Source organism: Camellia sinensis, chromosome 1, assembly GCF_055761805.1.
Source record: "Camellia sinensis isolate YWXY chromosome 1, ASM5576180v1, whole genome shotgun sequence".
In the NCBI taxonomy this organism is placed as follows: domain Eukaryota; kingdom Viridiplantae; phylum Streptophyta; class Magnoliopsida; order Ericales; family Theaceae; genus Camellia; species Camellia sinensis.
The window spans coordinates 152,742,023-152,814,111 of record NC_138961.1 but is presented as its reverse complement, the minus strand read 5'-3'; the positions used below and the strand labels follow the sequence as shown (position 1 = coordinate 152,814,111).

General features: G+C 37.4%; 2 protein-coding genes and 1 long non-coding RNA gene across 3 annotated transcripts in view; 2 read left to right on the top strand and 1 right to left on the bottom strand.

Annotated features, from left to right (window-relative positions):
- Positions 1-28,271: 28,271 nt before the first annotated feature.
- On the bottom strand, positions 28,272-30,760 carry LOC145798724 (uncharacterized). The gene is made up of 2 exons (XR_014340188.1): positions 30,611-30,760; positions 28,272-28,632 (listed from the first exon to the last, which is right to left on the bottom strand). It is a non-coding gene; the product is annotated as an uncharacterized LOC145798724 (long non-coding RNA).
- A 343-nt stretch (positions 30,761-31,103) lies between these two features.
- Positions 31,104-33,086, top strand: LOC145798720 (formin-like protein 20). Its single transcript, XM_082887462.1, has 3 exons — positions 31,104-31,750; positions 31,831-32,052; positions 32,132-33,086. The coding sequence occupies exons 1-3, from the start codon at positions 31,277-31,279 to the stop codon at positions 32,843-32,845; spliced, it is 1,410 nt and encodes a 469-aa protein (XP_082743588.1). The 5' UTR covers positions 31,104-31,276; the 3' UTR covers positions 32,846-33,086.
- A 34,041-nt stretch (positions 33,087-67,127) lies between these two features.
- Positions 67,128-72,089, top strand: part of LOC114321393 (cold-responsive protein kinase 1) — a 6,654-nt gene continuing 1,692 nt past the window's right edge. Inside the window, 7 exon segments of the mRNA XM_082887437.1 lie at positions 67,128-67,949; positions 70,294-70,691; positions 70,780-70,804; positions 70,806-70,846; positions 71,320-71,447; positions 71,598-71,808; positions 71,920-72,089. The exon segment at positions 71,920-72,089 is cut by the window's right edge and continues 62 nt beyond it. Coding sequence (XP_082743563.1) covers positions 67,555-67,949; positions 70,294-70,691; positions 70,780-70,804; positions 70,806-70,846; positions 71,320-71,447; positions 71,598-71,808; positions 71,920-72,089 — 1,368 coding nt within the window. The 5' untranslated portion in view covers positions 67,128-67,554.

Genomic DNA, 72,089 nt, shown 5'->3' with positions numbered 1-72,089 from the left:
TGTATCTGTCAGTAATTGACAGGACAATGGGCTGTATGCTTGTGCAGGAATTTGAGGATAGAGCGAAGAAAGCCGTCTATTACATGAGCAAGAAGATGCTAGAATATGAGACCAGCTACATGCCACTGGAAAAGGCTTGTTTAGTCTTGGTATGGGCTACCAGGAAGTTGAGGCACTACCTGTTAGCTCACTCTGTAATTCTGGTTTCAAGATTACATCCTATCAAATATCTCTTCGAGAAACCAGCACTTACGGGTAGGCCAGCCCATTGGTTGCTTCTTCTCTCCGAATTTGATTTGAAATACGTGACTCACAAGTTTGTAAAGGGGAGAGCAGTAGCAGAGTTCCTAGCCGATCACCCAGTGGAAGGGAACGAAGCAGTAGAACACCTGTTCCCGGATAAGGTTATTCTGCAAGTTGAGGAAGAAACTTGAACAATGTACTTTGACAGAGTGTCTAATCAGTATGGTTATGGGATAGGGGTATTGCTGATAGCACCCAACAATTCCCATATACCTTTAACTTTCAAACTCCGGTTCAAGGTATCAAACAAGGAAGCAGAATACGAGGCATGTATCACTGGACTGGAAGCCGCCCTAGAACTAGGGGAAAAACGGTTGGACATTATTGGGGACTTGAACCTTATTGTGTCTCAGGCAAAAGGAGACTGGAAGGTTAAGGAAGAAAGGATGAAAATCTATCACCAAACCTTGGACGTTCTGATCCCTAGGTTTGAGAAGCTAACCTTCACGCATCTGTTAAGAGAGAATAACAGGTTCGCTGACGCCTTATTAAAATCTTCTATGATAGACATCCCTTTGGGAGTTCGGATGTATCCGATCATTATTAAACAGAGGTATGTACCGGCTTACGAGTTGATAGCCGCGATAGAAGAAGTGCAAGATCAGAACCCTTAGTATTATGATAGCTAGAACTTCTTGGAAAATAAGGCTTATCCACTAGGGGCAAATGCCAAAGATAAAAAGGCAATAAGGCGAATGGCTGCTCAGTTTATCATTTGCGGGGGGAAGTTATACAAACAAGGCCATCTAGGAATGCACAAGTTATGTGTCGATGCAGAAGAGTCGAAGTGCCTAATAGGGGCCATCCACAGAGGAGAGTGCGGATTGCACATGAGCGGAGTAATGCTAGCCCGAAAGATTCTCATGCAGGGTTATTGCTGGTCAACGATGGAGGAGGATTGTATTGGTTTTGCTTGGCGATACCACAAATGCCAAATCCATGCAAATCGCATGAATATCCCGCTGTCGATGTTGTACAACATGACTTCACCATGGCCATTTGTAGACACCCCATTCTTGCCCGTCCTCAAGACTTGGACGTCATCGTTCGAACACTCGGTGATCATCCATGATCGTGTTCATTTTGAGATCCCGAAGGACTCGGCTGTGCGCCTTGCCTTAGGATCTCTCGACTTGACTGTTTTGTGCTTGGTTGTGGACCAAGGACTCGTGGTTTTTGCACCTGATGGTAGGAAGTGGCTTGTTAGCCATCCCATAAACCCACCGGCCATGGCTTGAAGGCACCGGCCTTGCTTTTTGTCTATCGACCAATTGTTTGGTCGGTCGGCAAAGATATCTAGTCGGTCGGCCATTTATTTGGCCGATTGCCTTTTTTTCTGGCCGGTACTTCCTTTTTGCCTTTTTCAGGCATTGTGCATGCCAGCTGTGCCAGCTGGAGTGCACGGACTTGTCCTCCATACACGCGTATGAAGGACTTGCACCCTTTGCACCCTTTTGCTCTAAGCTTCTTACCCTTTGTCTTAGCTTCCTCTAGAAGGTTGAACCCTCTGTCTTAGCTTTCCCAAGAAGCTTGGACCTTTGGTTTAGCTTCTTCAGGAAGCTTGACCCCTTTGCCTTAGCTTCTCTAAGAAGCTTTGGCCCCTTGTTTGTTCTATAAAAGAAAGCCTTTCTCCTCCTTTGAGGTGGTTCAGTAAATCAGAGATATATATGATATATATACCACTCTCTCTCTATATCTCCCTCTCTCTCTACATTTGCGTGTGTTAGAGTGTCCAAAAGTGAGTTTTGTTCTTAGTTTTGCACTAAGACACCTAGTGTTACACCATACCTTGGTTATTGAGGTGTTGAGAGGTTGTTTTTGGAGCTTTTGAGTTGGTTTTGATCAGAAAAGGGGGCTAGAATTTTGGTTCTTGAAGTGTTCTTCAAGGGTGAGCACTATTGCTTTATATTCCCCATTCTTGCACTAGCTTTTAACCTACTTTGCATGCTGTTTTGAGCTTTGTGTATAACTGATAAAAGTTCTGATTTTTCATGTTTAAGATGTTTTATTAAGGTCATTTTTGTGTTTGGGGTCGACCTCCCCCTCTTAGGCCTTGTTTGGCCCTTTTGTGCCTTCTTTGTTTGAGCTTTGAGAACTTTCGTGTATTGGCCTTCCTACCACTGGAATCCAGAGGATTTTTAGTGGTGGTGAAGGGGTTTTGAGGTCTTGCATAGGGGAGGGACACCCCTCTCTCCTCATGTCTCATATGTTTGTGTTTTTGGCTCATAAAGGTAGCATGCATGCTTAGTTGGTTTTAGCTCCATCTCAGAGGCTTTTGGGTGTTATTTTGTCATATTATACCTCTGTTTTTGGTCGGATTGATAGTCCATTACATGCATCATACACTTGCTTTGTAATCCCTTTTATTGTCATAACATGTGTCTTGCATTTAGATCACCATGCTCACATGTTTTGGCTTAGCTTTGTGAAGTTTTTAGTCATGTTTTACCATACTTGAGGTCTGACTTTGTTTGTCTTAGCCATGTTTGCCATGCTTTGTATAGCTTCTTTGCATTCTAGCTTGTAGGCTTTGAGTGTGTGAGTCACGAACATGCTTTGCTTAAGCCATTTCAGTGATTTGGAATCACTTATCATGTTATTTCAGTCCATGTTTTATGCTTATATACTTGCATCTACCACCTTTTCAATGTCTTGAAGAGTTGTGGTCTTATGCTCCATGTTTGGGCCATTGTGCATGCCTCTTTGTTTAAGTCATTTAGATGCCATCTAAGTGGGTTTTGGGGAACATTTTGGCATGTTGTAACTCTGTTTTGTGTTGATTAGTCCATGCCTTGGTTGGTCGTGATAGTTATAGTGGAATGCTCCCTTTTATGCCTTAGTTTTAGGCCCATTGGTGTGCATGTTTTTATGAGCATTTGTCCATCATTTCCATCACTTCTGGCCACTGTTTATGGCAAGGCTGAGGTCTGCCCTTTGCGGTTTAAGTCCACCATTGCATGTTCGTCGCACGTTTGTTGCATATTTGGTTCATTATGTGTTGGCACATGCTAGTTCCATTGCATATTTTTCCATGTTTGCTACATTGCATTTTGCATGCTTGGCATATTGCATATTTGCATGTATAGGTTGCATTGCATTTGGCATGTTTTGCTAACTTAGCCTCATATTGCATACTTAATGCCATTTTGTACACTTGAGCCATATTGCATACATACATTGCATTATGTTTGGTTTGGGGTGTCAAACCAAACATGAGGAATGAGGTGTGTTCGTACTCAAAGTGACGAAACACGTCTCAATCCTCGGTTGCCGACGCCCTTGATCTCAACATGATAGGGTGTGACGCATTCACTTGTTTGTTGCATTCATTTACATTAATTTGCAAGCTCGGAGCCTTTGGCTATCATGCATCGAAATGCGTGGTTGGTGGCCCGAGGGCCGAGGGCCACACTCCCTTGAGTCTATAGAATGATAGGGAAAGTGGCCATGCACATATTCCTTTGAAATTTCCTTGCCATGCACTGTCTATCCTCTGCTGCTGTCAAAACAGGATTCTGCAGGAATATTTGGCTGACTGACTACATACAGTGCCGACTGACCAGAAATATATGGCCGACGGCTTCACAACTGGTCGATAACAATTTATCAATGGCCGGTGGATCTTTACCTTGGTCGATGGCATCCCAGAATGATCAGGGAGTGGTTCAGAAGCATCAATAATATTTTCACATCCCTCAGGGGTGCAGAACAGTGCAAACAGAAGCAACAGTGGCATGGCGACGGGTTTTCGAGCAAGGTGAATCGAGCATGCATCATCCAAGCATTCCGAGGCAGAGCCACGACGGCCTCTTTACTGCGTTAGTAGATTAGTTAATTTGTTAATTAATTAAGTGCTTTGTAATAATTAATTAGTTAGTTAATTAGTTAATTTTTATTATTTATTCGGACCCTCCGAGCGAGGGCAATTGTGTAATAAGTATGCGTGCATGTGTTGTATGTCTTCCAACCCCACGTCTTTCTCCTTTTTATTTACCAGCTTATGATGGTTAGTTTAGGGCATGTTTCAATTAGAATACTTATGCTCGCATGTTTGCATCCATTCATCTGTCTTGCATGCACCGGGCTCGGCGCATCATACTAACTGCATTGTATTTCAAATCCAAATTGAATACTTGTTAGTTGTAGCATTTCACATGCCATCTTTAGAATAGCCGAGCCTATTATAGTTGCATTCTTGCATGTGTTGCATTAGGCATTTCAGCATAGTTAGGATCATGCATGGATTTCTAACATAGCTTCTGTTTTGGCTTGGAGTACTCAGTAAGTATTTATGCTTTAGCATCCTTGCATATGTGTGAGTGACTTCCATGATAGCATCCTTACCATGAGGCTATGTTCTTGTGTGATATACCTGCCTGAATGCCTGTGGGTGAATGTTGGATTATCTGAATTGGAATAATGCATTGACTATGAGTTTTAAGCCCACTTAAGAGTGGCAAATCATCTTGTTTTCTAAGCCCACCTGAGGGTGGCAAATTCGCATTTTAGCCTACTTACGAGTAGCAAACCGTTTCAAAAGCAAACATGAGGTGTTTTGTTCCAATTCAGGCAATCCAATTTCTACTTGTATGCTGTGTGCATCACGTAGTAAATCTAGGCTAATAACCGGAATAAGAGCACATAATGTTTTCAAAACTCGATATCATGGTTAGTAGAGGCCGAATTTTGATCGGGCGGGCGGGGGTGCTCACGAAGTGACCTTCCCCAATCGTACCCAAGTTCCCAAGCTGAGGCAACTTTGGTGATGACGAACACGTGGCCTTAGGCAAACGAGTCAAGGTTTTCTAAATTCCTCAAAATAAAATATTTAGGTAGCGACTCTATATCTGGCGAAGCAGTCCATGTTTGACACTTCTTTCAAAAAATCTGTTTTCAAAAACGATTTGCCGGATTTGGACTCTTTGATGATTCATCGGTCTTGCATTGCACTCCGCGAGATTAGATACAAGACCGTGACATTTGAGTCCTGAACTGTAGTGAGCCCAAAAGAACAGAACGGGATTCCCTCCCGGGGCGTTCAGGGACGTCTACACCATTTTCAGTCTGGGGAATTGATGTTATTGGGGCAGTTACGCCAAAATGCTCAAACGAGCATGAGTATATCCTAGTGGCAATAGACTACTTTACAAAGTGGGTCGAAGCCTAATCCTATGCAGTGCTGAAGGCGTCGCATGTAGCTAAGTTTATCAAGAATAACATCATTTGTCGTTATGGGGTCCCAAATGAGATCATTTCAAACAATAGTTCCCACTTTAAGAAAGAAGTGATCGACTTGTTGAAGAAGTACAACGTGGCTTTTCATAAGTCATCTACATATCGGCCACAAACCAACAGAGCTATTGAGGCTACCAACAAGAACATCAAACACATCCTACAAAAGATAGTAGAAACCTACAGGGATTGGCCAGACAAATTTCCATTTGCTCTCTGGGGCTACAGAACATCAATTCAGACATCTACTAGGGCAACTCCGTATTCTCTGGTTTATGGGATGGAAGTTGTTTTGCCGATTGAAGTTGAGGGTTCGTTGCTGTGAGTTATGGCTGAGTGCCAAATAGTAGAAGCAGATTGGCAGCAGAGTAGGTTCGAGGAACTAATGTTGTTCGACGAGAGGAGGCTGAAAGCACTGTACCATGTCCAAGGTTATCAACGCAGAATCGCCAGGGCTTTTAACAAGAAAATTAAGTCTACAAATCTGAAAGAAGGGGATTTGGTGCTCAAAGACAACCGAGCTCCCATCTGTGACCCTAGGGGCAAGTTCAAACCTAATTGGACTAGTCCTTACATCATCAAATATATCTGGTCGGGTTAAACTGTCATTCTTATGGACCTATATGGCCTCGGATTTTCCCAATCGATCAACATGGACAAGTTAAAGAAATACTATCCTTGAGTGGCTCGCTAGGCCGAAAACTCGAAAGGGTGACCTAGGCAAAAGTTAGAGCATAAAAAATTAGAAAAAAGAAAACTAAGCTCACAAGGTTGAAAACCCAGAAAGAGCGGCCTTGGCAAAAGTTAGAGTGCAAAAAGAGAGTGTTAATACATAAGTGAACCCAAACCGAACTACATAAAGCTTGATTCCCATCTTTGGGATACGTAGGCAACTTCATCCTGAAGTCCAGCCCTAAACACTTCAAACTCAACTGTCCTGTCCATAAGATTGTTCTGGTCATCTTTGTCCTTTTTGTATCCAAGAGTTCGATTATGGTTTTCACTATGAGAGCTGGTTGCAATACAGTGCTGCGTTATTCAGACAAGGGAAAACTTTCCATTTGTTGGATTCGGGGTTGTACGTCTCGAGGGTAGATTCCATGTGTGTCCAATTGTGATCCTTATTGAAAATGGTTTTGAAAAGTTTTAATAAAAGTTGATTTTGTTCAAATTAATCTTTTTGCAACTTAGACCATTTTTGGACAAAAAGGAAAGTTTTCAGTGCCCACAACTACAATATCATTGATTTCAATACAGAGTTCTCTAACTCTTGATACATATCAAAGTTGCTTTTTATTACATTCGAAAGAAAACTTGAAGTACAGATTAAAGCAATAAACTTAGGGCATGGATGAGTCAGATGTTCTTGCGTTCTCTCCCAGAGCTTGTGGAAGCTTCAGATGCTAAAGTAGGCCCGGATTGCGCTTCATCCTCGAGCTAAGCTATGCATTTGCTAGAAAGGGTGCAATTGAAATTGGGAGCGGGAGCCAGAAGTTCTCTTGTCCTTCGTGTAGTGGGATATCGAGCCAATTATAAGCCTCAGATTAGAAATGGAGCCGGGTACTCTACTCCTTCTTCTAGGCAAATTTGGTCATATCCAAACTGGAGCCTGAACCAGAATGGAAAGTAGAAGACATAGTTTGTCAAGCCAATCAACTGAATGTCGGGTTGCTGAAACATGCAGTAACTCATCTCAGACAGATCAAGCCAGGGGCAGCGCCAAGCAATGTCAACAGCAGACATGTTGCACATCCAACGGCACCACCACCCTTCGTTTAGAAAATCAACTACCTGTTGGCGAAAGAAATAGTCTCGTGCTGAATATGCTGGGCAAGAGTCCACTACCTTCAACCTGTCCATGAGCCATATCTGGGGAGGGATGAAAAATAAGAGATTAAAGAATAGAGAAGTGTATGTTGAAAGGAAAAGTGAGAAAGGGTTTTGAAAGAAAAAAACAGAGCATGAGTGCCGAGTGATGTGAGAAACACATGTGAGATAGGGTGGGAAACAGTACCTGCAAGAGTAGTGGATACCCTGCCAATTTGGTTGTCTCTCGCCAATGGAAGGCGTCCAAGCCTATCAAAGTCTCGACTAGTGTCAAGCCAATGCAGCTCTTGTTCTCTTTCAAGCCTTGGGCCACATCGATAAAACGAATGCTAGACCCTCCGAAGCCAGGGGCAAGCAGAAAATGAGCCAACATACACAAACAGAGGGCATGCTGCCGAAAACTCTGCAAAAGACGGTTGTCGACAGCAGAAAACCGCTGAATCAAACTAGGAATGTCTAGTTCTCCGTTGTGAACTAATGATCGAGCCTCATGAAAAGTGAGCCTGCACATCCTTCCTAGGGCCGAGATATGGCCAAAACAGGACTGGGGCAAGATTTCCTCATTACGCTGGGATTCCATCAGAACTTGGAACTCTTCAATTGTAGGGCATATCTCTTGCCCCCCGAAGCTAAACATATGTGTAACCGAGTTCCAACATCTAGCCGCGGCATGAAGGAACGAAAAACACAGTGGGGTACGACTTAGTGGGAATAGTGCATTTATCTTAAAATCCCAAAAATTCACTTTTTCCAAGCCATCTAAAGTTGCAATCCAAGTTGAGAGTTTTTCGGCGAAGAATGGCTCCATTTGTTGCAAAAACAGAGCTGGAATGAAGAAACTACGAAGTCTCAAACTTTTGTAGAAGATAAGGCCCTGAGTGGAAGACAGGTGGCAGCAATCTGGAGGCCCCCTGCATTAATGGCCGACCGGCCACTACTGGTGGCCGACAGCCTCTGTTTATGGCTAGCAGAATTCCTTTGGTCTTCCTATGTGTTGAGAGTGCTGAGAACCTGTGTTTTATTCTGCTCTTGATGCATTATATTCTCTTGTTTTAGTAGTTTTGTTGAGTTGCTTGTAAATTGCTTCAATTTGTTTATCGAGTTGTTTCACTTTGTTTATCAAGTTGTTGGATTGCTTATTGAGTTGTATTTGTTTTGTTTTTTATTAGCGAATTGTTGTGTTGTTCATTGAGTTGTTTTACTCTGTTTCTTATGTGTTAGTCGGTTCATTAACTGATTAAGCAAATGCCATTATAATGTGTACTGTTCAATGTCCCTCAATCTTGTTTTTATGCCATGTGATGCAATGCGATGCTCAGAATGTAAAATGCAACACTTTTCATCAAAAAGCTGTTTTCATTCCGATCATGGTTTCTTTTTACAAAGGGGTACAAGTTTTAAAGAAAATAAAACTGTCTAAGTTGTACAATGTGCTACACTACTAGCAAAATGAAACAAAGCAAAATACAGAGAATCAACGCCAGCTAGCTCAAGCTCTAGAGGCCCTCTTCGTCCTGTTCTTCGGCGGAGTGGACTCCGCACCGCTATCTGAACCAGATACTGAATCAGAACCGAAACCGGAGTCGTCATCACCCTCTGTATTAGAGCCCGGCTCAACCTCACCTCCACTAGTGAAATCTGAGCTAGCATCATCGTCTCCACTCTCGGATGACTCGGCATGCTAATCTACAGCCTCCTCGGTCTCGCTGGTCTCATCGTCATCGTGCATGATAAGCTCACGACGTCCCCCTCGGCTGCGTGCCGGAGCTTGTTTCTCTCTCCCTGCTGCTGGAGGGGGTGCTGATGGTCCTACTCCTGCTGCCGCCGGTGTTGTCGGTAGAGGTGGGACCTGAAAAGGCAGTTTGAATATGTCAGCCATAGTATGTGCATCAGATGTAAGTATGGTGTGCGGAATGAGTACATGCAGAAGTCAGATACGGTGTGTGAATGCAATGCATCAGATGTGATCTATCAATGCAGTGTGGGGAAATGTTCAATTAAAGTGTCAGTTTCAGTATGTCAGCAAAAATATGATGATCGAAATGCAAGAGAACTGAAAATTACCTAGATACCATGGAAGCTTAGCAGTGCCTCCCTGCTCAAGATCATGCCCTCGAATAAGGCCAACATCTTGAGCAATCCCTCGATGTACCCTGTGGGGCCTGCAAATGCAATTTAGAATGATCAGTGTCCGAGAGGAATGAATGTCTAAGTATCTGATCAAGAATGGAAAAAATGAAGACTGTAATATGTACCGGAGGTGAATCAGGTGTCTTGACATATCTGTGACCAGCCAACAGAGGCTCAATCGGAATCTAATAAGCCTCTCCGGAGTACCGCCAACTTGTCAACTCTATGGAAAGCTCTGGCCAACCAAAGCTCTACCTAGCGGAGGACGCCCCTCTAGCCCTGCCCCTCGGTGCTTAAGCCCTCCTTGTCGAAGGGGCATCTGATGCTCTCCCTCCACAAGCATGAATACCCATCAAAGGAGGCATGAGGTGCGTTTGGACGTATGTCGTATAGTCTCCCTCTCCAAGAAAATAATCGGTCTCCACACTTCGTGTAAAGTCGATCATCTCCTGGGAGGAGAGACACTCTATGGCCCGTATGGACGGCGGAGGTGGCATGGGAACCGTCTGCAGTGGCAAACCCAAAGTCTGGCGTAGGAAGTGCTCGCCCAGTGTAGACCGCCTCGAGAACTCCCCGGGCTCTGCGTGTGCGAGGGCGCGAATTCTGTTTTGTTCTCTAGCTACTACAAGTTCGGACTCGTGTCACGGTTCTTAACCTGATCTCACAAACTGCAATGTAAGATTGATAAATCACCAAAGAGTCCAAATCCGGAAAATCGTTTTGGAAAATTGATTTGTATAAAAAAGTGCCAAACATGGATTGCTTTGCCAGATACAGAGTCGCCACCTAAATATTTTATTTTGGGGGAATTTAGGAAACCCTGACTTGTGCCTAAGGTCATGTGTCCGTCATCACCAAACTTGTCTCGGCTCGAGGACTTGGGTACGAGAAGGGAAGGTCATGCAATGAGCACCACCGCTCGCCCGATCAAAGATCGGCCTGTACTAAGCATGATATTTTGTTTTTCGAAAACACATGTGTTCTTATTTCGGTTATTAACCTAGAATTACTATGTGATGCGCACAACATACAAGTATAGACTACATCGCGTAAGTTGGAACAAAACATTGCATGTTTGTTTGTTTTGAAAACGGTTTTGAAGCTTGCTACTCGCAAGCAGGCTAATCGCGAATTTCAATGAATTGTTCCAATTCAAGTAATCCAACCTTCACCCACAAGCATTCAAGCAGTTAATCACATAAGTAGTTAGCCTCATGGCAAGCATGCTATCATGGCAATCAATAACACACATGCAGTATGCTAAAGCGTAAACACTCACAGTGTACTCCGAGCCAAAACAGAGAACTAGTTAGAAATCATGCATGATCCTAGTTCATGTTAAGATGGCTAATGCAATACATGCAAAAATATAACTTAGATAGGCTCGGCTATTCTAAGATGGCATGTGAAATGTGACAATTCGATACATGTATTCAAATAGGTATTGAAATACAATGCAGTTAGTATGATGTGCCGAGCCCGGTGCATGCAAAACAGATGGATGGGTGCACGCATGCAAGCATAAGGTATGCTAATCAAAATATGCCCTAAAACTAACCATCGTAAGCAGTTAAGTAAAAGGGAGAAAGAAATGGGGATTGGAAGACATGTATCACACACACGCACGCTTATTACAACAATTGGCCCTCTCGATGGAGGGTCCGAACTAGCTAATCTAAGCTAATTAAACTAATTATTACAAAACAAAACTAGCTAACTAACAAGCTAACTAATTAAGCTATTACAACACAAATCAAATAGTTAAACGCATCAACTAATTAGGTACAAAACCAAAGCATAAACTAGCTAAGAAAATTAGCTAAGTAAAGCAGTAAAGCAATGTCCTCAGAAGGAGAAGAATGCACGCATGCCCGATCGCGTCATTCGGAAATCCGTTGCGATGCCCCAACTTGCCTCTGTTTGCAATTGTTCTCAGACCCTTACACCAAGCTCTAGAAAGCTTCTAACACACCTTGGAGACCTGTGAGAGGGTGGCCGACCAGTTATTGGTGTGGGAGACCACCTGCCAACCACTTTTCTTTACTATGAACCAGAAAAATTGGTCGGCCAGCCACTTTTTCTGGTTGGCCGACCAGTTGTTGCTGCCAGACTCCAGATTGCTACAATAGAAAGCAAGAAAGGGCATGGCAATGTATTTGAAAGATATGTATGCACCACCACCCTCCCTATCATTTCATAAGCTCAAGGGAGTGTGGTTTTCGGCCCTCAGGCCACCAATCACGCATCTTGATGCATGATGGCCGATAAGCCAATTTGCACAATTAAATGTAAGATGAATGCACACATAAACACATAAGGCCTAAAACTCTATCATGTATGATCAAGAGCGTCGGCGACCGAGAATTGAGGCACGTTTCATCACTTTAAGTATGAAACATCCCTCGTTTCTCGTGCTCGGATTAACACTTAATCCAAACAATAACAAACATGCAAGCATGCAATGTAACATGGCATACACAATGCAATGTAAGATGGCATACTCAATGTAGTGTAACATAAGCATGCACAATGAAAAGTACATGGCATACACAATGTGATGAACATGGCATGCACAATGTAATGAACAACATGGCATACACAATGCGATGTAATATAAGCATGCAAAGTACATGGCATACACAATGCGATGAACATGGCATGCACAATGTAATGAACAACATGGCATAGACAATGCGATGTAATATAAGCATGTAAACAACATGCAATCAAACATGCTCAATGGACTTAAACCAAAATGAACAAACCTCAGTCATGCCCAAATCAGTGGCCATCATGCTAAAACTAAGGCATGAAGCACAAAGTAAATGCATGCATAATGCAAAGGCCCATTGACTAGGTATAAGAGCACAACTCTCAAGAGTGCTCAAGGAGTGACAAACATGGAAGTGTAGCAACACTATATGCACTGAAATAAGGTATGAAATGATGCCAAACCATCCAAACAAAACAAGCAAAGCATGCAAGGGTCCTTAAGCATTAAAGCTAGCAAAGAAGACTACAAAAGGGGCATGCAATACATGACACAAATGCATGAACCAACCATGGACAAAGCTGGAATAGGTCTAAACAAGGACCAAAACATGCTGAGATGAGGGCTCAAAGGCCTAGGCATGCATGCATACAAGTTAAGCCATAAACAAGGCAACAATGCACAACATTCAAAGGCACTTAAAGAGTGAATGAAATAGGAACATGGCAGTCCTATATGCTCTGAAATGTCATGTGAAATGATATACACAACACAAATGAAGCATGCTATGAAGCTCAAAGCTTGAAACTAGCATAGGCACTTGTACTATAGCTATGCAAAACATGAAGCATATGGAAAAGGCAACCCAAAACAGTCCTAGAACATGTCAAAATGATACTAAAGCATGTATCGAAGGAAGCCAAAACAAGCTAGCATGAAGGGCATAAGGCATGGAATATGCAAGGCAAATAAGGTGGATTACACTACACCTACCAAGACCAAGCATGAGATGGCTTCGCCAACAAAAATCAGAGTTATATCATGGCAAAATAACTCCAAAAACACACTGAAATGATAGCTCTCAAGCTTAGGCATGAAGACATACGCAATGGCACATGTTAAGGCATAAAGGGCAAATCCTCCAACGCATTGAATAAGTGACAAATGTGAATGCATGAACATGAAACATGCACTAAAATTTTATAACAAATGATGTCAAATCATTCAAATAGACCAAGCAATGCATGCTAGTGGACTTGATACACAAAGCTAACAAGCTAGAATGCACTATAGCTATACAAAGCATGGCATGCATGACCAAAACAACACAAATCAGAGCTTAAGCATGCTAAAACATGGACAAAAGCTTCTTAGAGTTAAGCCAAAATCATGCTAGAATGATAGTCTAAAGCATGGCACACATTAGGCTAGTTCATGGAATTACACTACAAGTATATGGAGCATGCAAAAGCTAACCAAACCAAACCTTAACAGAGGTATGACATGGCAAAAAATCACCAAAAACCTACTGAAATGGACTCAACATAAGCTAGAGAGACATGCTACTTCATGAAGCATACAAGACTAGTTTATGAAATTTACACTACAAGTGTATTAGACATGCAAGGGCCAACCAAAACAACCTAAAAACGATCTAAGGCATGTTAAAACAACACCAAAAACCTACTGAGATGGCCCCAAAACAAGCTAGAAAGACATGTTCAAACATGAGGCATACAAAGTTAGTTTGTAAGATTTACACTACAAGTGTATTATGCATACAAGGGATGATCAAGACAACCAAAAATAGTGGCATACCAGCTCAAAATAACCCCAAATGCATGCTAAGAACAAGCCAACACAAGCTTAATAAACATGCTCAAACATAAGGCATTCAAAGCAAGCATTCAAAATACAAGGAGAGTGGATGACCCTCTCCTATTTGGGACCCCAAAACCACCTTTCTACCACTGAAAATCCTCTGGATTTCAGTGGTAAAAAGGTCATGCAAAGGCTAGAATAAGAGCCAAAAGGGATGGCTCAAAACAAATCCTAAGAGAGGGTAGACCACCCCCAATAAAAAAGTGACCTTAAACAAACATTTTAAGCATGCAAAAATAGAACTTTTTGTAGTTAAGAGTTAAGCTTAAATTAACATGAAAATAGGTCCAAAAGCTTAAGCAAAATCAAGGGATTTAAGGGTTAGAAGCTCACCCTTGATGAACACCTTAAAAACCACAACTCCAGTAGGTTTTCCAAGCTCAAACCAATCCAACAACACCAAACTAGCTCTTAAGCACCTCAGCAACAAAATGATGGTGTTTAAGTGTGTGTTTGTGTGTTAAAGTATGATAAAACTACACTTTAAGGCACAAAAATGATGTGTATGTATAGCTCAAGGCACAAAGATGTGCATGTATAGCTCAAGGCACAAAAATGATGTGTATGTATAGCAAGATAGATACAAAGATGTGTATGTATAGCTCAAGGCACAAAATCTGAACCTAGAGGAGGGAGGAGGAGGTTCTCTCTTACAGAGAACCAATGCTCAAGCTTGTTGGACAAGCTTAGGGTTCAAGGCCATCCCTCCATACACGTGTATGTAGGATGGTTTTAGTGCCTTCCAGCTATGACAGCTGGATGAAAATATGTCAAAAAAGGTGACAAAAAGTAACCGACCATTTGAAGTAGTCGGCCAGCTACTTGAAGTGGTCGGCCGACCACCACAAGTGGTCTCCCAAGATGAAAACTGGTCGGCCATGGGTAGGAGAAGTCTACAACATGAAAACAATGTAGTGGTGTGGTGGCCGACCAGAAAAGGTGGTCCAAAGACCAAGAACACCAGTTGGCCGACCAGAAAACTGGCTGGTGAGGAGGAAAGTGGTCTCCAAGGGAAAGAACCGGTCTCCCACCCTTGTACCACCTTCCAAACAAGGAAAACAAGGTTTGTACCACAAACAAACCAAAACGGATGCAAAATGAAAGTTCGGGAGGCAAAACGCGCAGCCGAAAGCCTGGAAAACTAGTCTACTGGCATCAAAAGTGGCATGCGACCACAAAAGTGGTCTCCCGGACCACAGTGTCCCTCTAGGAAGAGGCAACGAGGTGTGGTTCAAAAATCACGCCAAACGGAGAACGTTAAGCGGTCTTGAGTCAAGGCACGCGACCGAAGGCTCTGAAAATTGAAAACTGGTCTCCAAACGAGAAACGTGGTCTACAACCACAAAGAGGTGGTCTACAGACCTCCTACTACTTCCAGGGAAGGTAAACAGGGCTTGCTCCATAGATCGAGCCAAAGCACAAAGAGTTTAGAGGCCCGGAGGCAAAGCTCTTAGCCAAAACTCCGAAACCTCGAAACGAGCACGACACGCACTATCACTGAGCGCTCAATCGATGACGTCTGAGTCTTAAGGTCGGTCAAAAAGGGGGTGTCTACACCCAGGAACCAGGCTCGACCTATCGGTCCTTCAAGCACGAGCCGATAACGAGAAGCGCCCCAAGCGCTGGCGAACTGATATCTGACAACCTCTGACATCGTTGCCCAGGACTGCCATGAGATCTGTAGACAGAAAATGCACAGATTGTTAGTTGACATTAGATATGCAATATGAATTGAAGCTGAAGATAGAAAGAACTGCGGGTTTTGAGTTACCTCTGCTTCCCTCACTGTATCAAAATACCGATGGAAAAATGAAAAAGTCTCTCAGGTCCTCCGCTGGCATCTTCCGTCATACTGGTGAGAGTATGGCATGCCATGAGGTATCTCGACCTCTGGCTATGGGGCAAGTGTCAAAAAATAGGCATACACCCATAACTGCGAAAGCAAAAAGGCGATAGTGAGCATACAATTGATAAACACAGGTAATGCGGAAAGCATAATATATGTGCAATGTCTAGAAAATGCAGAATACAGAGAATATAGAATACCGAGAAAATGCAGAAAGCAGGATGTGTGGTACAGCGTACAAAAAGTGCGAATGCAAAGTAAAAATTGAACTATGTATGTGTGCAGTGAACAGAAAGTGCAAAGTAGACAGTACAGCAGGAAATGTAAAGCAGGAAAGTGAAGCATACCTCCCGGGCTCTCTAGTAGCTGCCGACTTTATTCCCGCTCCTGCGGGATGTCGAGCTCATGTAGTAGTACAAAGTAGCGAGGCCAGCGCCGCCCCAGTCGCAATGCCGGACCTGAGACAAGTCCACCAAGGCACTTAAAAGATATAGCCTGACAGTGTTCGCCCTGTCGGCAAATAAGGTGGTGCCAAAGAGGAATATCAAGAAGCCTCGAGCTTATTGCTCGATCTCTTCTAGGGTTTCTGGCTGTGTCCCTCTGAAATGGTCTACAAACCAGCTGTAGCGAACTATTCCCAATCGAAAAAGAGGTGGGCGTGCCCCCAGCAAATAGATCCAGGAGGCCTCCCACTCGCCCATGTCAGTCTCATATGGGATCCGCCGACCTCTTACCTCGATGCTAGTGAGCATAGCAAAGTCGTACAGGATCATTGTCATGTCTCCTGCGGTAGAGAAGTGGAAAGAGTTGGTGGTGTCTCACCACCTCTTTACCAACACGCTGAGTATGGATTTACTCGCCATGAGACGTGATAACCCCATGCAGAATAAGCTATACTCGGCCTTGTCGACGATCCGGCGGACACCAACGGGGAGGTCCATGTACCACTCTCTCGCAGATGTTGTCCTATATCCTTAGGTAAAATGAGAGTCCACCTATGTTCAGAATGAGCGAATGAAAGGCAGTGTAAGAAATGCAGTGCATGAATGTGTTTGGGATGAACAGATGAAATACAGTGCAAAAGTGTGAGCTATACAGGAAATGCCAAGTACATTGCAGAAAATGTGAGAAAACAGTGTGTACCTCAGAGGCGACGTAACATAAGTGAGACTCTAGCTCTTGCAGCAAGAGACCCTCTGTTGCGCCTTGTGCAAATCTACTGAAATGACGGACTGTATCGGGCGATAGTACATGCACCTCGGGGTGGTATGTCTCTAGGTCGAAGGGTCGAACTCGGGGTGGCAATGGGATGCACTCGAAATCTCCGTCCATCCTTGGAGAACCTTCATCATGAGGAATGTCGTCTGCTATCTACAAAGAAGGTGAGAAAGTGGGCGAAAATGAGCAAAATGGGTGAAGAATGCCAAAAGTCAACAAAAGTCAACCCTCAGAGAGAGAAAATAGGAGAAAAAGTCAAAGCCCGGGAACAGGCATAGAACCCAAGAGAAACTCGAGGGAAACAAACCTCAAGAAAGAGCAGGGAATGTTCACTTTTTAGCTCAAAATGTCTCGGCGGAAGTTTCGAACCATGCCTTCGGTGCATGACTCATCATTATTCAACATAAATGAGGTGTATCCTTTTAAATCATATTATAACTCCTCTGAGAGGTAAATCGGATGTTGCGACTGAGTTAGTTTTATTAGACACGCTTTTTTTCATTGCATAGAATGTGCATGTCTTTATTTGGTGTTTTGTGTCGAGCATGTTGTTAATCTCGCATTGAACATGCATTTTCTAGAATTGGGCATTGCATGCATCCTATCCTATTGCGTAGGATATGCATTTCTCTGTCTTTTTCATAGAACATGCTTTTGTTATTACTGCATAGAACATGCTTTGCTAATCTTGCATAGAACATGCACTCTTCTTGTGTTATGCTTATTAAGTTTCTTTCTTATGCAGGCACAATATTGTATGTACGGTTCATTCAAAGGAGTTCCAAGTGAAATCATTCCTGTCCTTTGAATTCCTCACTTTGGTTAGAAACATTCGGGTACGCCCGGTGCTTACACCCCTCTCTTTCTTCTCTCACGTGTGACGCGTTAGGACGCTTTGGTTAGAAACATTCGGGTACGCCCGGTGTTTACACCGCCCTCTTTCTCCTCTTGCGTGCAACGCGTTAGGATGCTTTGGTTAGAAACATTCAGGTACACCCGATGTTTACACCACCCTCTTTTTCCTCTCGCGTGCGATACGTTAGGATGCTTTGGTTAGAAACATTCGGGTACGCTTGGTGTTTACACCACCCTCTTTCTCCTCTCGCATGTGACGCGTTAGGACGCTTTGGTTAGAAACATTTGAGTACGCCTGGTATTTACACCCCTCTCTTTCTTCTCTCACGTGCGACTCGTTAGGACGCTTTGGTTTAGAGACATTTGGGTGCCTCCCGGTGTTCTCACTAATTCTTCTCCTCTCTCGTGCGACACATTAGGATGCTTCGGTTTGAAACATATAGGTGTGTCCCTGTGTTCACACCATCTTTCCCCTCGCGTGTGCAATGTGTTAGGATCTTGTTTGACACCTCAGGTGTGCCCGATGGTTGTGTTGTTCTTTGCCTTTCCTGCGTGGTGCGTAGTTAAGTTTGCATAATTTTCTTACATCCTTTTTACATGAAATGTGGTTTGGTTCTTGTTTGATTACTTCTTTTCATGTTTGAGTTTGTTGTACTGTGTTTCGGTTTGTTCAAATGTAACATTTCTTTGCATAAAACTTGCATCTAGATGTTTCGTTACAGCCTCATTGCATAATCATAAGTTATGTTGTCACATTGTGCATATCACTTTCATTTTTTTCCAAAACTACGCTAGTTTGATTCCTTGCAAAGGGATACCTAGGCAGCCTACGGGCACAACCATTTTTTGTTTTGCTTGTCTGTTTGTCCAAGTCCTCGGCCTTGTCAAAAAATGGGTCGTCTCTGGGCTTTGACATTCACTCCCGTCATTTCATGACTTCCAAGTTCTATAAAAAAGGGGCAACTGTATACACCCTATTTTTTACTGTATTCAAGACTTGGATGTCATCGTTTGTACACTCGATGATTGTGCTTATTTGTGTCCATTTTGAGCGTCTGAAGTCTTCGGCAGAATGCCTAGTCTTTGAGCCTTGAACCTTGATTGTTATGTGCTTGTTTTTGGACCAAGGGCTTGTTGCCTCTCGCCTGGAAATGGGGGGACTTGTCGACCAGCCCTAGGCCTTGTCGGCCACTAGTTGTGTTTGTCGGCCACTAATGGTGGCCGACGGCCATTTGTCTCCTTTTTTAGATATTTGTTTGCCAGTTGTGCCAGCTGTTGCTCACTGAAGTGCATCTCCATACACGTGTATGGCAAGATGATTTCAAGCTTAAACCTTGGTTTTCTATATATAGGGGGTGCTCTCCCCCATTTGGAGGGGTTTGGAGATTTTTCTCTACACTTCTTATTTTGTACATCAATCCTTAACCAAACACTCTCACTTTGAGCTGAGGTTCTTTGGAGTTTAGTTTGAGCTCTTGAAGGAAGTTTGAGCTGGAATTTGGGGCTATTTTGTGCTTGAGCTTCAAGAGGTAGTTCACTTGCTTAGTGTACTTGCTTTGACTATTTATTTTGCCATCCATTTGTATTGTTTTTGAGTTGGTTTTCAATGACAAAAAACTCTGGTTTTTTAGGCTTAACATGATGGTTTGAGGCTATTTTATGTTAAGGGGTGATCCACCCTTCTTGTTGCTTAATTGTGTAGACTTTTGCACCATCGTTTAGCATATTCTAATCAAACTTTTTGGGCCATTTAACCACTGAAATTCAGAGCTATTTCAATGGTAAAAACTTTCTTTTGAAGTCCAAAATTGGAGGGGTTAGCTTCCCCTCCTTGAGTCTTGTTTGCATGCCTAGATAGCTTAACATGTGAGCATGTTTTTTTAGCATTTTGTACCTTAATCACAGCATGTTTTTGCTATTGTATTGACTTGTTTTAGCTTTGTTTTGAGCTGGTTTGGTCCCTTGAGGCTTGTATTGTGTGGTTGTAGTGCAATTTCCTTCATTAGTTTATTGTTTCAATGCTTTGATTATCATTCTTTTGAGTCGAAAGCATGTTTTATTGTTATTTTGCATTCCATTTCAGCATCATAAGCTCTGTCACATGCTCCTTTGTTTCACTCTTTCATTCATTTTGAAAGTGGCTCTGAACCCCTTGTTGGCTTGAGTGTGAAGTTGAGGCATTTATGCTTAATGGTTTAATTCCTTCGAGAGTTCATTATCAGTGGCATGAGGTCTCTTTCATGCTCAAGGCACTTGTGGTTTAAGCCCTCTTTCCATTAGAGGACACTCACTTTTTGGACTAATCAACTAAAGAATGGATTGGTAAACTAAAATGAGTAAATAAAAATCAACAAGTAAAAGAGGCAAGATTAAGCATCTTCATGTTGCATTGCATGTGCTCGGATCGGACGTTAATTCGAACACGAGGAAAATGGGACGTTTCATACTCAAAGTGATGAAACTTGCCAAGTTCCTTGATCACCATCACCCTTGATCATGCATGATAGGGTGGTGGTTGTTTTAGTCATCTTTGTGCACTCATTAAACTTGTACAAGCTTGGTTCCTTAGCCATCATGCATGGAAATGCTTGGTTGATGGTTTGAGGGCCGAGAGTTACACTCCTTTGAGCTTATGTGATGATAAGGAGGGTAACAGTACACATAAACCTTGAGAATACACTGTTTTGCCTCTGTTTTCTCTCTGTTGCAGCAAAAAAAGAAGTTCGGGTCAGGGGTGGTCGACCGGCCACCAGCAGTAGCCAACCGGCCACCAGCAGTAGCCAACCGGCCACCAATGGTAGCCGACCGGCCATCAATGAAAAATTGCACAAGTGTGTTCCTGAGTTGGAGTAGAGGCATTCTGGAAGTTGGCAGCATTGTTGGTGTTCAAGCGTGTGCAAACAGAGGCTGCAACGGCAAGGCGGTGGCATTTTCGGGAGGAGAATCCGAGCATGCATGCATCCCTCACCCCGAGGCCATTTATTCGCTTTATTCATACAACTGTCAAGTGTTGTAATTATTCAATTAGCTTAGATAGTTAATTAGTTTAATTTCTTTAATTAGCTTGACATAGCTAGTTATTCAATTTTGGCTTGTAATAATTAGTTAATTAGTTTCGGTTTGTAATAGCTTAGCTTAATTAGCATAGCTAATTAGCTCCTATTCATTCAGACCTTCCTTCGCGAGGGCATAATGTTGTAGTAAGTGTGCGTGTGTGTGTGTTGTTCAATCGCATGTTGTTCAAATCGATTCATATTCCATATTAGTAGCTGAGCCTATTAATTGCATTATTTGCATGTGTTGCATTAGACAATTAACAGAGCTAGGATCATGCATTTTTCTAACTAGCTTTTGTTTTGGCTTCGAGTACTCGGTGAGTTTTATGCTTTAGTATACTTACATGAGTGTGATTGCCGTGATGCCATGTTTCACATGCTTGCCATGAGGCTATGTGCTTACTTGCTAAAGTGCATGAATACCTGTGGATGAAGGCTTGTTGTTTGAATTAGAATGATTCAACAAATGTGTGTTTTAAGCCCACTTTGTTGTGGCAAATCATGTTTTAAGCCCACTATGTTTGGTGGCAAATCCGCATCTTTAAACCCACTTGAAGGTGGCAAATTCAAGCCATTTTCGAAAACAAACACGTGTTGAATTGTTTCAAGTCTTGCGACTAGTCTATACTTGCTTTATGTGCGTCACATAACAATGTTAGCTAATAACCGGAATAAGAACGCATAATGTTTATAAAACATCATATCATGATTAGTAGAGACCGAACTTTGATCGAGCGAGCAGGGGTGCTCATTTCAGCACATTCCCCTCTCGTACCCAAGTTTTCGAGCCGAGGAAACTTTGGTGATGACGGACATAGGGCCTTTGGCACGAGTCAGGGTTTCTTAAATTTTTCCAAAAACAAAATATTTAGGTGGAGACTCTGTATCTGGCAAAACAGTCCAATTTCGGCATTATGTGATTTAAAATCGATTTTTCAAAAAGGTTTGCCTGATTGGACTCTTTGGTGTTTATCAGTTTCACATTGCACTTGTGAGACTAGATTCAGAACCGCGGCAGTCCCAACTGTGAGGCCTTCTTTTCAAACCCTTTCTGAAAGGCCGGGGCACAAGAAAAAGGTGAGTCCACACCTCTTCTCTTCCATATTCAGGTCCGCAAATTCGACAATGGGAGGGTCGAATTCTCCTTCCTCAGTCACCATCCCTGGCCTTGTCTGTACCATCTCCACTTCCCCTGTTTGCTCACCACATGGTGCAGCCACGCTCGATTTTACCCTCTTTGCTTCCCTACCTTCCTTCCCACCTTTGGCCACACTCATTTTCTTTTTCTTTGCTTGGGCTATTTTAGCTCTTCCCCTCTCCTTGATTGGATCAACTAGGGCCTTCAGTGGTACAATTGTTTCAAATTCACACCCCCCTAACGCCTTAGGCCGTTAAAGCACGACCACGTGCATATATGGCTTTGGGGCTAGGCCTAGTTCTTGCTCATTTCGTCTCTTTGCCGCAGCCAACGCTCGGCAGTTGTCGACCTCTTGGGCTTTCCTCCTCGCCTCAAACTCCTCTGAAGTTAGGTCTCCCCTTGCTTATTGAAGGCCTAACCCAGTGACAAAGAGAGCAGAGGGCTTCACCAAATCATCCTACTTCAGCCCTTCATTTTCTCGCCATTGCTTTACTTCTTTCATCTTTTTTTTCTCCACCATGCCCAACTTCGGCTCTACCAACCTAGAGAAGGTCTTCCAGATTGTTCTTACCCCTCTACCCCCATTCTCTGAAACAAAAAACCACTTCGTCCTCCATTCCTTCACGAACGAAGGAAGCCCAGCCACCAATCCCCTGCCTAACACTGCTTACAGCGATACTCAAATCTCTTGTTGGCCTAACGCCTTATAACACGAGAAGAACTCATCGACCGTCATGTGTCGTCCTCTAGTCGCATGAGGCCAGGTGGCACTAGCTATGAGTATCTTCCACGCGTTCGGCATCAACTGACTCAGCATAACCTCCAGCCAGTTCAACACATCCACAACTAGTTGAGGGAGCAATAGCCTCAACCTTCTAAACAATGCCTCTTCGTAGAGCGTGAATTCCATCGGTCTAGCGTCCAATGCTGTAGACACCCTATTTTTAACCACCGTACGACTTGGGCGCCACCAATTGATTACTCGGTGATGATTTATATGCTTGTCCAAATGCTTGAGTTACTCAGTAGGAAACCTCAGTTTTGAGCCTAAAAAAATCTACAAACCTTATGCCTTGTTTTTGGACCAAAACAGTAGTTTTTCAAGCCTGACCATCTAGGGACCTGTAGACCCACTAGTGGCCTGCCGGCCACTTATGTAAAAATTCAAATCTTTTTGCTAGTTGTGCCAACTGTCTCCACAGATGTATGCACTGCACCAGCTGTGTCTATATGGATATTTTCGAGCTAGTCTCATATATTTCTATATATTGATGTCTCTCTCTCAAAAATTAGGGTTACAAAAATTTGTGAAGCAAAGTTTTGGAAAATATTTCTCTCTCTACATTTCTCTCTCTCTCTCTCTTGCAACTTCTATACCCTTTGCCTAGACACTCTAAACCAAGCCTTGAGGGTTTCTTGCTGAGGTGTTTGAGCTTGCATTTTAGCTCTTGAGGGTGTGAAATTAGTGGTTTGTAATTCAAAGGATCACTCCTTTTCAAGAGGTATACATGCTAGCTCTTTTGCACTACTCCCTTCCTATCTTTTCTTATTGTTTTGAGACTTTTTTTATATGTATTTGTGGGCTGAAACTTTTGGTTTAAGGCCATTAAAGGTAGAGGGGCTAACCACCTTTCTTTGACCCTTGTCTTTTAGGCTTTTACCCTTGTGTTTCCTACTTTTTCATTATCTTTTTTTGAACTTTTTACCACTGATTTTCAGAGGTTTTTCAGCGACTAAAATGTGGTTTTGAAGTCCCAAAAATGGAGGAGTTAGCCTCCCCCCCTTTCGCCTGTTTACTAGCTTAATGGCTCTCTTATTTTAGCCTTTTTTTTTAAAATTTGTTTTACTTTAATTCCAGCAATGTTTTAGCCTATTTCAGGACTGTTTTAAGTTGTTTATATCATTTATGCTTTGTATTGCATGCTTGTAGTGTAATGGTCCTCATAAGTTTGGTATTTTAGACATTAGACACCAACCTATTTGAGTTGATAGCATTTATTCCAAGCTTTTCATACTTGTGTTCATCTCTAATCATCTCTGTATTTCTCTCATTTCTTGGCTTCTTCCTTGCTTTGAAAGTTGTTTCAAACCGATTGTTTGTTTAAGCTTGAGATAAAGATCGTTGTACTTAATGGTTTAATCTCTTTGGAGGTTCATTGCCAACGGCATGATATATCTCTCATGCCCAAAACAACTCTTTGTTTAACACTTCTTTTCTTTAGTGGACTTGACGCTCATTTTGGACTAAAATAACTAATGAATGGAATGGTAATTAAAAGAGATGTTAAATTTGGAATAAAATGAAACAAGATAATAAAATGGTTTGGGGTTCAATCGGACGTTAATTGAACCCCTTGACTCTTGATTCATGAGTTATTTCGTACTTGTTAGTGATGAAAACGGTTCAAGAATCGATGTCAACCACTTCTATTAATCAATATCATGACAGGGAGGAGGTTCATGAGTTTTTCGTCGTGCATTTATTGAACTTGTATCCCTTGGCTCATAAGTCATCACGCAATGAATTTGCGCCGATTGATGGCTTGCGAATCGAGCCTACCTATCTGAAAATGCTCTAAGGAAAGGCAGAGTGGACAAACATTTCCTGAAAATGCTCTGTTTGTTTTCTTTTGCAGTAGGGGAAACCCAACATTAGTGGCCTGCAGGCCACCTTTACCGTACGGCATGCCACTATTAGTGCGCGGCCGGCCACCACTTGTGGCCTGCCAACCACCTTTTTCAGCCAAGTAGTACCACTTTTTTTCACAGAGCAGAGTAGAGGCTGGGGTGCAAAATAGTGCAAAGGCATTCTCGGGGGAGAAATTCATGCGCATGCATCATCCATTCCCTTGCTCATTGGGACATGTTATTAGTTAACTTGTAATTAATTACTCAGTTAATCAATTCCGTAATGTAACCAATTAGTTAGAGTGTGTTGTAATTATTTAATTAGCTACAATAGTTAGTTAAATTCGTTGTTATAATAATTAGTTAAGCTAGCTTAGCAAATTCATTTATTCGGACCCTCTTGGACGTAGGCAAGCTTGTAATAATGTGTATATCTTCCAACCCCACGTCTTTCTCTATTTTATTTACCCATTTATGTTGGATAGAATAGAGTATCATGTTTACTTAGCATTGCGCATCATTCTAACTCACATTGTTAGTTATTACTTCTTTGAAAACATGCTTAAACCGCATGCTATCAAATCGATTCACATGCCATGTTAGTATTAATTGCATATTGCATGTGTTGCATTAGTCATTATAGTTAGAGTATGGATTTTTCTAACTCTTTTCTTTTGGCTCACCTTGGAGTACTAGGTGAGCATTTTATTGCTTTAGCATACCGCATGCGTGTGATTGTTGCCATGACAAGCATGATTGCCATGAGGCTAAGTGCTTAAATAATATACCTATTTTGATGCCTGTGGATAAAGGCTAATTGCTTAAATTGAGATAATTTGAGTAAATGTACATATGAGATCGCTTTTTCAAGTGGTACATATTCAAAGCAATTTTCAAATCAACATAGAATCGAAGTGTTCCAACTTTTGCAAATTAGTCTATACTTGTGTGCATCACATAGTAATGCTAGTCTAATAATCAAAACAAGAGCATATAATGTAAATAAGAATCACATCATGATTAGAAAAGGCTGATCTTTGATAGGGCGAGTGGGGTGCTTAATTCATGACCTTCCCCTCTCGTACCTAAGTTCCCGAGCCGAAACACTTTGGTGATGACAGATAAGTGGCCTTTGGCACGAGTCTCAGGTTTCCTAAATTTCCTAAAAATATTTAGATGGCGACTTTGAAATCTAACAAAGCAGTCCATTTTTGGCATTTAATTCAAAATTTGATTTTTTAAAAGATTTGCCTATTTGGACTCACTTGTGTTTATCTATTTCACATTGCACTTGTGGAATCAAATTCAAAACTACGGGAGTCCGAACTGTAGGGCTAGTCGTATCCGAAAGGAGCATAAAAAACAAGCTACAGACACCCTTTTCCCCGCCATCAGAAACCTTAACTCCACAATTTTTGGAATCTGACAGTTCATTAGGATTCTCTTCAAATCCTTCACCGTCAACGTTGACCTGTCGGTCTTCGTATGCTAGTGATCAGGAGCCACTTGGATTATATGTTACGCAGCCGAGATCATTGTCGGTGAAATAGGACGTGGAGGCCTTCCGGTACCTCTTTCCACTAACTTTTCCACCCTATACTTTTCTGCCAAAGCAATGCCATCGTCATCCTCTAACGCATCAGTCCTCAGGGTAGGAGCTCTCTCACGGGTCATCTCTCTTACGTTTCTGGTGATCGCTTTGGTTGCGGGAGTTAAGAATTTCGAAATGTGCAAGATAGGCGAATCCCACGATACGAACAACCTCAAATCTAGAATGTGTTGGTTTCTCGCAATCAGATATGTAAAACGCACAAATGCAAAGGCCCACGGTTTCCCTGTATTCCAAGGATCGCAATTCAAAATCACCAATTTCAAATATTTTCCTGAAATGGGGAGGGAAAATGAGCACCACACGACTTAATAGATTTGCCCCTTCCTATTCATGTGTCGTTCTACATTAAATGAGCACTTTACCTTTCCAGCTTCACCATCACCGCCCTTTGCTTCAGAAATCATTGTGAAGGGACATCAACGGTTTTGATTATTTCCACGTATCCGGATGGCATCGTTCCACTACCTGCCTCCCATCACATCGTCACGTGCATTCCTACTCCTCGAGCCTTGCACCCCGTCACATGGTCACTGTCACATTGTCTCAACGATTGACCACCTTACCGGTCGGCTCCCTCCTCGGTCGGTTATCTCACTGGTCGGCCACCTTCAATTGGTCATCTCACTAGTCGACCACCCCTAGGTCGATCATCTTGACGATCGATCGCCTTACCAGTCGGCGACCTTCAGTCGACCCCTTACCCTGCGACTTGGGGGACTACTTCAACCTCTCTTATTCCTTTCGCTGGGCTAAAACGGCGCTTGGGAATGGCGGACTACTGGTGGGCACGGCCTAGAGGGGGGCTATCTTGGGTTGCCCAAATAGTCATTCACCTAAAGCCCAGCAAGATAAACCCAACACTAAGTCTAGTACAAAACTCACAATGTTTTGGCCCAAGCACCAGCTAACCACCAATCAGAAAAGGAGCTGACCACGTGACAGACAAAGATTTCAAGGAGTTATTGAGCCCACGCGCCAAACATTAAATAAGTCTCTCAAAGCATTAAATGCTACAAGACTTCTTGCTCTGATATACAGGAAAACCACCATGTTCGACGGCAAGCAAACGACAGGCTTTCGGCTAATAGAACGGCATGAATGGACAAGAAAATTATTAGTGAAAGATATAAGGAAGCCCCCAGTGGACGAAGTGGGTAAGAGGAAGAAGTCTCTCTCTCTCTCTCTCTCTCTCTCTCTCTCTCTCTAGATTGCTTTTCGATATCACTTCGATCCTATCTAACTTACACTACAAGAATTAACACTTTTGGCAACAAAAAAATTGGTCGCTAAAAATCAATTTTTGGTCGGCAAAAGTTATCCGCGACCAATTTTTTTGGTCGCTACTTTGGTCGCCAATTGATGGTCGGCAAAAGTAATTCGCGACCAAAATTGTGGTTGGTCGGCAAAAGTTGGATTTCGCGACTAAATTTTTAGTCGCTAAATGTTTAATTACCGCGACTAATTTATTTTGTTGCCAAAACACTTTGGTCGCAAAAAATGATATTTTCCCGACCAAAAAGTTTGGTCGCCAATTATTACATTCAACGACCAAAAATTTTGGTCGCCAATCGTGACATTTCGCGACCAAAAAATTTGGTCGCCAATTGTGACATTCTGCGACCAATATTTTTTTGGTTGCCAATTGTGACATTTCGCGATCAAAAAAATTGGTCGCCAATTGTGACATTCTGCGACCAATATTTTTTTGGTTGCCAATTGTGACGTTTCGCGACTAATCAATTGGTCGCCAATTGTGACATTCTGCGACCAAAATTTGTTTGGTCGCCAATTGGGACATTTCGCGACCAAAAATTATGGTCGCCAATTGTGACATTGTGCGACCAAAATTTTTTTGGTCGCCAATTGTGACATTTCGCGACCAATCAATTGGTCGCCAAAACTATAAAAACAAAACCAAATTTTGGTCGCCAATAATCAACAAAATAAACCTGTAATTTATAATAATTCATCCAATTTATTCAATATAATCTGTAAAAAGAAGAAATCATTCAAACCAACAAATAAATTGAATCATCAACATTCAACAAAATATATATATCAACCATTTCTGAACCTGTTTAATTAAAGTCAGCAACTATTATAAGTTTACATCCGCAAATAATTCGAAACTACATATTTCATCTAGCATAAAAATTAAACACATAACAAGTACTTGTTATTATGTTTTAAATTTTTATCCATGTACATCAACCCAAAAATATAACTAGTAGTCTACCAAATATTTTCTATACACACCCATCCAAAAATATAACTAGTAGTGTATGCAAAAATATAACTACTAGTCTACCCTAATATTTTCCATATACATCTATACAAAAATATATAATCCTTCCAAAAATACAAAAAGTGCCAATTTGTCCTGTACAATTTAGCTTTGTGCACGAGTTCATCCATCTGTACCAAAGAAAAAGAGAAATAATGTCAGTTAAAATTGGACAAATAATGAAAAATGTCCATGAAAAGCAAAGGTCACATTAGCAAATTAAAATGACTACCATTATCAAATTGTAAATAAAACAATAGCATTCTTATGTCTATAGAATAAATTGGATGAGCCACAATTCCAGATCCAATATAGTGCCACACAGCAGAAACCAAACACGGCAACTGAAATTGATTCATATTGTCAATAACTCCTATCTTCCTCAATGAACCTTTCATGTGAATTAAATTAAACTCCTATTTTGGCAACCTATATATCTAGATTGATAAATAATGAATGAATGGATGATGAACAGGTTTCATTACATGGCAATATCGGAGCAGATGACAATGCCGGAAGATCAGATAAGGGGTGTGGCACTTGACTACCCAGAGGCTGTTCGATTGATTAACCCAACCAATTCACTCCTCAAAGGGGAGGTAGGTAGTCTACTTGTAAAACGGAACTTTTTATACCTGGAAAAAAGTTAAGTTTGTGACTATTGGATAGTTTTATTTCTAATCGTTTTTATTTAGAGATAAGTATTAGAAAAACCAAATACTAATATATTACTTTATATTTATCATGCATGTATTGATCAGTGATATAAAAAAATGTTTAAAACAAAAAATAATATATAGCAGCTCTCTAATAAATTTGATACATCGATGATTAATAGTTTGTATTTATAGTTGACTGTCACCTATAAATACAAACTATGAATTGGTGTTGATAGTCACCACCATATATAGTTGACTATTAATTTGTATTCTTTCTTCTGTAACGATGTCATTTGACATCACCACCTGAAGATCATATTCCATCAAAATAAATACAAACACTAACATTTTCATACAACAGAATGTATGGTGTTCTCAGTACTATATTATCTTGAATAAGGCCCACAATTCATGATGATGATTTGTGCACTTTTTTTTTTATTTTAGTTGTTTCTAATGTGTAGCATTTGAAATTTAGAAATTTCCCAATATTTAAAAATCAAGAAGTTTCTCAATTTCTATACAGAAAGTGTGCACTTTTGCAGTTTCTTAAACATTGTAATTTTTTTAGTTTCTCAATTTGAGAAATTGTGAAATTCGACATTTTTTCTTACAAAAATTGTGAAAATTTCTAATTTCACAATATAGACCACCAGTCTACTCCAAAAATAAGCATCCAGACTGATCAGGATGACCATCCAGACAGATGAGGATGATCGACAGATCATAAAAAAGCAAAACAGATCTGGAGCACACCACCAGAATTGATCTGCTGCAGACCACCACAAGCATCACAGATCTGGAGCAGACCACCACAGATCTGGGCACACCACCAGAATTGATCTGGACCACACCACCACAAGCATCTAGACAGATCTGATGCAGACCACCAGAATTGCTCCAGATCAGTCCACCTTCATGACTGATGCAATACTTCACCATGCAGACCACCAAAGGAAGAGAAAAGAAGGAAAAAAAAGAAATAGAGAGGAGCTAATTCAGAGCAGTTTTGGACCCCAAACGCCCCGGTTTTGCCTACTTTGTCACACTTTTATGTCCTACATAACTAATAATGTGTCCTATCGAAGCGTTGCTTGCTTTCACAAGTTTGCTTGATCTAGGCCGAGGTGACCGCTACGATCTCGGGTTGTTTCCAGGCTGTTTCCAACTTTTTGCCCCAACCGGCTCATTTTTGCCTTCTCTATCACATTTTGGTTTCCATGGAACAGTCACAAATTCTTGTTTAACTAGTCATCCTTGGATCAGTGGAACATTACAATGTTTAAAGTTTCTATACTGGTCAACATAAACTAAACTGTAAATTCCATCTTTTATATAGTTAAACAAAAATTAGTTTAAAGACAATCATTTCTCTATGATATTCTCATCAAACGTTTATTTGCCTTTACTTTGAACATAAATATAATCAAATATGGTTTAACACACTTACCAATTACCATGACTATCTATTGTCGAGAATTTGGTGGATTGCGATTTTCCAAAACTTGCGCCAACATGCTCTGAAGTCCAAAAAGTTGCCGCTGCATCTCCTCACGTTGTCTTGTATTCTCTGCCTCTTTCATTTGTAAAAAAGCTATAAAAAAAATTAAATTAAAATTTAAAAAAAAAAAGATACTAAATATCACTACTGAATGGATAGCAGAGAGAGAGTGGTTGAGAGATGACTATCAGTTTCACTACTTGCCTACAAAATTAACATACTAAATATGCACTAGTTCATTTTGATGATAGGAAAAGATTATAAAAAATAAATAATTAAAAAAAAAAAGAAAAAGAAGAATAAGAGGAAGAAAGAAGAAAATGCATTAGTTAAGTAGCTTTGCATACACTATGCATTTAATCATAGATGTATATATGCACATAGGCACACATAATACATGCTCGGTATATTGTTTTCTCTTGATCTATTGTTCATGTTATAACAGGCTGGAAGACATTCTTGATCATAATTTTCTCAAACATGAATGTCTAATTTTCTCTAAAAAATGTGCCCACCTGAACATAATAACCCACTCGCGAATAGGTTAGTCAAAAAGTCAACCTGGTTTACTCCTTCCAATAGCCTCAACTTCTGCTGTGAATCCTGCCCACACTTATGTACCACTTCCTTCGGTCCAGTGAGAGCTGGTTATCATTGGAGGGTCAACAAAATGTACTGTTGATGCACTGCGAAAGGGGAGGATGGCCTGTGCTTGCATTTATTCTTGCTGGTCTTCTGTTGTACCGAAAACAGTATAGTGGTGAGCAGAAGACTCTTGAAATGGTATACAAGCAAGCTCCTAGGCAACTTCTTCATCTTTTGTCTCCTTTAAATCCACAACCTTCTCAGCTGAGATATCTTCAGTACATTTCCAGACGGGATTTGGGTTCAGATTGGCCACCATCAGATACTCCCTTAGATTTGGATTGTATTATTCTTAGAGTTATTCCCTTGTTTGACAGAGGAAGGGGTTGCCGACCGGTTGTTCACATTTATGGTCAGGACTCTTCTTCTACCACAGCCACTAAAAGTTCAAAGCTTCTGTTTTCGACTTCCAAGACAAAGAAACGTGCTCGCCATTACCAACAGGTAATGCCAAATTCACACATTTCAAAGCTAAAGGATTATGCGACAAGGATTTGTAGTGTACTTATGACTTCTACCTGCAGGAAGAGTGTGAACTAGTGAAAATAGATATTCATTGTCGTGTTCAAGGGGATGTTGTTCTTGAGTGCATCCACTTGGACAATGACCTAGTAAGGGAGGAAATGATGTTCAGAGTTATGTTCCACACTGCATTTGTCCGTTCAAATGTTTTGATGTTGAATCGTGATGAAGTTGATGTTTTGTGGGGTGCAAAGGACCAGTTTCCAAAGGAGTTCAAAGCAGAGGTATGATCTTGTTTTACTTAGGTGGCATGTCCTTTATCTGAAGCTGTATGGGTTGAATGCATACTCATATTTGTATCAGGTTATCTTTTCGGATGCTGATGCAGTTCTACCTATCATCACCACAGAAAGTGAAGATGAGGATGAAGAAGACAGTGCTTCCCCTGAAGAATTTTTTGAGGTCGAGGAGATCTTCAATAATGTAGTAGATGGGCAGGACAGAAAGGGGAACTTGGATACTCATATAGTTCTTGAGGAGAATAATAAAGTAGTTCTTGAGGAGAATAATAAAGTAGTTTGGACTGAGGCTTTGGAGCCTCGTGCATTTGAAGACTGTGCATCGGATGATGGAAATCACAAACAGGATGGGGGTTTTTATTCTAAATCTATTTCAGCTGAAGTCATTGCATTTGACGATAGGGATGAGTCAGGTTCCATAATCATGATTGCTGATGTGCCCAGCAGTTTAGAGAGCAAGGTAGTAACTGCAGATATGAATGGCAAGTTAGAAGAGATGGAGAATAGACAAGAAAGAGAAGACTCTGCTATGCAGAAGAACTTAGAAAGGCAGGATTCACAGCAGAAGTTGAGTGCTCATATTAGTAGACAAAAATCTGATGAGTCACTTCCACCCATACCAGAGGTGGTAACTGCATATATGAGTGGCAGGCTAGAAGAGATGGAGAATGGACAAGAAACAGAAGAATCTGGTATGCAGAAGAACTTAGAAAGGCAGGATTCACAGCAGAAGTTGAGTGCTCATATTAGTGGACACTTATTCAGGTTTGATGCTTGAGTGACAATAATTGCCAAGCATGCTGAAGTATTTCTTCTCTATTTCTATGTTACAACCATATCAATGAACTGCTGTGTTAGACTTCCTGCTTATGTAGAAACTTTGTTCTACCTTAGAATATAAATAAGAGAAAATATGAATGTCTTTACCAAACATTGCCTCAAATTATGGGACATCTTGATTCAAATCCATACCTGAAATGCATGCCAAAGTCCAAATATAAAATTGGTGGTCAACCTCAAACAACCTAGTCTGCTGCACTATTTTAGAGTATTTAATCCACATAAGCTTAGTTTGAGAGCCCAAGACGAAGTGCACGATAAGCCCTACAGAATGAGGAGATGGGGTATTTCTATAGAAGGTAGGTGAGTAAACACCTGTCTTGCACTCATTGCAAAACAGTTCCAAGGCCCAATGTCAAGAACACTAAATGTTTATCTTCACATGCTACTAATGATATTCCACATCAACCAAGCACATACCTTTATATCTATATAATACTTCAGCTATTGTTAAATCATCAGAAATTCAATCAATAGAGACAACATTTTCACTTAGGGAGAGCCGGTCAATTCTTGGCTTGGTTGGGGCTAGGGCTGTAGATCAAGCTTTGTTGCATGTGAAAAAATTCATATAAGCCCATTAGGAGCCCTTTTGAGCTTGATTCTTGTGCATAAATTGGTCGAACTTGAACTTGATTTCAAGATTGAGTAGATAGAGATCAACTCGTAAAAGTTGAATGTCATTTTGTTACCAGCTTAAAGGGCTGCTTCCTTAGCTTTTTAGATGGAGTTATCATTAAGAACTATTTTATAACAAGTTTGTACTTAATTCTAATGATTCTCCATTCGATTTGATTCACAATATGATTCTCAATTTGACAACTATGAATAATTTTCAAAATAAATATGGATTTGCAAAAACAATTTTACAATGCATAAATAATAAATCTACTCATCATAAATTCCAAAATCAGGTTTAACATCAAAAGCAACTACCTGATGTAATTCTCCTAGATGCACACTGTTAGACCATGTTTGATACACGTTATAGAGCGGGGATCCAGAGGGGAGGGGGATTGTCAATCGCATGGATCCACATGTTTTTTTCTTGTTTACTATAACGCATTTGATTGGGAAAAAGAAGTGTGATTGCTAGCACAATGGTATTGCTAATTTCATAGCCATGGGATCAGCCACATCACTCAATCTGATTGTCAAAAATAATTCAATGTTATATCCTACCATAATCAAACATAGTACAACTCCCACAATATATATAATCTGAAAGTTGTTGCCAAAATCCAAAGTTAATAGAAAATCAAAAGAGGATCATTAATATATACTGTTTAACTGTCTACAAAAGTTCATTCACATTTCCTTATCATGAAACCCAGCAAAATAAATTTCAGAGATGCATACTAATGGAAATGTTTTGCAGCATACAGCACAAAAAGTATTTTAACATGACAATCACCTATTCCTTCTTCCTAATCTCTCCCAATCAAAGCAAAAAGTTGGACGAACAACAAAACAAGCAAATTAAATAGACTTAAAGGAACTAAGCAGGAGGAAAGCACGCTATTATCATAGACAATGGCTCAAATGGGCAAAAACCATAGTTAGCATACCTTTGAAGACATAAGTAAAGATGCTACTCTTTTCACCACTAAACTTAATCGACTCTATTTTTTCACAAAGAATTTAGATATTATAAAAAAAACACCTCACATCTTATTTCATTCCTTGCAAACATAACCTTCCTAATACAAAACTCTTGCCCCATAGTACAACTTCAACCCTAAAGGAAACAAGATTTGTTATATTAAATAATGAAGGGTTTGGGTAATTAAATAGGTAAATAGACAGTACTGTTAAAAGATGGAAAGTAAGGACATAAGGGGAAGGGGAGGGGGGCCTTCTTCATATGCTCAAAGAACTCCACATTTCTCTAGCATCGGATTGGACAAAATCATCTAATTCCATTTATATTCATAATTTTTTTTTGGATAAGTAATTTATGTATTCAGAATATCATCTATACATATAACACTTATGAATAAGCATTATGACCAATTAAGAGCATTAATGTAAAATACAAAAATAATTTATTAACTTACCTCTCCAACATATAGCACCTCTTCTACTTCTTCTTCCAGTAGCTTACAGAACCAGTTTGAACCCCTTTGACAGGAAATTATCCCTGCAATAAACAAAATCCAACATATGATGCATCAAGTGACATGAAGGTCACTTAGGAAAGAGGCATTAGAATTTTCATGTCTTACTGCATATAACACTACTAGATGAGAACTCCAGGCTTCCATAAGCAACTGAAATGCATATTGAATAAATGCAGTAGCACTCCATATACGCCATATACACATTTTGTTATTTGAAAAGCCATATACATTATATGTATTCTAGAAGACGTGGGAAATCATCCTTGGAGATGGTAGGAAAGTTAAATTTTGGCATGACCTAATGTGGGGATGTTCCCTTATCGGTGGGGCTTTTCCCGACTAGTTTCAGATTGCAGTGGATAAGGATGCCTTGGGTCTCAAACTACATAAGGATCACTAATACATCATAGTATTTACATTATTAGAATTTGGAGGCAGTGGGTGACTCATTCACATTCTTTATGAGGAGAATGGTGCATGGCCAAAGGAGAATAGGATGGTGTGGAAAGCTAATGGTGAGAGATTATCTGTTAAATCGCTAAAATGGGATTCAACGGGTACCACCGACAAGTCATTGCATGGGACAATATCAAGAAAGTTGGGGTTCACATGAAGGTGTTTGTATGGACTGCAACCTTAGATTCCATCTTGACTTTGGACACCTTGGGAAAGCGGGTGAGATGCTTCCTAATTGGTGTTACATGTGTAGTGGCATTCCAACATGGTTAGTATTTTGGTTACATGAGAAGTTTTGTGACTGTTTAGTCGCTTCTATTGATTTCATAAAAAAATAAAAATTCTTTTGTTGATGTGATATAGCTAGCTTTTCTTTAATACCCCTACTATGTAGATGTTGAACCCCATTTCTAGAACCTTTAATTGAATTGTTTACCTATGAATATATATACATAAATATAGCTTAATCTTTTCTTCATCTTTTTTCTTTTTTGTCGCATGGTATACGTCAAAAAAAGTTTGTGGGGGTTACATGTTAGTTGGGAAGGGAGAATAACAAAGGGATATAACTTAATCTAATTGCAAATAGCATAATTTTTACCATGTTAACTTCTTTTTTTTCTTTAAACTTTTTTAAATATGGCTTGCATAAAACCAGCAGTGATTGCAAGATATATCCTCGTGTCACAAATATGTCTATAATAAACAAGACAAAAGCACGACAAAGGAAGCAATTAGAATTTAAAATTTAAAAAAGCTAATTGACTTGGATGTTAACGTACAATATATTGATCTAATCTTTTTGTTCTTACTTAGCTCCAGAGCAGCCACTATGGCCCTAAACGTAACAGAACAACTAAAAAAAAATTAATTGATAGTTTTGAAACACTCAAATGCAATGTATGCATCCCCAAGAACGAACCAGCTTACCCAAACACATAAAAATCAACTTGTAAACTAGTCCAAAATTTCAGAAAAGGCCAAATTGAGACAGAAAAAAGGGAAGTGTATGTATAATTAACATGACTTACAAAAATTGGGAAGTGTATGTATAATTAACATGATTTACAAAAATTGGAAGCCCTAAAACATGTATAGATTCTTGGGTGGAATTGTGGAGTCAATTCTTTGAGGCAATTTATCGAACATGTAGAGGACATTAGAGAAAACCCTCTACACATTGAAAAACCTATCATCAAGCAATCTACCAAAGCAAATACAAACAAAAACAGATTAAAATTGAAATGTTAATGGGTTACCTGGAAGAGGGTTCGACGTTTCTGACGAGACCAGGAAGTTTGGGGAACAAGACAGAAACAGGGGATTTGAGAGCAGAGGAAGGAGAAGAGAGGTTTTCGTCTTTGCAGAGGTAGCAAATGACATCGACCATGCAGACTTTTCCGACACAGCGACACTCCTCGGCAGCGGATTTGGAGTGGTCACAGGTCCATACGCTGAGGCAGGTGTCGGAGGAGGATTTGAGGGCGGACAAGGCGTCGGCCACGGTGGCGGAGATTGAGAGAGATTTGAGAGGCAGCTTGCCTAGGCAGAGGTCAGCTACCTCGTATGCTAGCAAGCGAACTGCCATACAAAACTGAATATGGGGGTTTTTTGAGAGAGAAAGAGAAGATGTGGAGGAGGATTCCTAGATAGATAGAAAGAGAGAAAGAAAGGCTGAGACTTGGCAATGAGGCTTGGTAGAGAGAGTGGGCACCGATTGAGAGAACGAAAATTCAAATCCCGCCCCACTGAAAATCAAATTTCCCTCCCAAACTTTTGGCGACCAAAATACCATATTAGTCGCAGAAAATGTACCTTCGCCGACAAAATTTTTTAGTCGCCAAATCTCAATCAACGGCGACTAAAATATTAGTCGCTAAAAGTACTAATTTGGCGACTAATTTTTTTTTGTTGCTGAAAATAAGTTTTTGGCGACCAAATTTTTGGTCGCCAAAAAATATGTGACATTCCGCGACCAAATTTGTAGTTGGTCGGCAAAAGTATATCACTTTCTGCGACCAACTCATTTTTTGGTCGCCAAAATATAACCTTCTGCGACCAATAATATTTGGTCGCCAAAAATAATGATCATTCGCGACTAATTAATATTTGGTCTCCAAATATCATTTTTTTGCGACAAAAATTTTTTTTGTCGGCAAAAGTGGTCGCCAATTGTGTAAATTCTTGTAGTGTTAGCCATCGGACGGTCACGGGAAGGGACCATCCCTCATCGGAACCTTCTCGTTGGACTCGTTGTAGGGACCTTAGGAAGGATGGGGTGAAGACGACCCGTGGAGTCTCAGGATCAATTCGACCTGGTCTGTCCCCGACAGAACAGCATTATCAACGCTAATGAAAGATAGACACTTCTTTAAGTTTTAAATATTATTTATTTGAATTTTATCAATTCTGTCAATTTGTCTAATTATTCTTTTCACCCGTTGTGGTCAATGATTTGTAATTCTAATTTAAGAAGCACTTCTTTAATTTTTACATGTACGTATTTGTTTTATTTTTAAATTTCATAGTAGTGGCAAGGTGTAAATACCTCTTGATATAATCACCGTTAATTCATATCTTGACGAAATTGCATTTTACATTTTGTTTATTGAAGCATTCACTTAACATGTAATTGCATTCCGGAAATTGTAATTTTTTATGCATCTTATATCTTTTTATTTACTTTATTTTTACTTAACCTACATTTTGATTATATTATTGAAATATCCATTCGCTCGATAAATTAATAACATTAAAAAATTGAGTTCTACTTTTATATGTTTTTTTCAAGTTGACATAAGTTAACGTACAAGTTTAATATTTTATTGGAGATGCTATTGTTTAACTTATTAAACTAGCGATTATTATAATTCAAGTTTATTATTCAAAATTCAAACTAGGAAAGCCACCATGAATTTTCCAATCTTTTAATTTATCCAAGCAGATTGGATAGCAGGGCAAGGCTTTCCTCCAGTCCATGATCGAACTGAAGTGTATTATTAAACTTGTGAAAGATCATCACGGGTCTCGTTTCGATTATCTGAATCGTTTAATATGTAGAACTCGTCGAGTACTTTATCTTTAAAAAAAATCACGTTAATCGGATATTGATAGCTACTTGATCGGATCGGATTTTTGTCAATGGTAAATACAATTTTCAAAATAAATTATTGACAATAATTTAATCCGATCAAATAGTTATCGATATCCGATCAACATAATTTTTTACAAAAATAAAATGCTCAACGAGCTCTATATATTTAACGGCTTGAATTATCAAAATAGGACTTGTGATAAATCCCACAAACTCAACAATTCCATGTGAATTGGACACAAGCTGCCCCCGGATATGCATACCTTTACATGGTGGTGGTGCACCTAAATTTTAGGCAAAGACTAAAGTCAATGCTTTCTTGTGTCAAAAATAAAAAATAAATAAAAAGTCAGTTCTTTTCTATAATCTTTACTACTCTTTCCGTCCTAAAATAATATTTCATTTTGAAAAATTTAACTTTTTTTATAATATAATTATTACATTTAAAAAAAATTAATTTTTAAAATTATTCTTTAATAATATATTTTTTAAAAAATATCAATTGTCATAATTATACTTTTTGTATTATTAATTAATTTAAAAAAAAAGTCCAAATAAAAAACTTATATTATTTTAGTCATTAATTTTTAAAAAAGGACTAATATTTTAAAATAATAAAAAATAAAATATAAGGATAATATTTTAAAAGAAAAAATATTAGTCTTGAGAGATGCTTTTAGTGGTCCTTTAAATTCCATATTGCCATCAAGATGAGTGCAAAAGGTGATGGGGGTACTAGTACTACATGTCATGTTTAGGAACTCCCTTGTCACCCTTGACTGATGAATTGACTCACACCATCCCCTTCATTTCTTGAAATCATTTGATTTAAGCAAGTTCTTTCGGTGTTGTTCTAAATTAATAATTAATTTAAATTGTATGATCCATTATTTTTATGTTAGAATCTTAAGATGCAACATGAAATGCGTTGATTAATAAATAAAATAAAATATTATTTCAAAAACATTAAATAATTTAATGGGGACTAAAAGAGTAACCATAACATTCAACCAATTATCCTTATAAAAAACACCAATACAAATGTGTGAACTCTACTTCCTAAACTAAAAAAAAAAAAAGGAAAAGAAAAAAGAAAATAGTACAATTGCTTGCTGCGTAGAAGTACACGTTCAACTTCACGTGAAATCACAAATCAATATGAACCATATAGCAACCACTTCCTGTTCACATGAGCTAAGAACATATTACAAGGTGATTCACTGTCACCCATTCAAGATATTTGAAAGTATATATGTGAAGTAAATAACTTTGAAAGTATAATCTGTTGGTTCATTTTAATATCATTTATTTATTTTAATATCATTTATTTATTTATTTATTTCTTCATTTTATTTATGAATCTTCCTTGGTTCTTATTCATGAATTTTATCTTGTTCATGAATGGAGATTCATTGTTTTGGTGCCTTTTTATCTTGTTTATATATGAAGTTTAATTTGAATTCATGAACTTAGTGGTGAGTTCATGTTTTGGTACATTCTCCCTTTTTTCTAAGTTCTTGGCCATTATTATTGTTGATGTATTTTGTAATGTCTTAGTAGCCTATAAATAGTTCCCTCTTCTACTCTTTTCTTCAACAACAAATCAACTCACCAACTATTTTCTATACAAGAGAGATTACTAGCAAAGAAGGGTGTTTTTCTTGGTGGAGCTTTGGGTTCACCATCTTGTGCAGAGTTGGCTTGAACCATATGACAAGTGGTCGGGCTGTTGTATCTTGGAGGGGACAGGTCATAGTTTTATGACTGCTGCATCGGTATTTTAGGTTCTTCCAACTGCAGTGGGCTTGATCTCCTTAAAGAAAAAGAGATATGCGTGCCTCAGCCTGATCTATTTGTATCTCTTTTTCTTTGCATTATTTATCAATAAAATATATTTTTTCTGGTATTTTCACCATCAATTTTAAGGAGATCAAACCATGGATCAAGTACCAGAAAAAACCAATGATGGAATTGAAGATCTCAACAAGCATTTCAAGTTCAAGGGAGTTCATTTTAAGAGGTGGAAAGGAAAAATTCTTTTTTACCTTAGTCTTTTGAAAGTTGAATATGTTCTTACCGAGAAGAACCCAAACAAAATCCTAATCGAGGAGATGAATGATAAGACTACGAGACACATGAAGCAAAAGTGGCTTCCTATAATACAGATGAGTATAAATTTCATTTTTATCTCTTAAATTGCCTTACTGATTAATTTTTTGATTATTACTATGACACCACTTACACTTTGTCTTCTATTAACTTTTGGCATGTTTGCTTGTGTCATATTACCAGTAAATATGTGGGAATCATGAGTAATTTAGGATTAATTCCTAAAGTGACAAAAAATTTTGAGAAATATGAAATTTGCAGTAAAGCAAAATTACCAAGAAGCCTCATAAAAGTGTTGAAAAAAATACCAAATTGCTAGAATTATTTCATACTGATTTGTGTGAGTTTGAAGGAATTTTAACTCGGGGTGGTAACCGATATTTTATCACTTTTATTGATGATTTTTCAAAATACACAAACATATATTTATTAAAAAATAAAAGTGATGCTTTTGAGAAATTTAAAGAATTCCTTCTTGAAGTGGAAAATCAATTCGGTAAAAAGATTAAGAGAATTAGAAGTGAGAGAGGCCGGGAATATGAATCTCTTGGATTCAACTCTTTTGTTCAGTCATTGGGAATTATTCATGAAACTACTCCACCATATTCACCTTCATCTAATGGCGTAGCTGAAAGAAAAAATAGAACGTCAATTGATTTAATGAATGCTATGCTTATTGATTCAGGTGCTCCCTCAAATCTTTGGGGTGAGGCTATTTTTGACAGCTTGTCATGTGATAAATAGAATGCCACATAAAAAGACTAAAATTTTACCTTATGAGTTGTGGCAAGGGTGTAAACCAAATCTAAGTAATTTGAGGGTTTGGGGTTGTTTATCTTTTGTGAGACTTACAAATCCTAAACGACCTAGATTGGGTGAACGGGCTACCACCTGTGATTTTCTTGGGTATGCGTTGCATAGTATAGCTTATAAATTTTTTGATATGGAAAATAATATAATTTTTGAATTAGGTGATGCTATTTTTCATGAAAATAAATTTCCTTTCAAATCTAGAAATAGTGGGGGTCAAATAATTTCTGAAAATATTTTATCCATGCCTAGCTCTTCTACTCCTCAAGTATTTCAAGATTAAGAAAATTTTCAAATCCAACCAAGGATGAGTAAACGAGCTAGAGTTAAAAAAGATTTTGGCTCTGACTACTATCTTTACAATGTGGAAGAAATTCCTCTTACGGTACAAGAAGCTTTATCATCAACTGATGCTATTTTTTGGAAAGAGGCTGTAAATGATGAGATAGATTCACTACTTTCAAATAAAACATGAAAGCTAGTGGATTTACCTCCAGGTTGTAAAACTATTGGGTGTAAATGGGTCCTTCGTAAAAAACTTAAACCGGATGGAATTATAGATAAATATAAAGCAAGTCTTGTCGCTAAAGGTTTTAAGCAACAAGTTGATCTTGATTTCTTTGATACTTTTTCTCCGGTTACTAAAATTACATCCATTAGACTGTTGATAGCTGTGGCTGCAATTCATGATTTAAAAATTCATCAAATAGATATGAAAATAGCATTTTTAAATGGAGATCTAGATGAGGAGATTTACATGGACCAACCCGAAAGCTTTGTGGAGCCTGGCCTAGAAAGCAAGGTGTGTAAGCTAACTAAATCCCTTTATGGTTTAAAATAAGCTCCTAAACAGTGACATGAGAAATTTGATTCCTGCATGCTTGAAAATGGCTATAAGATTAATGAATGTGATAAGTGCATATATTATAAAACTTGTAAGAATGCACAGGTGATTATTAGCCTATATATGGATGATCTACTTATTTTTTCCTCTAATTTGCATATTTTAAATGAGACTAAAAATATACTTAATAGCCACTTTGATATGAAAGATCTTGGTGAAACCAATTTTATTTTGAGAATTAAAATTACCAAGACTAATGATGATATTTTTCTTGTTCAGTCATATTATGTTGAGAAAATTTGAAAGAAATATAATTTTCTAGCCTGTAAACATGTTGCTACTCCATTTGATGCACGCATACATTTATCTATTGTAACAAATGAAAAAGAAGTGATTAATCAAAAGGAATATGCTAGCATGATTGGTAGTTTGAGATATGCGACTGACTGTACTAGACCTGACATTGCATATGTTGTTGGAGTACTTAACAAGTTTACTAGCAAGCCAAGTCAAGATCATTGGCTAGCCATGGGAAGAATTATGAGATATTTATCTGGTACCAAAAATTATGGTTTGTTTTATAACAAGTATCCTGCGGTACTTTAGGGATATAGTGATGCCGATTGGAACACTTTGTCAGGTGATTCTCTCTCTACCTCGGGTTTTATTTTTACCTTGGATGGTGGTGCTATATGTTGGAAGTCTAAAAAACAGACTATAATTGCTAATTCTACTATGGAAGCTGAACTTATAGCGTTAGCTTCCGCATGTAAGGAAGTGAATTGGTTAAGAGATTTCTTACATGAAATTCCTTTTTGGGAAAAACCAATTCCTACTGTGTTAATTCGTTGTGATAGCACTGCTACTATTGGTAGAGTGAATAACCATTTTTATAGTGGTAAATCCAGACCTATTCAAAGGAAGCACAGTAATGTGAGATCCTATTTGAGTAATGGCATCATAACTGTGAATTATGTAAGATCTTGTGATAATCTTGTGGATCCGTTAACCAAGGCCTTGGCAAGAGATAGAGTCTGGAATATATCGAGGGAGATGGGTTTGAAGCCTATCAAATCCAAAACCATGTATGAGGATACCCAACCTAGGGACCAGAGATCCTGTAACTAGGTTCAAATGGAAGAACGAATCATATGGCGGTCGTCAAAAATGCACTCCTTAATATTTTGTTATCCATCCCTATGATGTAAGTGCATTTGTCCTGTAATGTTAGAGGGTTGAGTTTTTATACTCTTAATGAAATTTTGTAGCTTTTGTTGAGTGGGGTGTGTCAATTACAGGAACATCCTTGACAGATTTCGCCTATGTGAGCATAAAAGTGGGGTCGCTTTCTATGAGAACAAGGCTTATTCTCAAATATGCTCATGAAAACTAGAATACGCACAAGGTCGTAATGTGCTGGCTATTAAAGCTCAGGTCAACACCTGGATTCTTATGTGTAAGCAGTAATACTTTATTTCCCCTAAGCAGTCATAGTTCAAGTTTGAGACCACTACTGACTCTAGAGTAGAGGTTATTGTTTCACTAATGAAGGTTCAATGCAGAGCACACCTTCATGATGCATACTAGTCTATCTTTGTTTGGTAATCTCTCTTGTCCTTGTTGATATTAAAATGAGTGGGGGATTGTTGGTCCATTTTGATATCATTTATTTATTTATTCATTTTGTTCATGAATCTTCCTTGGTTCTTATTCATGAATTTTATCTTGTTCATGAATGGAGATTCATTGTTTTGGTGCCTTTTTGTCTTGTTCATGTATGGAGTTTAATTTGAATTCATGAACTTGGTGATGAATTCATGTTTTGGTACATTCTCCATTTTCTCTAGGTTCTTGGCCATTATTATTGTTGATGTATTTTGTAATGTCCTAGTGGCCTATAAATAGTTCCCTCTTCTACTCTTTTCTTTAACAACAAATCAACTCACCAACTATTTTCTATACAAGAGAGATTACTAACAAAGAAGGGTGTTTTTCTTGGTAGAGCTCTAGGTTCACCATCTTGTGCAGAGTTGGCTTGAACCATACGACAAGTGGTCGGGCTGTTGTATCCTGGAGGGGACAGGTCATAGTTTTATGACTGCTACATCAGTATTTTGGGTTCTTCCAACCGCAGTGGGCTTGATCTCCTTAAAGAAAACGAGATATGCATGCCTCAGCCTGATCTATTTGTATCTCTTTTTCTTTGCATTATTTATCAGTAAAATATATTTTTCTGGTATTTTCACCATCATAATTCATAAATCATGATATTTTAGATTGAAGAACAATAACCACAGAAAATCATATAATTCAATCTTAATAAAATTGATTATATGACATTATCTTTCTATTGAGCAATACTACCAACTCATAACTTCTATTTAGAATTTTATTTATAAAAAAAATCTTGAACCATGGCTGATCAAATCTTGAATGAAAAGTAAAAACTTTTAGAGAAAGGCTATATAAAGACAATTTTTTTTTTATATATATATAAATTTTTTATCATTAGACACAAAAAGATAGGGAGATTCACATTAATAAATATACAAATGTTGTGTGGTGATGAGAAAAGCTAATGCTAACAAGTGTCTCTGAGCATTAGTTAAAATATATTTAACGTTATATTATCTTCATTAATTTTACTAAGCTTCTCATTTACATCATTATATAAATTTTGTTAATTTGTACCTTGCTTGAAAACATTATATATTCTCCATAAAAAGTGAAAGTAATAAAAAAAAGTTTTTTTTTAAAGTATTTTCAGCATGTGTTTTAAGGGTATGTACTAGTAAGACTCATATGTTTATGAAATCTATTTTTGGAGTGATTTGGGAAGTTGATTAAATGTTAATTTTTTTTTTTTTTTTTATGTTTTTGTCTTTTTATTTATAAAAAATATAAGAAATAATATAACTCAAAATGGATTAAAAGTTAAAAGCTAACTTTTAGTTAGCTTTCCAAATTACCCTTTATATAGCAATTTTTAACTTAAAATGCATATGCCCCTCCAACCCTGACAGAATCTAAAGACACTCCAGATTATCCTCCAAGTCTTTTTTTGGGTAACATGTTTATTTTATTTTTATTTTCAAATTCAAATCACAATCAAACATGACTTGTATATATCTATATATATGAAACTCTTTTTTCCTATGCTTGTTATTTCTTTTTCCTATGTTGTCCTTAGCATATTTTGAAATTACTATATTACCCTTTAGTTGGTTGGTGAAACAATTTGAGTGGTAGCATTTTGGAAATTATGTAAGACATTTTGAGGAAATTCTGTTTCCACACATTACTTCCTCTCTTTCCATTAAATAAATTTAAATTATCAACTTTCACTCAATACACATCCTACCATACCAAAAATACCCTTACCATCTTCATCCTCCAAACTCTAACCCTAACAACCCACCACTGCTGTTGTCGCAACCGGCGGCACCTCTTCCCCTTCCTTTATTTCCAGTCATTACCTTCATTCATCCCTCCACCTGTCGGCGCCACTTCCATGACCTCCATCGCCGAAATTGATCTCTGATTTTCTCTCTCTCTCTCTCTGTCGCGAAGTAGGGCTATTACCGATGCCACCATCGCAACCTCAACCCTCTCCCTTTGAGATCGATCCCTCTCTCTCTCTTTCTGTCTCTCACAGTCGCGAAAGGAGCAGAAAGTTGAGGCGACGGCGATTCACTTGGCAGTAGAGAGAGACGAAGGCGAAGGAAGATCGTGGTAGTGGGCAATGAAGGCGGACGGGAGATCGCAGTGGTGGTCGATCTTTTTCTCAAGCAAAGGGGAGTCGCAGTGGTAGGAAAGAGGCGATGAAAAGAATAGAGGAGGAGAGAGGCGGCGGCCATGGATAGTGATGGTGGAAACTGATGGTTTGAGAAAGTTAGAGTTTGGGGTTTTGGGAAAGGGATATTTTAGTAATTTAATTTTAGGACAAAAAATGTAATAAAAAAAATCATTAAGTGTGGAAAGAAAGGAAGTAGTGTGTAGAAATAGAATTTCTCAACATTTTGGTTGCTTTGGTTGGGGTGTCTCTATTTACACACAATTTTTCATCTCAAGGCACACCATTACTTATGGCACACCTTTAATAAATTGATAAATAAACAATTTGCTCAATACACACCACAACTTTTTCATCTTTACCCTTACTCACATACCCCATCCACAATCTTCCATCTTTACCCTCACTCACTCACTCACTCACTAACTCACACACCCCACTCCCATCCACGATCCATCTCCATCTCTATTCAAAACCAGTGGTGAACAAAACCATTGGTAAAGACTCCTTAAGACATCGGTGGTGCTCGTTGTCATCACGGTTGAAAACAACTCCACATTGTAGATATAGTAGGTGAGAATTCTTATTTGGCTTAGATTTTGGGGTTTTATAAGTGTTCGGTAGTACTGAGTCAAACTAAGTAGAATTGTTCGACTGTTTCTAACTGAACAATTGGTGTTCGGTACTTACAAACTAAATAATTGGAGTATGTTCGACACTATGAAACCGAATATATACAATTTGTTCGGTTGTAGGTAGTCGAACATGGATATATTATTCGACTCTGGATAACCGAACTAATACAAACGGTTTACCACTCAGCAAGTACACGAAAACGAAAAAAAAATAAAAAAATAGCCTTTTCCTTACTCCATTGTTCTGAACTAGTATTACTAGATGCATCCGTCATTGAATCCAATCAAAATCTTCAATAATATGTATATTTTTTATTATTTCTTTAAGGGTTTTTGGTTTTTGTTTTAGGATTTTTGGATTCTTGAGAGACAAGATACGTAAATAACGTTTGAGATTTTTTATGTGTATTATATTAATTATTGTCCCTTATGGTAATTATACAAATAGTATGTATCATAGCCCTTTGTCCTTTGTGATCATTTTACCTAAGGTTAAAATTGTAATAAAAAATAACCTAATTAATGGTGTGCCTTGAGATGAAAGGTAGTGTGTAAATAGAGGCACCCCTTTGGTTGCGAAGGTTTGTTTTGGGTTGCCTATTTTGCCCTTAGCTTGTTGGGGAATTTCCTATTTTGCCATTTTATTTTGTATAATTTACTAATAGTATAACAATTTGAATGAAGGTTTTCTCATAAATATGCAAACATTTTGGTCAATTGTAAAACATAATTTTTTTATTTTTTAAAAAATTACAAATACACCCATAATGTTTGTTTAAAATATGAATTATTCCTATAATAATACAAATTACAACTATCATTTGTTATAAATTTTAATTTGACCCAATAATCAGAAGAAAAAATAAATAAATAACTACTCTCCTGCGCAATAATAAATTATCAAAATTGTTCATTGAAAAATATTTATCAAATCATTAAAAACTGTTAATTGACTTAATACTTTATTTATTAACAAAATGATTAACTAAAAAATATTTTTCATATCGTTAAAAAAAAGGGCATTTGCATACAAGTTCCATTTTGTGAACTTATACTCCATTAGGTCCTAGATAAAATTATTTACTTCTTCAAGTCCCAATAATTTTTAATAGACCAATTTACCCATCGAAACCCTCTTCCCTCTCCACCAAATCCATCGGCCATTCCTGCGAATTTTCTGATCTTTTCTCTCGTTTTCTTGACCCGGCGATGTTCTTGTTTCTGTCAGTTACTACTCCCTCCTCCTCTCCACCACGAACATCGCTCCCTGTTATCTCTCCTCCATTGTTCTCTACTTTATTGTTGTTCAAATTAGCTGATAATTGATTATTGTAGTCATATTGCCGCAGCAGTAGTTGAAGATCTGTACTTCGTTGAAGATCTGTAGCTTCACAGATCTGTACTACAACGAACTAATTGATTATCTAGCAAGAAGAATGATTCGATATTGCCGCTGCAGCCATCATCGAATCGTTCGAGACCTGTTGTCACGACCCAAACCCGCCCCTATGGGTTTAGGCCATAACCGGCCAGTAATCCTGAGATTACCTACGGCCTCAACTGTCGCCAAACATAATTCATCAAAGTAAAGGGGCCAAACGGAAGGAAAATTTAAAACTTTGTCCATATAGTTGTGCTTACATGGCACGTTAAAACAAACTATACATACATACATTAATAACTCACAACAAATATACAGTACTATAAAGCTCTGTACAGACAGGATCATCCCAAAACTAAGCCAACCCATGAAAACTATATACCAACATATACAAAGACTTCGCCAACATGATGACATAAAACAAGTGACAAAAAGACGAAGGCGAGTCTCATGCGTGAGACACATGGGCTGACTCTCCAAAACCCAGTTGTTCCATACAAACTTCACTGGGGCTGGGTCTAGACCTCTCTTGGCTCACCGACAAAGACATGAATGAGCGTAAGCGAAAGCCCAGTGAATAATATAAAATAAAGAAAATACATTGGAACGTTATACATCAGACGGCCTTGGGCCCAATTCATTCATGTCAAACCGGCCTTTAGGCCTATCAAACTTTCGTTTCAAACTGGCCTTTAGGCTTTTCAAACTTTCAGATCAGACTGGCCTTTAGGCCTTTCAAACTTTCATTTCAAACTGGCCTTTAGACCTTTCAAACTTTCATATTAGACTGGCCTTTAGGCCTTTCAAACTTTCATTTCAAACTGGCCTTTAGGCCTTTCAAAATTTCATATCAGACTGGCCTTTAGGCCTTTCAAACTTTGTCCATCATTCAAATTAATGAACTTTACAAAACTTACATAGAAGTAAGCAATTGAACAACAACATATTTCAGATGTTACTCACAGTGATTGGCTTGTGGATTTTCCCTGGAGCTTGACCCTACATATCATATAACACATATGGGTTACAAATAATTCGATCCATTCTTTAATTCACATATTCCTCTTTATGCTTCATTCTTATCTCTTTAACTCAATTACAATGCATAATGCATGCCTAAGAGTGCTTGCAAGTGAAAGAGAACGGAAAACGAAACACAAAATACACTTTCAAAATTTCAGAAAATAGGGTCCCCGCTCGAGCGGACCCAAGAGGCCTGCGAAAGTTCTGGGTGCATCAAATTTATGCTCGAGCGTGAGTTCTGGCGCTCAAGCAGAAGGCCTCTCTACATGGCTCCCTGCTCGAGCAGGAGTCACGTCTGCAGAATATACTGGGAGCTCGTATTTCACGCTCGAGCGGCGGTTTCCCCGCTCGAGCGGGCACCAAATTTTCTGGGTTTTCCAGCTAAGTTCTTGAGCTCAAATCCAGCATTCAAACCATTCCAACTTACATTTTAAGGCTCAAACTTCAAATGTATTTATGCTAACATGATACCATCATCAAATTACAACATTTTGAAGGTCAATTCCATAAATCAAACACATGCATGGCTCATTTTCCACCAAATTCATTATCAACATTACAATTTCATGTCTTCAACACTTACACTTTTGTGAATGGCACATGCATGTGACATATAACCCTCATTCTCAACTTATGTGATGAAGAGATGGTCAAGAGCATGATCTTCAGCTAAAAACTTACATGCATCAAACATTTGGTGCTCAACACATGCAAATTCAAAGTAATTACATACATGCATGCCTCTATTGCCTTTAAATTCACCAAGACTAACTCAATACATGCTCTTTCTCATCATTCAACTTTGAATCCACAAAATACAAATTAAAATTCATGAGTCAAGGGTTGATCACTCACTTAGGAGCCTCAAACACCTAAGCTCTAGACAATTCTTGAGTTAAATCTTCAAATTCCCAAACCTTGAGCCAAGATTACACAATTCTCTCCCTCCTCTCTCTATAGCCGACCCTCTCTCTATTCTAAGGCACAAATCTGATTTTTTTTTAGCTCAAATGAGGGAATTGAGTGTAGTGCCCTTCTTTACAAAAATTCCACTAATGCCAATTTTTTTATTTATTAAATAACTTGAGCATTATGACATCAATTAAATCTAATAAAATTGATCTGAATAAATTTTCAATCAAATTTCACCGTGGGCTCTAAAAATTATGCCAATCACATTGGCGTAATCAATTTCGGATTCTGTGGCCGATAAGGCCATCAATTTAATTTCCAAGGCAGATAATCAAACAGATATTCCTACGGTAAATAGATAGAAATTGAAAACCACATATTTTCACATAATGACACACAAAATCATATTAAACACATAATCATGCTCATATTAAGGACTAATTAACATAATGTGGAGCAAGGATATCACACCTGTACTTCGTTGCACTGAAGAATTGATCCATCCCGACATGCTTCGATGGTGACGGTGGGAGTCAGAGGTATGCCTCGATCTGGTGTAACACATACTCTACTCTCACTCACGCTTGAAAATCGATGAAGGTACCATCAAACAACGTAGCAGAGTTTCGAAATACTTCGATCCATCCTGATATGCTTCGATCTCTAGCTTTCTCTCTTATCTCTTCTCTTGTTTTCGATTTGAACATTCTCAGTTTATAATATTATTATTTTTAATAATGAAAAAATTTGAAAAATTTCTTAAAACTGACAATATTTTCAGAAAAAAAAAATTGAGAAATTTATTAGTTTTGATAGTTATAAACTGAAATTATTATCTGTTTTGAAATTGAAAACATTCTCAATTTATAAGATTCTCAATTTTAATCATGAAAAAAATTGAGAAATTTCTCAAAAATATCTAGTAACATTGAGAAAATTTTTAATTTTTTTCAGTGTTAAAACTGAAAATATTATCATTTTTTTAATTTTAAACTGATAATATTCTCATTTTTAAAATTATAAAACTAAGCACACTGATGATTCAAATAAATCAATAAACAAATCAACTGACTTTTTTTTTCTTCAAAATAGGCCTTTATCAAATTTTGAAGCCACATATATATATCTCCAGCTTAGATCAACCAAAATTAATAAATCCACAAATATTGTTTCATGCAAGCAGTTAGAGGAAAAAGTTGTAATTTCTTCAAATGTTTTATGAACTCATTTGCTTCGTTAAATATTTTGGTCCAAACCAATAACACATCTGAAATCTCAATCTCTCTTACAAATAAGAAAAATGGATTTTTTCAAGTATAACTTTCCCATAGAAAATGGTCAACCATCAAATTCCAATATGAACTTGAAATTACCTGAAACCAAAAATTAAATGGAAAGAAACAGACTTAGTGCATATGGATCCATAAACGAACTGATTTATCAGTCCATTGAGGAAACAAAATGATGGGAATGTAATAGTTTGTAGTATGTGTAGAAGATGGTGGGTCCCAAATAATGGAAGAAGTGCGGCAACTCCAATGATGGGTTGAGTTGAGTGGATAAGTGATGGATGATTGAGAGAGAGAGAGAGTTGGTGGGTAAAACGTCTTTTTATTTATAAATACGACTTATTAATTTAAAATTTTTTTGATAGGATCTAAGTTACCAACAAATAAGTAGATAGAATTTTTAGGTAATTAATTCTTAAAAAAAATTAATTGACTTAAAGATTTATTTATTAATAAAATTGATCATTTGCCATGCGAGTATGATTTATTTATTAATAAAATTGGTCATTTGTATATATATGTATTCTCTTCTACTTCTTTATTAGTTCAGTTTTTTTCTGTAGATGGGGAATTATCTTATCTCTTTTATATTAAAATTTGTACTTTATTTTGTTTATCTTTATGTCTTCACATTTAGTCTTACTTGAAAAAAAAAAAAGAATATAATTATGTTAAAACGATAGGACTTATTATATTGTTTCTAATTGTTATTATTTATAATACAATTTATATAATTCTATCATATATCTAATGATTTATTCTATTTAATTTCATAAAATAAAATAATATTCTTATTTTTAAAAATTATTAAAATACAAAACTTAAATATACTGTAATAGTAGCTCGTGCCTTGCACAGGCCTTGTATCTAGTATATATATAAGAACTGTTTAGTTGCTTGAGGTTCATCTTTTTTTTTTCTTTTTTTTTTCTGATTTTGCCCTATCATTTTGAATAATTTATTAATGGTGGTCTATATGTTGAGTGAAGATTTTTTCGTAATTACACAAACATTATTGGTTAATTATGTAACAAATTTTTTCGTAATTACACAAACATTTTTAGTCAATTATGTAACAGGTTTTTTTTTCATAATTATGCAAACATTCGTGGTCAATTATGAAATAAGTTTTTCCGTAATTACACAAACTTTTTTGGTCAATTGTGAAACATAAATCTTTTGTTTTTTAACAATTACAAATACACCCATAAAATTTGTTTAAAATATGAATCGGTTCTATAATATTAGAAATTATAACTATCATTTGTTATAAATTTTAATTTAACACAATACTTAGGAAGAAAAAAAATTATTCTCCTATGCAATAATAAATCATCAAAATTGTTTATTAAAAAATATTGCTCATATCATCAAAAAAAAATGTTAATTCACTTAATGATTTATTTATTAACAAAATGGTTAACTGAAAAATATTTTTCATATCATTAAAAATTATTAATTTACTTAATAATAAAATTGGTCATTTGTTATGCAAATGTGATTTATGTATTAATAAAATTAGTCATTTGTATGTATATGTATTTTTTCTGCTTCCTTATTAATTCAGTGAATTATCTTAGTAGTTTTTTTTTTAGATGAGAAAATTATCTTAGTATTTGTTTTATATTTATCTGTTAAGAAAAGTTACCGATCATATTTTTTTTTTTATAAATTCGAAAGAAATGTTAAAAACCCATAAATTCATCTAAAATAATATGGTAATAGAATTAGAATCTACATCATTTGGTATATAATAAATCAAAAAATAATATATATCATACCACATAATTCTATTATATATCTAATAATTTATTATATTTAATTTCATAGAATAATATTTTTATTTTAAAAATATAATCAAAATACAAAATTTAAATATACTATAATAATAGCAAGTGCGCTGGACTGACCTTCTTAAACTATTGGTCTAAACACGAGCAGACTGAGACAATCAAAAAGCACCAAAGTCTTTGCACGAGTCTTCGTCGTCTTTGCATATGCCCCACTCTCTTGTCTTTCTGGCTTTTCTTTCCCAGCATGATCAAGATCAACAATTCTTCTCATTTGGGACATCAGTTTTAATTGGGGTCCCAAACCCGAACAGTACGTAGCATAATCAATTCCTTAATTTTAAGCTAATTGGCATATGAAGCTTCTCACCATGTCCTAGGAAGCAGGCTACAAAACAGCCCCATCAACCATCCCAAGTGAAGTTTGAGCTATATGGAGATAATGATGCTATCTATATCTACACCATACACATTGTGCTTATCTCTCCACAAGAAGAAAAATACAAGAGATCAATGGATTCTCCAGAATCGGATAGTGACTATGCTGCTGCAGCAGCAACAGCAGCCAACCAGTCGAATTTCGACTATAAATATCTGTATTGGGCTATCGGTGAAAGATATCTATGATTGTTGTAGAAATTGCATGAGAATTAGCTGAATCGAAACTAATCATTCAATTGTGTCATTGAATATGACGGTATGTTAAGACATTGAATATGTATAATTGATAGTCATTGAATATGACGGTACTTTAAATACATTGTATATGTATAATGTTTTGGGAGGAGAAATGGGATGTACTCCATGTTTTGGGGGAGATAGGGGATGGGCTCTATTGAAATTAAGTTGGCCGGAGTGTCCAGGGTGAAAGTCCCGAAATCATGTATATACATGGGTGCCGATCTCGTGGACGAAATTTTTGTAAAATGGCAAGAATGAAATGCTTGTATGATAATATATTGGTTGAGAATTACTGCGTTATAGTCTCAGTTGGGTTATTCGAAAAATTATAATCTTGGCCCATGAACTATGATAAATTGAAACAATTTGAAATAAATAGATGGGAATGGATTGATATATGAATATCAATACCGTATGGTCGTATGGAGAATGTGTATTTGGTCATGAATATTGAATATACACTTGACACTTATATCTTCGTTAAATCTCATATATTGTGATAGATTGTTTCTATTGGGTTTTGACTCACCCTATTTGGGGAAACTATTTTCAGGTCCCGGCGATATGCCTCCACCAAGACAGTGACTCAGGGGGAGTTTGGAGCACAAGTTCATTTTTTGTGTACTTTATTTTGTATAGCCAAGGGCCAAAATTGTAAGGCTCTCTTTTGTTGTAATCAAGTAAGGTCCTGGAAATATGTAAGCCTTCGGGGCATTTTTATTTATCCATCTTCTTTTCTCTTTTGTACAGCATAATGAGTTAATGGAAGATAATCTATTTAATGCTATTATCTCTTGTTAAGTCTTATGAGTTGGATTTATTATATATTTTTTTTAGGGCGTTACATATTTTGTTTTTAAAAGTCTATTTATTAGTGACATTTTTAAAATTTTATCACTTAAAGTTTTGTTTTTTATTTTTTGAGATGACTTTTTAGCGACTATCCTTATAACGATAGAAATTAATCCCTAAATATTTTTTTCAAAAATAATTTCACTTTTAGAGACTAAAACTTTTGATTTTTAAAACTCTTATATGTTGTAATAATAATTAAATACACATACAAGTGCGTTGACTTGTTTTTTTCATTTTTTTGTATAAATATTTTATTATGATAGAAAAACATCACCGAAAGAGAAGGGAAGGGATATAACAAACATGGCTGTCAAAAAGTAATATTTTATTGCTAAACAGTGTAGGTTTTTCTTCAATTTGGTTTAGATTTTTTTGTTTTTGTTTTCTTTAAGTGATTTATGACATCGAATTTCAGTGTCATGGAGCAAGTCACAATGGGCGACAACCATCAAACCGCAAGATGAACCAATTTAACCGTTCTCTCCTCATGCTAAAGTATAATGAAGAAAGCAATTGGAACAAATTAAAATTTGAAAATTTGTTAAAAACTTCATGTAAGTTGATTAGTGAACTCCCATTGTTAATGATTCTATTTGGGGTGCTTTTTTAGCGTTATGCAATATTAGTTTTTAGCCAAGTATGAACTCTCGTAACAAATTTGAGTGTCTTGAGCAATTCACATAGTGATTGAGTGAATAAAAAATGGAAAAATAACAAGTACCAAAAATTAGAAAGCAACCTAACCTTCAATGCAAGATCAACAGCATTCTCAAGAAAGAAAAGTAGGAGGTAAATTATTTGAAATATATATATTGTTAAAAGATTGCTCATCCTGTAACAAAAATGTAATTATTATGTAGTGCCTCCCACTAACAGAACCAATCCCATTTCGTAGCTCGAAATCAGTGTGGGTCGACTGGCCTGAAAATCAAAACGGCGTCGTTTTGATGATTTTTTTTTTCTCTCCCTTTCTCTGTTCTGATCTGTGTCTTCTCTTCTTTAACAAAGAAAAAGAAGAAAAAGAAAGAAAGAAGAGGAAAGAGAGAAGAGGAAGAGAAAAGAGAGAAAAATGAGCCAAATCATCATCATCAACACCAGATCTATATATATATATATATATGACCGAGATCTATACATCATCATTAACATCAAAAATGAGCCAAATCATCATCATCATCAACACTAGATCATCATCTATACACATGCATATATATATATATATATGAGAGACATCTATACATCATTATCATCGTCATCAACATCAACACCAGATCATCATCATCATCAACATCAAAAATGAGAGAAGAGCGGAGTAAGTCCCTCACCGTCACCGTCACAAAACCCTTGCCATCACCGGTGATGGCGCCCGTGGGTGGAGCTTTCTCTCTCTGTTTCCCTCTCTCTTCTCTTTTCTCTCTCTCTCTCTCTCTCTCTCTCTCTCTCTCGCCCTCCCTCTGTTCCAGATATAAACGAAAAAAAAAAAAAAAAAAAAAACTACCCAAAGCGACGTCGTTTTGGACAGTCAGGGCATTCGAGCCTAGAGATTTTCGAGCTACAACCTATTTTTCCTAACCAAATCATGCAAAAAAGTTTGGATTGAGACGACTTTGTCTTCTATCTAATTAATTAAAGTGTGCTAGATTATTTCTACCTATTCAGTAATTATTACTCCTATAAAGTAGAACCTTCGGCCAAGTTTGGGAAGACTAAATAAGTCCACACTTTTTATCTTTTTATCTTTTTTGGGTCATATCAATCAATATCTCCTCTCTACTTTTCTACACATCTTTTTATAAAAAGTCAAAAAGTACACTTATTTAGAACATCCCAAACAACCCCGAAGTGTTCTGATAGTACTCACTCGACTAATAGACAAGTTAGGCGCTCACCTAAGACCTCACCCAAAAAAGGCCCCATTTTTAATATAGCTTTAAGGGGTTGGCTTTGCTTCAATTTGTGATCGAATTAAAAGATATTATTAAGTTTATGGAAATATATTACAGGCCTCATTTTAATAATTTAAATTATTTAATGTGTAAAATTCATTGAGTATTATATGTCTGTAAAAAATCACGTTGATTGGATATCGATATTTACGTGATCAAATCAGTTTTGTATAAATAAATAAAAAAAGACAGTAAAAAAATAAACGATTGACAGAAATCTAATTCGATGAGATAGCTAACGATATCCGATCAACGTGATTTTTTACAGACATATAGTACTTGACGATTTTTACATATTGAACGGTTCAAATTATCAAAATGGGACCCGTGATGGGCCCCTACGAATCTAACAGTACTTGCAGACGTCCTCGAACGTCCCGGGAGGGAATCCCGTTTTGTTCATTGGGCTCACTACAGCTTAGGACTCAATGTCACAGTCCTATATCTAATCTCGCAGAGTGTAATGCAAGACCGATGAATAATTAAAGAGTCCAAATCCGGCAAATCGTTTTGAAAAACTGATTTTTTAGAAAGAAGTGCCAAACATTGACTGCTTTGCCAGATACAGAGTCGTCACCTAAATATTTTGTTTTAGGGGAATTTAGGAAATCCTGACTCGTGCCTAAGGCCACATGTTCGTTATCACCAAAGTTGCCTCGGCTCGGGAACTTGGGTACGATTGGGGAAGGTCACTTCGTGAGCACCCCCGCTCGCCCGATCAAAGATCGTCCTCTACTAACCATGATATTGAGTTTTGAAAATATTATGTGCTCTTATTCCAGTTTATTAGCCTAGAATTACTATGTGATGCGCACAGCATACAAGTATAGACTGGATTGCCTAAGTTGGAACAAAGCATCTCATATCCATTTGTTTTGAAAATTAATTGAAGTCTGCTACTCGCAAGTAGGCTAAAACACGGGTTTCGACGAATTATTCCAACTTAAACAACCCGACCTTCACCCACAGGCATTTATATCACATAAGCACATAGCCTCATGGTAAGTGTGCTATCATGGCAGTCACTTACACGAATGCAAGGATGCTAAAGCATAAACACTTACCAAGTACTCTAAGCCAAAACAGAAACTAGTTAGTAATCAATGCATGATCCTAGTTCATGTTAAGATGGCTAATGCAACACATGCAAAAATGCAACTACAATAGGCTCGGCTATTCTAAACATGGCATATGAAATGCAACAAATAACATGTATTCAACTTGAAATTGAAATACCATGTAGTTAGTATGATGCGCCGAACCCGGTGCATGCAAGACAGATGTATGAATGCAAACATGCGAACATATAGATGCTAATTGAAACATGCCCTAAAACTAACCATCATAAGCTAGTAAATAAAAGGGAGAAAGACGTGGGGTTGGAAGTTATACATCACACACACGCGCACTTATTTACAACATCGCCCTCCTCGGAGGGTCCGAATAAATAATACAGAACTGAAATGAATAACAACTACAACTAATTATTACACGATTCTAATTAATCAACAAATTAACTAAGTAAGCATGTAAACTAAATGAATGTGACTACCTTGGCTCTGTTTTGGAGGATAATGAATGCATGTATGCTCGAATCGCCTTTGTCGGGAAATCCATCGCAATGCCCCCCGACTCGCCTTTGTTTGCAATTAATTTCAGAAACTTGCATAGAGCTCCAAGAGGCTGAAAATCCACTCTGGAAGGCTGTGGGAAGGCTGCCGACCAGCCCTTGGCTATGGAGACCCCCTGCCAACCACCTTTTGTGGTGGAGACCCAAAAGGGTGGTTGACCTGCCAGAAAATCTAGTCGGCCGACCACTTTCTGTCCCTGGATTCTGGTTTTCTGCAACACAAAGCAATAGGGAAGCATGGCGAGGTATTTTCAATAAATGTCTGCTCGACCACTCTCCCCGTCATTGCACAAGCTCTAGGGAGTGTAGTCCTCGACCCTCATGCCATCAATCACGCATCTCGATGCATGATGGCCGAGGAGTCGAATTACACGACTCAATGTGAAATGAATGCATATATAAACACAACAAGGCCTAAACTCCATCATGGGTAATCTGGAGTGCCGGCGACCGGAAATTAAGACATATTTCGCCACTTTGAGTACGAAACGCCCCTCATTTCCCGTGTTTGGACTAACCCTACTCCAAACACAATGCAATGAGATGACATACATGATGCGACTAACATGCAACCCCAAATGCAATGCAACCTAATCATGCTGGCATGCGAGGGATGATATGCACACATGCAACCTAGCATACACAATGCTATGGACTAAAATGGCATACACAATGCACACATACGAAGACGGACATACACAAAGGCATAATCAAAGCATACACAATGCGATGGTCAAACATGCAACAACATGAACCAAATGGCATACACAATGCAAGGTGGACTTAAACCAATATGAGTAGACCTCAACCACACTCAAATCAGTGACCAAACATGATGAAATTAGGCAACAAAACACATGCGAATATGCACAAATGCAAAGGACCGAACCTAAGGCATCAAATGCCACTTTATCAAAACATGGCAAGAGATGAAATATGGCATGCAATCATACATTTTCTAGCTTTGAAATATGATGCAAGATGGTCTCGAATTATGCAAACACTTCACACAATGCATGCTAGATGGCCCGAGTACCGAAACTAATGAAGTGCGTTACACTAGAGGTACACAAGGCAATGCACAAATGGAAAAACAAATCCCAAACAGACCCTAGGTAGGTCCAAGACAGTAGGGAAATGGCCTAAAGTGATGGCTCAACATGCATAGAAATGAAACTCATGCAATGGTTAAAAAATGAGGCAAACAAGCACAACCCTCAAATGCACTTAAGGAGTGGAAAACATGGGAACATGGCACAAGTATGAGGTCTGAAATAACATGCACAATGATGCCAGGACATGAAAACACCTCTATTCAAGCATGCAAGAGACTACAAAACTCAAGGCTAGGCATAGATATTAAACTACAACCATGCATAGCATGCATCATTCGACCATGAGGCACAAAAACAGAGCTAAGACAGTCCAAAACATGCACAAAATCAGGTTAAGGCATGGCCAAAAAGTGCTAGAGTCAAGGGCCAAAACAACATGCAATACAAGCTAGTGAATAGGGTTTACAGCACAAGTATATTAAGCATTCAAGAGGCCACTAAACCAGCAAAATTTAGAGGTATGACATGCCAAATAAAGCCCAAAAACTCATTGAAACATGGTCTATGCATGCAAGAATGAGAAGCTCCTTTGATAGGCTATAAAGAGGGTTGTTCTACACATGCAAGGGACGCAACCAAGGTGACAAAACCACCTTTAGACAGAGGTTATTTAGGCCCCAAAACTCACTGAAAAGGGCTTGAAATGAGGCTAGGAAGCATGCAAGTATAGGCTCCTTTGATATGCTATGAAGAGGGTTATTCTACACATGCAAGAGGGACACCTAATATGGAAAAAACAGCTCTGGACAGAGCTCATGCAGGTCCTAAAACTCACCAAAAAGGGCTTGAAATGTGGCTTTGAAACATGCAAATAAGGGCTCCTTTGTAAAGTCAAAAATGCTAGTAAACAAGACAAGGGGTGAGAGGGTCAACCCTCTCTGATTTTGGTGCTCAAAAACACATAATAACCACTGAAAACCCACTGGATTTCTGTGGTCAAAAGGGCCAACAAAGCTCAACACAAAGGCCCTAATGCATGGCTCAAAACAAAGGGGAAATGAAGCATGCAAGGGGGTAGATGACTCCCAACAGAAAAATGGTCTTAAACAAACATGTTAAGAAGCTCAAAATAAGACTTTTTTTTCCAGTTTATGACAAAGCCCAAAAATGCTCAAAAATAAGGCTAAGAGATGGATCAAAATAATGCTAAAAAGAGGGAAATGGTGTGTCACCCTTGTAGCACAAAAGGACAGCAACTTCTGGACCCAAAAACCAGACCTTTAGCCTCTGAAAATGACCTCCAAAGACCCCAAAGCAATGGTGGAAGTGTATGGCTATGAGGTGTAGTGTAAAAGGGTCAAGAACTATGCACTTTTGGAGCCAAAATGGTGAGATATAGAGAGGGATATATGTTTTGCCTCCAACAAATTTCTTAACCCTAACCAAGGGAGAGGAGGGCCTCTCTTATAGCCAAAAGAGACCAAAGTTTCTCCAAGAAGCTTCAAACCAAGGTGGAAGATCCTCCATACACGTGTATGGAGGATCCAGTCTGTGCCTCCCAACAGGCACAGTTGGAATCAACTCACTGAGACAAGACAGGAGGAAAGGGGCCGACCAGTTCAGGTGGTCGGCCAGCCAGTTCAAAAAGGTCAACTCAAAGATAGGTGGTCGGCCAGCCCATTTGGTGGTCTCCCAACTCAAAGCAAGCAAGTGGTATGGTGGGAGACCAGTAAGTGTGGCCCAAAAGTGAGGGAGACCACATACCTGACAAGAAAACTGGCTGACCAGGGAAAGGTTGTCTCCAAGGAGAAAAGGTGGTCTCCCACCCTGGTACCACCTTCCAAACAATGAAAATAGGGTCCATGCCAAAAATGAACCAAGACGGATGCAAAACGAGGGTTCAGGGACCAAAGCGCGTGGCCGGAGGCCCCGAAAACTGACTGTTAAACATCGAAAGTGGCGTGCGACCACAAAGGTGGTCTCCTAGGCCACAGTGTCCCTCTAGAGAGAGGAAACAAGGTGTGTGCCAAAAACTGGAGCAAACGGAGAAAGTTAAGCGGTCCCGAACCGAGGTGCCCGGCCGACGGCTCCAAACGGGAACAGTAGTCTACGACCACGAAAAGTAGCCTACGGCCACTGAGAGATGGTCTAAGAGACCTCTCCCTCCCTTCGGGAAGAGAAAACAGAACCTGGTTCGCAAACCGAGGCAAAGCACAAAAGAGTCCCGAAATCCGGAGGCAAGGCTCTTAGCTGAGACTCCGTAATCTCAGAACGAGCACAACATGCGCAATCACCGACCGCTCAATCAATGACGTCTGAGTCTTAAGGTCGGTCAAAAATGGGTGTCTACAGTACCCTCTAATCAAATCACGGATAAGAAAAAAAAGCAGCCCCATCTTTAATATACAATGTATATACTATACAAAAACAAAACTAACGACAAAATTGAAATTACAAAAAAAAGTTAAATATGCTAAAGAATATCTGAATAATTTGTATTCATATATATCAAAACAATTACCTTATAATTATTATACATATTATTAGACATCATTATATTCCAACTCTCCCTATGAAAATAGAAATGGCAAATGAAAATCTAAAAAACGCAAGATGTTGATTTGTGATTATATTTTAATTTTAAATAATTAATTACAATCCCTATTAAACAACTAAAGGCAAATCAACACGAAGATTTAACGTGAAAAAAATCACAATTGGAGTGCCTCCAATTGTATAAAAAAATCACGGGCTAAAGCCACAAAATAATCTACTAAGAAGACCAAAAAAGAATTACATAAGTGTATTCTCAATTACCTAGCGAATCCATGCCTGAATTGAACCAATCCTAATATGCCTCTTCCAACACCGTCTTCACCTCGGAATTGTCTTGTTTAACGTTGAATCCACAACGCAGAAGTCGAATCCACGACAATGAGCCACTCCGGAATCCACCAAAGCTTCAGGCTCAAGTTTTTCGGAATCTACTGAAGAACAACTCTTTGTTTTCTGAATAAATGAAAACAAGCAAACCATTGATAATATTGATATGAAATTCACGGTTCCATTGATCACTCTTAAATTATTAAGAAAACACTCATGAAACACTCTCCAATATAAAACACTCTGTATCTTATTCCTCTTTTAAAATCTAGACGGCTCAAACCCTAGAAACAGTGAACAACGCACTTTATAGAAAACAGGATCGCACAGACCGCTCAAGCGCACATTTCACCGCTTGAGCAGTGTGACTAAAGGTAGTGCAAAATATATAGGCTGACTGCTCAAGCGGTAAAACTTTCTTCTCAAAAGTTTAAGCGTTTTGCCAAAATACTAGATGATCTGTTTCTTCGCTCGAGCGCACAAATGATCGCTCGAGCAATCAAACAATTTCAACTACATTTTTTCTTTTTGTGGGGTGGTGGCCCTCAACCCCACCGTGGTGCTGCCCCGGACCAGACATGGGGCGCTGTCCCCTGTACCCTCGCGAGGTGACCGGGCAGCTTGATCCTCGTTCTTAGTAAGCAAACTGACAAACATGAAAAGATTAAGATCACAAATTCCTCTGCATATGTATAATTCAAGTAGGATTCGCATCTAAATACTCAGTTTCACTGAAATAAAAGATCGAATAAAATTACAACTTAAAGGAGTTTTGTCAAATATGATTGCTAATTACAAAAATCTAACAACAAAAGAAAAAATAAATAAAATCAATGAATTAAATGTTAGAGATATAAAAAGGAAAAAGAAACTATTAATCATTATACGAAGAAAAAAAAAAAAGAAGAAGAAAGGCCCTCATATTTATACATTTGTTCAGGTGAAAATAAAATAAACTCCTCAAATGAAAAGCCAATATCAGTTACAAAAGAAACAATACGTTAAAACCAACTACAAAAACTCTTACAACACATGATTCTTTGATTAATTTTGTGGTTGGTTTTGTATGTGTAGTACTATAGCAATAGTCAAATCTAAAAATAGAAATTGCACTTCTGCATTTAAAAGATATGTTTGCAAAACTTGAATAATTTTTTTTTATTAATAATATTGCATCTTAAATAGTGAAAAAAAATTAAATAAAAAATTATAATTTAATTTTTTTTAAAGGGCATCACTTAATTTTTTTTGGGGAAATTTACTCAAAAATTCTATGATAGAAAAGTGTATACCGGAAAATCCCATGAATTTTCTTGTAGACAATTATGTCCCATTGAATTTGGAAATGTATATATTGAGATCATTTCACTATATTTCCTAGAGATTCTTGGGTGATACTGCGTTTGGTTCCAAATGTGGGTATGTTTTATTTGAGAGATTTAAATGTGAGATTATCCACATCATTCTAATGTGTGTACTATTATCTTACTAAATTTTTGTCAAATATATCATTATTAAAATGTGACAATGGCACCTAATATGACAACTAATGGGACATCATTCTTAAAATGGTCTTATTAAAATTTTGTCAAATGTATCATTCTTAAAACGTGACAATGAGACCTAATATGACAACTATCTCTGATTTTCTAATTTGAAATATCATATTCACATACACATTTTGTGTTTCTAAATGTGGATATACTTCATTTGGAAAATTTTAATGTGAAATGGTAGGATTTTTTAGATTATAAGAATATTTATAAAACTATAAGTTAAAGATATAGGCCATGTTTGGTTTGTATTTTAGGGGGGAAAAAAAAGATAATAAATATTAAAAATTTAGAAACTAATTTGATAAAAAATAAATAACAAAAAAATATTTTAAAAATTTTAAAAATTATTTTTAACCTTTCAAAAGATAAAATTATATAAAAATAAAAAGTGTTTTTGATTTTTTTTTTTAATTTCTTTCACCAAATTAATTTTAAATTTAAAAAAAAAAAAAATCTAAAACAAGTTTTTGAAAACGAAACTAAACATGACAACAGGATCTATTAGTCAATTCAATGGTCTAATATATATATTGGGAAATTCTATTTACATGTCACTAAACCTCTCAGTATACACTATTTACTTAATTTACACCACACAAATTTTGATTTCCCCCCCCCCCCCCAACCTCAATTTACACCACTTAATACCCAAAATACCCTAACCCATCCTCCTAACCCAACCATTAACAACTTTGGCCACCCTTGTCTACCATCTCCAACTCTGACGACCAACCTCTTGCCATCGATCGCCCTCTACAACTGTCGTCTCTCATTTAGCCTCTTCCTACATCTACCTTATTCTGCCATCTACACAACCCCTCGCCGCTATTATCGAAGCCCAGATTTGGAAAACCTAGATATCTCTTCCCTATTGTAGTATCAACATTGCACCTCCATCACCATCGTTGCACCATCACAACCTTTCAAATCTCTCTTGTTCATTTGCTTTTCAAACCCTAGATCTAGAAAATCTCTCTCTCTCTCTCTCTGCAGAAAAATAGTAGAGGGAGATAGAGACCAAAGGGGGTGATAGAGGTGAGATGGGCTTGCGATGGTGACTGAAAAAGAGATGGGGTTGTTGGAGGGAGTGATTAAAGGATTGTTGCAGAGGGAGATGTGGCGTCAAAGGTGGAGGTAGAGGTCGAAGTGGCAAAAAAAGACTAGGATGGTTGGTTAATGGGGTTATTGTAGGTGTGAAGTGGCAGGGGAGGGTAGCCACTAAAAGTGGTGGGGTTGGGATGAGGTGGCAAACGCCGATGTTGAGTTGAAAGGGAAAGATGAGTATATATTATAGGTCATTTGTTTGAGGGATAGAAATGTAAAATAAAAAAATTGGAGAAATGGTGTGTATTGAGAGAAATATATAGTAGTGTGTAAATAGAATTACCCATGTATACTTTTTTGCTAAAGGCCTCAAAGAGACTTTGTCCGCCTCTCTTGCTTCGAACCAATTGATTGAGTAATTATCCAATCTTTTAGGAATTCTATGTTGGTTGTGTAGTAAGTGGCTAAATATCTACATAGTCCTAATAATGAGGAGATAATAGATAAACTATAACCATTCATTGGCCAGGCACAGAAACATGTGATCTTCCTATCTTACTAGATAATTTCTGCAACGGTTGTGTTACATGTACCAATTAGTATACTGATTGGTGTACCAATATATATATACTAGCGGTTGCTACACGCGATGCGTGTGCAATTCAAATAAATAAAAATAAAATAAAACATTTATCATATATTGTGTGCTAATTAAGTGGTAATAATCTTATTCATTTGACATAAGTCTAAGGTTCAAATCCCCTCCTTTCATCTATCTAATTTTTTTTATTTCAAATAAAAAAGTAGACACATGGCAGCATAAAAAATAAAAGATTCAAGACACCATAAGAGGTGTTCACTTTATAATAGTATAGATAGATAGATAGATAGAAGATAGATAGATATATATATATATATATTATGACATTATTACTAACCCCACCCATTATACAAATTATAAATACTCAAAATATTTAAAATTATATCACATCTATAAGTATACTAATTGATATACCAATTTTCACATAGAATTATTTTTTAGACAATTGATGGGAGAAATTTGTTTAACCATTCAACGAATTAAAATGGGCCAGATCAGCTCCAACTATGCATCGGTGATTACTATTTTTGTTGATATAAGACCACAATGGCAAAGGTTTTTATTTATTTATTTATTAAAATTCACAAAAAAATAAAATAGGCTAAAATAGTTAATAAGATAAAATAATACATCAAATTTATAATTATTTTACTTTTTTCTCTCATAAACATTCCATCCAATTATTAAAAAAAATCCAACAATCTTTTCAAAAATGAATATTTTAGCTTGCTAAAATAGTAAAAAAAATAAAACCTATTAAAATAATCAACTTTCTAAACGAGGCCAATATAAACATGTTGAATTATTATTAATAAAATTTAACGAATTACAAACTAGCACATAGAATGATGGCTTAGGATTAGGGGTGCAACTCGGGCGGGCTCAACCCGAGCAACCCGAGCCCAGCCCGAGTTTTTTTAAGGCTTGGGCAACTATATCTTGTAATCTGGACGGGTTTGGGCAGATTTTTGATGCCCGAATTGCAATTCGGGCCGGGCTTGGGCAAAACCAATGGCCAACCCGAGCAACCCGAACCCGAATTCAATTTAATATATTATATAAATTATGTAATATATATAAATTAAGTAAAAGAGTTAGTCTTAATTTTTATTTTTATTTTTATTTTTTTGGTTAGTCTTCTATTAAGTAAAAGAGTTAGTCTTAATTTTTATTTTTTATTTTTTTTTGGTTAGTTTTCTACCATTAGATTAGCATCTTTTATGTCTACCCTTAGATCTACCTACAGGTTTCTGAACTCGGGCAATTCGGACAATTCGGGCAACCCGAGTTCAAAATACAAAGCTTGGGCCGGGCTTGGGCAACAATGTTCGGGTTCATGGTCGGGCTTGGGCGGGCTTGGGCAGTGCCAAATACAATTCGGGTCGGGCTTGGGCAGACCCCAACCCGCCCGAACCAGCCCGAGTTGCACCCCTACTTAGGATATGTATGTATATTCAATGCTTGAGGAATTAGAGACGAAGACAAAAAAGAAACGCCAGAGCAGTTGTTTGGGTCTTATGACTCATCATTTGCCTGTCCCTATTGTAAAGAAAAGAAAAGGAAAGAAAATGGGTCTTCCCTCCAAGTCTCACATTCCCACAGGTTAATGACTCATCATATCTTCTAATGTTATATAAATAAATAAATAAAAAAATCATATATAAAATGTATAATAATTCTCATATGAAGGTGGAATCCGCGCATATAGAACCCATCTTTATGTGAGATTTTGTATATATTCTGTATAAATAGTATGTCTATCGTTTTCATCCCCCTATAATATCATTCTATTATATTATATTCTATTCTACTTTTTGAGAATTACAAGTCTCCTCTTTAAAAAGTAAATAAATAAATAAAATTGCAAATCAGTAAAAAAAATCATGGAAAAGTTTACCTTTCAATTATTAAAATTAATGAAATTTAAAATATATTTTGAAAACAAGCATTGAATTGCAATTTTCCCTTAAAAAAAAAAAAAAAAAATTGGTGTGGTCAACCACTCGTATAATATATACCATATATAGGTGGTTATGAATTTCATCATGTCCTGCGTCAATTCACATTCTCACCTTAGCTTTCGAATATTTATGCTCTTTTTGAGTTCCTAACTAGTTAGTGTGTGTTAGAGACGACAACAATGAAGACACCATTTATGCTACGGTATCGGAGGTGGTGGTTGATGGCGGTGGTGATAATAGTAGTTGCATCGATTTTAGAGTCGGCCATGTCAGATCCAGAAATCAATCTTCTGAACAAAGGTTGCAGTCAGTACAACGCGACAAATCTCTCAGATTTTTTCAGTAACCTGAACGCGACATTCTCAGACCTGAGGAATCAGGTATCGAGCCAAAACAAAAAGTTTGCGACAGCACAGCAGGCAAGGACATCGGACCCTGTCTATGCCATGGTTCAGTGCATGGACTACCTCTCTGTGGCCGACTGCGTGTCCTGTTTCGATGCTGCTGTCTCTCAGATTCGCAACTGCTCCGCCGCCAACGGTGCTCGTGTCATTTATGATGGTTGCTTCCTCAGGTTAGGCTTGCATATGCATTTCTCCCACCTTATAAATTTCTCATCTTTACATAGTTTGCAGAGTATGTGTCAAATTCCATCTTTTCTTAGTTAACTCTCTCAATCAAATTTTCATTCAATTAAACCCCTCTAGTGTTATCATAAAATTTTCATGTTTTTATGAATAATTTAATCTGATAGATATTACCATGATGAAATTTAATTTGTGGGGAAAATATTAATTTTTTTGCACAATTTATATTTTTAATTGAATATGAAATTTTTTTCCATACATTGGATACAGATTGAAAATAACATAACATGATAAGATTAAAAAAAAATATACCAGTTAGGTTTGTTTTGAGATAATTCCGACATAAAATTCTATATTTTAGATAGGGAGTTGCTTTTCATTTTATGTATCTAAAAATTGACGAGTATGTAATAATTTTGTACAACTACAACATTCTATTTTTAAATTCTATAAATTTATTTTGTAATTTTAAACCACTACTCTTTTTATAATAAATAAATAAAAACCATCAAATTTAAAGTGAGTTGTACTGATTGTGAGTCTATAAATTTATTTTCTAGTTTTAAACCACTACTCTTTTTATAATAAATAAATAAAAACCATCAAATTTAAAGTGGGTTGTACTGATCGTAAGTCTATAAATTTATTTTGTAATTTTAAACCAATACTCTTTATATAATAAATAAATAAAAACCACCAAATTTAAAGTGAGTTGTACTGATTGTGAGCCGGTACTCTTTTCTTATTTATTTTTAATTAAATGGTGAGGTAGAACCCACGCCTTAAAGTTGCTGTCCATCAATGTTTATGTGAAAGAATTCGAAACAACTTGCTAAAAAAATAATTTGATAAAATTTCAATAATATATGCTTCCTACCCTACCCTAAATAATTGACAAAAAGTAATAATTCGTTACATATTAACATACATGTGTGATGAGTTATACTTCTTAAATTATTATTCAGGTCGTCATCATCATTAGATAGATGTATTTTTAAAAAATTCGTTAAATATTTACAGACATTAAACATAAAATATGAAATAGATATTTGACAAAAAGTGAAGCTCATATGATGGGAGACATATCTTTTGTAAAACATTTATATTGTATTTTGTGTTTAGTCTTTGTATTTTTAACATCATTGATAATGCATCAATCTGTTTCTCTTTTGAAAAATATCTGAAGGTAGAGAAAGTCAGTCACTCCAAAACCACATTAAAAAAAAAGAAAAAAGAAGAAGAAGAAGAACGGATAGTTAGTATTATTGATGTTTGTAATTGATATCCCCTGCCTATAATTGATAGAAATGGCTATAATTGATATGATTTGAAACTGGAATCCAGGATAGAAATTTCATTATTTCATTGGATATGTCCAATTGCATTATCAATTTATCCTAATAAATATGGACAGATCTGATGATTCTGGCAATTATGTACCATTTTCTAAGAGATAAGTTTTGGTCAACTGTCACCAAATTTATAATATGAAAGTTTATAAATGTTTACAGCTATACACAAGCTTGAGGCCTTTTTTTGTTTCATTAGTTTGATTTGTTCACCATTAAAAACAAAATTTTAATTAGTTTGATTTGCCTTTTTAAGAAAAATAATAAATAAGTTTATTTTTTAGACTAGATCCAATAATGCGTAAAAAAGATGATTAGCAAGTATAAAAGACATGAATGAAAAAATTGTCTTAGATATTGTAATATACCGCCACATTATTAGATTTGAAAAGCGAGTCTAACTTTTGAATTAGAGTAATACTCCTCTTTGTTTACTTAGTTGTGGTTTTTCAGTAACCTACCAACAGCCCATGTGAATTTTTTTGACTAATTACTTTAATTTTCTAGACTAGTTACTTTAAAAAATAAAATAAACAAAAACCAAGTTGCATGTGATACATCACACATATATAACCTTCATCCTTAATAAGAAAAAGACTAACTTGTCCTTAGGCATGGGAGGCTCCCTAATATGGAATGGAATTTAGCAATTTCAAGCTCAAGAATGGAATTCCTAGTAGTCTAGAATGAACAAGGAAGAGTGAATAATAAGAATTGTAATTTTGGCATTTTAATTAAAATTTTGATAACATCATCATATTCTAATCATATTCTATCTTATATATTAACTGTAGACTAACAGCAAGAAGTTATGCGAATGTAAAATATAAGGGAGACTGATGTAATTATCACATATTCATTAGGTCAACTCTATATATTTTTGTGTTTCTAGGAAACTTGTTTGCAAATATAAGTTTCTGATTATAAGTTTGTTTTTGTTTTGTTTTGTTTTGTTTTTTGGTTTTTTTTTTTGTGTGTTAAGGTATGAAAGCAGCAGCTTCTATGACCAAGGCACTCTCCCTGGAAATGTCGGTGTATGTGGCAATAGGACTGTATCACAGGCTACGGCTTTTGACACAGCTGTGCAAGGACTATTAACCGATCTTAAAATCGCAACACCAAAGATAAATGGATTTTTTGCAGCAACAAAGAGTGAAGTGGTAGGTGGTAGCACAACCGTGTATGCGGTGTCACAATGTGCAGAAACAATAAGTGAGAGCACTTGCCAAGATTGCCTGACAGTGGCATATGCCAACATACAAAGTTGTCCTCCTAATGCAGATGGTAGGGCTGTTGATGCCGGTTGTTTTCTTAGATACTCGGACACTGCCTTCTTTGCTGATAACCAGACAACGAATATCAACCCCTTTCTTGGAGGAGGTAACACCTCTTCTCTCTATAAAATAAAATAAAATAAACAAAATGAAACGAGAGAAACACATAAATTAGTCATTTTTGTGTTGTACAGGAGGATCTAGCAAGAAGAATGCCATTATGGTATCAACTATCAAGAAAGTCAAAGTTAGTTCCAAGAGGTAAATCAATATTTTTACAAATAGAAAAGTGTACCCAAAAAAGAAAAGAAAAAAATCGTGGTCCAAAATTATTTAGTGCGGTGGAGACCTCTTTCAGAATAATTTTGGGACTTGCATTAATTTTGATGTTTTGTATTTCTTTGATTATCTTTTTCTAGGCACATAGTTTTACGATATTTGTAGGCATGATTTGTCAATGCCATTTTTTCTTTGGCTAGGATACATTTGAAATTACACAATTTACCAAATTTATGGCATATTGCTTTTTTCATCAAATCCAACTCAAAACTTGAATTAATCACATCCCAATCTAATTGTATGACACTGACTTCTAATTTTAAACTTTCTTTTCAATCTTCTGTCATTAACTTCCAATAATTACAAACCCTAGAACCCAAAGTTTTATTTTATTTCTTCTTGCTATTGAACTTTGCTGATATGATATGAAATGTGATTTTATACCTCTGTAACAGGTAACATATTAGGGGCATCCGAGCTGCAAGGACCAGTGATTTACAGTTACAAAGATTTAAAATCTGCAACAAAAAAATTTAGTGAAGAAAATAAACTAGGGGAAGGAGGTTTTAGTGATGTATACAAGGTAAAATTAATTTGATATATTGTGCATCCCAAAACCAAATCCATCATTTTCACTTCTTTTTTTTTTTTTTTTTTTCCTCCCAATTTTTTGATTCACAAATTGAATGTTGCATATTTATATTCTCAACCTCATCATTAAGTCATTGAACAGGGTACTCTGAAAAATGGAAATATAATTGCAGTGAAGAAACTAGCTCTAAGTTCGAGTAGAGCAAAGGCTGATTTCGAAAGTGAAGTGAAGCTTATTAGTAATGTGCATCACCGAAATCTCATCCGACTTCTAGGGTGTAGCAACAAAGGACCAGAACTACTACTTGTCTATGAGTACATGGCAAATGGAAGTCTTGATAGGTTCTTATATGGTAAAAAAAATATAAAAAAAAAAAAAAAAAAAAAAATTGAGGAGACGTTGAATTTCTTTTTCTTATATATTAGTTTCTACTTCATGTGGGAAAGTTTCATATTATTAACAGGTGAAAGAAGAGGTGCCTTGAACTGGAAACAACGATTTGACATAATATTTGGGACAGCCCGGGGTCTTGCCTATCTTCATGAGCAATTCCATGTTTGTATCATACATCGAGATATAAAATCCAGCAATATTCTACTAGATGATGATTTCCAACCCAAAATAGCTGATTTT

Excerpts from the sequence above, each read along its gene's own strand:
- LOC145798720 (XM_082887462.1), top strand. The coding sequence starts at position 31,277 with ATGTACCACTTCCTTCGGTCCAGTGAGAGCTGGTTATCATTGGAGGGT. Across the intron at positions 31,751-31,830 it reads GTGCTCGCCATTACCAACAG|GAAGAGTGTGAACTAGTGAA; the intron begins GTAATGCCAAAT and ends TTCTACCTGCAG. Across the intron at positions 32,053-32,131 it reads CAAAGGAGTTCAAAGCAGAG|GTTATCTTTTCGGATGCTGA; the intron begins GTATGATCTTGT and ends TATTTGTATCAG.